Source organism: Miscanthus floridulus, chromosome 4 (genome assembly GCF_019320115.1).
Source record: "Miscanthus floridulus cultivar M001 chromosome 4, ASM1932011v1, whole genome shotgun sequence".
In the NCBI taxonomy this organism is placed as follows: Eukaryota; Viridiplantae; Streptophyta; class Magnoliopsida; order Poales; family Poaceae; genus Miscanthus; species Miscanthus floridulus.
In genome coordinates this window covers 97,316,952-97,377,899 of record NC_089583.1, presented here as the reverse complement: position 1 = coordinate 97,377,899, position 60,948 = coordinate 97,316,952, and the positions used below count along the sequence as shown (strand labels likewise).

At 44.8% G+C, this 60,948-nt stretch overlaps 1 protein-coding gene and 2 long non-coding RNA genes across 3 annotated transcripts; 2 read left to right on the top strand and 1 right to left on the bottom strand.

The window, feature by feature from the left end:
• The first annotated feature begins 5,704 nt into the window (after nucleotides 1–5,704).
• On the top strand, nucleotides 5,705–8,865 carry LOC136552241 (uncharacterized). Its single transcript, XR_010782776.1, has 3 exons — nucleotides 5,705–6,191; nucleotides 7,611–8,526; nucleotides 8,634–8,865. It is a non-coding gene; the product is annotated as an uncharacterized lncRNA (long non-coding RNA).
• Nucleotides 8,866–25,087: 16,222 nt separating this feature from the next.
• LOC136548867 (auxin-responsive protein SAUR36-like) lies at nucleotides 25,088–25,686 on the top strand. The gene is made up of 3 exons (XM_066540240.1): nucleotides 25,088–25,142; nucleotides 25,246–25,532; nucleotides 25,624–25,686. The coding sequence occupies exons 1-3, from the start codon at nucleotides 25,088–25,090 to the stop codon at nucleotides 25,684–25,686; spliced, it is 405 nt and encodes a 134-aa protein (XP_066396337.1).
• Nucleotides 25,687–28,757: 3,071 nt separating this feature from the next.
• On the bottom strand, nucleotides 28,758–31,446 carry LOC136552240 (uncharacterized). The gene is made up of 3 exons (XR_010782775.1): nucleotides 31,258–31,446; nucleotides 29,855–31,181; nucleotides 28,758–29,404 (listed from the first exon to the last, which is right to left on the bottom strand). It is a non-coding gene; the product is annotated as an uncharacterized lncRNA (long non-coding RNA).
• Nucleotides 31,447–60,948: the final 29,502 nt, after the last annotated feature.

Here is a 60,948-nt window from a genome sequence, read left to right as displayed (position 1 = left end):
AAGAAAAACAACAAGAAAGATGGAGGATGCTTTGTTTGCGGGAATGATGAGCATTGGGCAAGTGCGTACCCAGATCGTAAATATAAGCAAGAAAAAAAATTAGCAAACATGGTAATTAGCGAGACTAGAGGAGGAACATCTGGGTATGGTAATTCTTTACCTTTTGTTCTTTTAGTTTGTCTTTCACCTGAGTGGCGGATGAAGAGTGGTGCTAATATTCATGTGTGTGCTGATGTTTCTTTGTTTATTTTCTATCAGGCCGGCAGAAGTGGAGCCTTGCTGATGGAAAACGGTTCGCATGTGCGTGTTCTTGGTGCTGGTACGGTCGTTCTGAAGTTTACTTCGGAAAAGACGGTGCTATTAAAGAACATACAGCATGTCCCCTCCATCAAGAAGAATTTTGTTAGCGCTTCTCAGATATGTTGCGATGGCTTTAAAATTATGCTTGAGTCTAATAAATATGTTGTGTCGAGACATGAAACTTTTATTGGAAAAGATTATGATTGCGGAGGCTTGTTCCGCTTATCTTTGCTTGATCATGTGTGTAATAAAGTGGTGAACAATGTTAATGTTTCGGATGAGTCGAATATATGGCATTCATGACTTTGTCACATTAATTTTGGATATCTCACATGGCTTGCAAATCTGAATTTAATCCCGAAATTTAACTTAGTCAAAGATTCTAAGTGCCAGGTGTGTGTGCAATCGAAGCAACCGCGCAAGCCTCACAAGGCTGCTGAGGCGAGGAACTTGGCACCATTAGAACTCGTTCATTCTGAGTTATGCGAAATGAATGACAAATTGACTAAAGACGGTAGACGATACTTCATGACATTTATAGATGATTGCACTATATTTTGCTATGTGTATTTATTAAAAACAAAAGATGAAGCGTTGCATTATTTTAAAGTCTATAAAGCTGAGGTAGAAAATCAACTTGAGAAGAAAATCAAGCGTTTGCGGTCCGATCGTGGAGGAGAATATTTCTCAAATGAATTTTCTGAGTTTTGCGCGGTGCATGAAATTATTCATGAAAGGACGCCACCATACTCACCACAGTCTAATAGGATTGCAGAGAGAAAGAACCACACTGTAACTGATTTGGTTAATGCCATGTTGGAGACTGCGGGACTATCTAAGAAATGGTGGGGTGAGGCTATATTGACAGCATGTTATGTCCTAAATAGAGTGCCCACAAAGAATAAAGAAATCACAACATTCGAGGAATAAGAGAAGAAGAGATTAAATCTCTCTTACCTGTGAACTTGGGTTGTTTGACAAAGATGAATGTGCCAATAAATAAAAAACGAAAGCTTGGACCAAAGACTATTGATGGTGTCTTTCTTGGTTATGCTATTCACAGCGTGGGTTATAGATTTTTAATTATAAACTCTAGTGTTCCTGAGATGGCTGTTGATACAATCATAAAATCTAGAGACACTACATTTTTTGAGAATGAGTTTCCCATGAAAAATACACTAGCAAAACTGGTCATGAATTTATAATTCCCCATAAACATGAAAATTTTACTTCGATAGAACAAATTGAGGAACCCTATGTGTAAAATCCTAAGAAGGATGACACAAGTCACAGGAAAAGCAAGAGATAGAGGACTGCAAAGTCTTTTGGTGATAACTATATTGTGTACCTTATGGATGACACACCAACGACCATTGAAGAAGCATATTTCTCTCCTGATGCTAACTTATGGAAGGAAGCAGTATGGAGTGAGATAGATTCTGTCATGTCTAATGGAACTTGGGAAATAGTTGATCGTCCCTATGGGTGCAAGCCTATAGGTTGCAAATGGGTGTTCAAGAAAAAACTTAGGCCTGATAGTACTATTAAGAGGTACAAGACAAGGCTTGTGGCCAAGGATTATACTCAAAAGGAATGTGAGAATTTCTTTGATACTTATTCACCAGTTGCCCCATTGACCACAATTCGAGTTTTGCTTTCCCTGGCAGCCTCTTATGGTCTTATCGTTCATCAAATGGACGTTAAGACAACTTTCCTAAATGGAGAGTTGGAGGAGATCTATATGGATCAGCCTGATGAGTTTGTAGCAAATGGTCAACAAGGCAAGATGTGTAAATTATTAAAGTCATTATACAGCCTAAAATAGGCTCCTAAGCAATGGCATGAGAAGTTCGATAGAACTTTAACATCTACTAGCTTTGTTGTGAATGAAGCTGACAAATGTGTGTACTATCGGTATGGTGGGGGTAAAGGAGTCATTTTGTGCTTATATGTTGATGACATACTGATCTTTGGATCTAGCCTCAAAGTGATCGAGGAGGTGAAGGAATTTATATCTAAAAGTTTTGAGATGAAAGATTTAGGAGAGACTGATGTTATTCTTAATATCAAGCTTCTATGAGAAGGTGATGGTGGGGTAACCCTGTTACAAACCCATTATATGGAAAAGGTGCTAAGTCGCTTTGGGTTCAGTGAGTGTGCACCTACTCCTACACCTTATAACCCTAACATGCTATTGAGGAAAAATCAAAGAATAGCAATGGATTAGTTGAGATATTCCTAGATTATTGGCTCACTCATATATCTTGCTAGTGCAACAAGGCCTGATATCTCATTTGTTGTGTGTAAACTGAGCCGGTTTGTGTCAAACCCAGGAGATGATCACTGACGTGCTCTTGAGAGAGTGTTGCGCTACCTAAAAGGAACCATGAGCTATGGTATTTGTTATATCGGACATCCAAAAGTGCTGGAAGGCTATTGTGATGCCAACTGGATTTCTGATGCTGATGAGTTTTATACCACAAGTGGATATGTGTTTTCGCTTGAAGGTGGTGCTGTTTCCTAAAAGTCTTGCAAGCAGACTATCTTAACAAAGTCTACAATGAAAGCAGAACTCACAGCATTAGACACTGCTGGATCTGAGGCTGAGTGGCTTCGTGATCTCCTTATGGATTTATCGGTTGTTGAAAAACTCATACCGGCTATTTCTATGAACTGCGATAACTAGACCGTGATTACAAAGGTTAACAGTTCTAAGGATAATATGAAGTCTACGAGGCATGTTAAGAGACGACTAAAATCTGTTAGAAAATTAAGAAACTTCAGAGTAATAGCGTTGGACTATGTCCACATGTCTAACAATCTGGTAGATTAGTTCACTAAGGGTCTGTCACGCAACGTGATAGAAAGTGCATCGAGAGAGATAGGTTTGAGACCCACTTGAAATTTACTATAGTGGTAACCTGTTCTATGTGATCGGAGATCCTGTGAAGTAGGATGGTAAAACAAGCTGGTAATAAATTGTGAGGAAAGATCCTTAGTAAAACTCATTTCTGATGCATATCTTTTCTTTCTGTAAGGCAGGTTGGCTTTTGCCTTAATACGTTCCAAGTGGCTTGTTAAAGCAAAGATGTTGTCCTACAAAATATTTTTTGAGGAACACACCTATATAAGTCAGACTGCTGGTCACAGTCTATAAGATTTGGGTAATCTCTAAATACTCATGAAAGACACTGAAGTATGACTTATATGCTTCAAATAGAGGGTATGCCTTTTGATGTCCAGTATCAGCTAAGGACTTTAGTGACATTCACCTCACACAAAACTATCAATTCAAGGCTTAGTCCATTGTTCAGTTGTGACTGAGTGAAACTATTGTTCTAGATGGATGTTCAACTTAACAGTATCCATCGAAACACTGGCATATAAAAGAAATGTGGTTCTGAGACTAATTTGTTACAAACCCTAGAGTTTTGTGGGGATTGTTGGATATAATATGGGCTTGGCCCATATAATATTTAATGAATCAAATAAAACTCTATGGTACGTAACATTAAGTGTTGCATGGCTTAATACCATACGGGATTTTGACTGAACGCTGACTCAGCTTATATGGTTGGAAATTATTCATCTAAATTGAGAAGCTGAGAAAAGGACAAAGGCGTGCCACACGCGCGCGTGCGCCGCCGCCGACCAGGCCAGGCCGTGGCCGTGGCCGTGGCGTGGCGTGGCGCGGCAGGCGGGCGGGCGGCGAGTTTCACTCTTTGATGGTGGAAGCGAATAGACTGCGTCAGTTACCGTCCCTTCCGCTTTCCGTCTCTTGGGATTCTCCACTGCCTTCGTCTTCTTCCCCTCCGCTGCCTTCGTCTTCTTCCCCTCCGCTGGCCATATATCCGTGTCCTCCGTCAGTTTAGAACCCGTCTTCTTCCGCAACCATTCCCGAGAGACTCCGCAGCCTTCAGTCTTCCCCGTCCCGTACCTCTGTGCGCACGGAGTAGCGGGAGAGCAGGTGCCTCCGAAACCCTCGTCCGCCAGAGAACCTTGCACGGGGTGCGCGGCGATTAGGTTTTTGGGGAGCGATCCACGACTGCTCGTCCGTACATCTTCTTCTCTTGGTGATTGCCTGCGGAACGTCAAGGCGTCTTCTTCCTGGTGGTCCGTTCGTGGGACTGCACTACGAACATCTTCCTGCATCGACTGTGGTCCGCGACTTCGAGCAACGCACTATGTCGACTAGTGCGAATGGAGCCTCCGAGGGCATGTGACCCTCTGCTGGGTACAGTTTAATCTCTGTGATTTCTGTACTTTGTGTTTTTACTGTATTCACCAGTATGTCATCTCTGCATGCTGTAGTGTTCATAAGAAATATACACATGCACATATATGTCGTCACAAACCTACTGATGTTATTTTTCTGAATTAAACTGATAATGAAATTACCTAAATTCCTAACAAATTTATATGTGAGGGGGGGGGTTGGGGGGGGGGGGGGGTTGGGGGGGGGAAGAAGAGCACGCGGTTCAAGTGTAGCTATCGCCACTGGCTGGCTGGCAAGAGACAAGGCCACAAGCTCAGAACATGCAGTGCTGCAAGGGGAAGCAGTGTGTGGTTCTCAACAGATTTCTCTGGGCCATCATCTGTTGGCAGTTGGCACTTGTCGGAGCCAATTGTAGAAATGTTGTAGTGTCTGGGTCGTTACATATCACAATATAGTGTGATGCCATACTGCTATGCCTCATGGGCCATGAGGACCACATGTAAATTGGTTCATTTTGTCAGTTGTGCAATGAGATACAGACTGTTATTATTTGTAAGACATCTGGAAGTTTTTGTGCCCACAGCTCATTGTTTCTGAATGACCGGATTAAGACTGCTCTGCCATCCAAACTTTGTGGTCTGCTGGATCAATAGCACATCATGTGAACTCCACTTCGCAGCAGCTTCTTGCAGTTCCCTGCATGGACCTACAAGATCGCAACTAGGCAACTAGCTTTTATTTGCATCCTTTCAAGCATGGCATTGCCGTCTGACAAAAGCATGCACTCCATGCTTCACTGTCTTCGTTTTGTTTAAGCTTTAAACCCAAGCTGATCTGCTGATGATCTGACGGCACAGCAGCAGCAGCTGAACAAACCTGGCCCTCATGCTCCACGTTGGCCCCAACAAACATGGGGTCCTCGTGCCACTTCCCAGCGACACCGCTCAGCATGGTGCGCCAGCACGGATTCTGTGCAGTCCAAGCACCGAAAGCACACCACGAGCATTCAGCACCAAACACTAGGCCCCCATCAGAGTCTCATCCAAATCGTACTCGCAGATGCGTCTTGCAACATCGCACTCACCGTCCTCATGGCCTTGTCCCTTGCTCAACCATTCCACTCGAGTTCGAGTGCGCTATATATTCAGGTCAAGTGGCCTCAGAACACCATCACAATCTCAACTCAGAGCTCTCCACATCTCCAGTTTCCAGCCAAGAAAGAAAGAAGTAACCATGATCAGCACCAAGAGGATCGCTCAGCTGGCCAAGAAGTGGTAGAGGATGGCAGTGTTAGGTTTGATCTCCCACCAATTAGGCCCAACGGCCTTTTGGGCCTGGTTCTCGCGCCCTGATCGGGGGCGCCCAATCCTACATGGTTGGTGAGCCCCGTCGCACAGCGCTATAAAGGAAAGGTGGGGGCTGGGGCTCGCAGTACGAGGTTCATCGCGCCGCCAGTCACCCCACCGACATCCTAACCCTAACCCGATCTTGAGAATGGGCGCTGCCAGCGACGGGAAGTACCACCGACGCCAGCAACGCCACCCCGACGCACACGCCGCCGCCAAGGACGCCACTACATCGACTCCTCTCTCTCCACCGAACATCGCTGCCGGCGCGCAGATGGCGTCCGCCAACGAGATCCCGGCTGGTGCTTCAACCACTACGGCTTTTGATGGTCTGCTACCTCTCACTCCCTTTCTATCTGTCTCTCTGTAAATCTTGAACATGTATTCATATTCTATTACTATGTATCCCGATCTGATGAATATGACTAAAAGAAATCCAACAGTGGTACCGGAGCCACGGTTAGAGAAGAAATCAGATCGGGGTAAGAAAGGAAATGAAACTGACCGATCTGATGCGGATCGGGAAAAAGAAAATAGAAAGAAGAACCCTAGACCTAAATCCTTTCGGATAAGAGAAAACCCTAGACCCAAATCCGAAAGAGGGAAGAAGGGGAAGAAGAAAGAAAGGAAAGAATATGAACGAACCCTAACCCTAACCCTAGTTTCCCATTCGGATGAACCCGAAAAGAACAACTCAAATCAGAAAGGGGAAAGTGGAGGACGGATCTACCTCGCCGTGCGTCGGATGAACCTTCACCGGCGCGGGAGAAGAAGCCGAGCCAGGGGCGCTGGCTCGCCGGGCTCGGCCAAGGAAGCGCCGCGGCCAGGCCGCTCGACGGCGGCGTGCTCACCCGTTGGGGAGCACGCGCGCCGGCGAGGGGGCCGGCGAGGGCGCCAAGGCTCGCTCCACCGCCCGCTCGCTCGTCGTCGCTCGCTCTTGATTGCGGCTGCGCTGCGCTGAGGAGAAAAGAGAGAGGCGATGAGAGAGAGAGCACCGGGAATGAAATGAAGTTAGGGTTTGAAGAGAGTCAGCCGACGTGGTTTTTGATCCCGCGATGGAAACGGACAACCGTCCGATGATGATGAACGGACCAGATGCGACCACGAATGCTCGGGCCGTTGCCGGCCCAGGCGAGCGCGAGCGCGCGCGGCACTTTGCCGGCCCAGGCCCAGGTTGTGGCCTAGGTGCGGTCTGCGCGCGCGCGGAGGACTGGGCCGAGCCAGCTTTTGCCGTCTTGGGCCGAGCTGGGCTGAAATGAAAGAAGAAAAATTTTGTTATTTTTTTTCCAGGGGCAATTTTAATGCATATTTTTTGATGAATTTGAATGATTTTGATACAATTTTTCTGTGCAAATTTTATCCAACGATATTTTGCTCAGAAAACAGTGAATTTTTTAGTGCTTCTGGAAAATAATAATATGAAAAGATTATTAATGTTTCCGATGTGCATGATAATTTTTGTTCTCTTTTGATTAAATTTGAACCAACGGGATAATTTAATTTTAAGAGAAGTGATGAATTTCTGATAATTTTGATGCGATTATGATATTGTTATTTTCTGACCAACGTTGTTAATAACAATATTATATTTTTTTATCCATGAGAAATTGTGCATTAATTTTACTTCTGCCCAACAGTGATGTAAAATGTTTGCATGGATGAATTATAAGTTTTAATTTGACCAACGTTGAGTTAAAGCATGAAATTTTATGTATAAATGTTTCTTACTTACTCTGGTGTGATTTCAGGAGGAAAATGCATTGTGAACATTGCTAACATCCCGACACTCAATGGGACCAATCACCGTGTGTGGCGGGAGAAGTATGAATTGGAACTTGCGTTGGGAGAGGTCGATTTTATCATCACCTCACCATGTCCTACTGAGCCAGAGGACCCGGTGAGAGGTGAAAATAAATCTGACGCTGATTTCGCTGCTCGAAAGCGTGATCATGTTGAAATAAGAATGAAATATGACCTTGAACATAGGCAATGGACTCTCTCCAACCACAAGTGCCTGTTGGTGGCTAAAGCCACCATAGAAGAATAGATAAGGGGCTCAATCCCTAAATGTGCTACTGCTAAAAAATATCTTGAGAAAATTAAGAGTCAGTTTACTGGGTCTACCAAGACCACAACAAATTCACTGATTAAGAAGCTTGTGAATGAGAAATTCACTAGTGGTAGCATAATAGAGCACATTTTGAAGATGAACACTACGACATCTAAGCTAAAAGAAATGAATTTGAAGGAGGAGGATTTCCTGATTCATTTGATTTTTGCTTCTTTGCCAAAAGAATATGACACCTTCATTGTGAATTATAATATGCAGCCTGAAAGATGGGGCATAGAAAGACTCATCTCAATGTGTGCTCAAGAAGATGAGAGGATTAAGTCCTCACAAGGTGAATCTGCTCATTTTGTGAAGGATTAAGTCCTCACAAGGTGAATCTGTTCACAAGGTGAACTTTAATGACAAGAATTCTAAACCACAAGGGAAACCTAAGTGGGATAAGGCCTCTTCCTCCAATTCACAGGAAAAGAAACCCTAGGATTCTGAGAATCAGCAGTATAGTAGAGCTGAAAAAGATCAGTGCAAGCACTGCTTTAAGAAGGAACACTACAAGAGGGATTGTCCAGACTTCCTGAAATCTCTGCTAAAGAAAGGTGATGAATTTATTACATTTGTAGATGAATTCCTGTATTTATGTTATTATAAATCCACTTGGTGGGTTGATTCAGGTGCAACTACTCATGTTGCAAATTCCTTACAGGGGTTAAGTGGGACGAGAACTTTGCAAAGAGGAGAAAGAACGATTAAAGTTGCAAATAGAGTGCAAGCCAATGTTGAAGCCATTGGAGTTTTTTCTTTAGAATTGAATAATGGTTTTGTACTTTGACTTAAAGAAGTACTTTATGTTCTCTCTTTGCGTAGAAATTTGATAAGTGTTTCGAAACTTGATGATGATGGAATTGATTGCCATTTTGGTGATGGCAAGTGTAAGATACTGGTTAATAATAAATATGTTGGTCTTGCCTTCCGACAAGACAAGTTTTATTTATTATCTCTTGCTGAGAATACGAACAATGTATGCGATGAGAATGTGAATGATTCTCCATCTGCGGATGTAACTAAGAAGCGGAAGAGAATTGATACTGTCTCTTTGAAATTATGGCATTGTCGCTTGGGCCATATTTTGAGGGGAAGAATGGAACGATTGGTTAAAGAATCAATTCTCCCGCACTTAGAATTTTTAGATTTAGAACAATGTATTGATTGCATCAAAGGAAAGTATGTCAAGAAAATTAAGAAAGATGCCAAACGAAACACAGAAATTTTAGAAATAATCCACACAGACATATGTGGTCCTTTTCCTGTGAAAAATGTGGATGGTTATGACTCGTTTATAACATTCACAGACAACTACTCTCGTTATGGCAATATTTATCCAATTAAAGAAAGATCGGAAGCATTGGATAAATTCAAAATATTTAAAGCTGAAGTTGAAAATCAGCACAATAAGAAAATCAAGATAGTACGATCAGACCGAGGTGGAGAGTACTATGGGCGACATACCCCATATGGCCAAATTCCTAGACCATTTGCAAGGTTCCTACAGGAAAATGGCATAGTTGCTCAGTACTCCACACCGGGGGAGCCTCAGCAGAATAGAGTGACTGAAAGACGCAACCGTACCTTAATGGATATGGTAAGAAGCATGATGAATTACTCCACATTACCGATTAGTTTATGGATGGAGGCATTGAAAACCTCTATTCATATACTTAATCGAGTACCAAGTAAATCGGTGCCTAAAACACCGTGTTGACGAAATATGGTCGGCAGTCTACCTAGGGGTATACCCAAGGTAGTAGATTATCGGCAGACAGATGCGCAAGCCCCAAACAAGACGGTGACGCAAGACAGACACGAGGTTTTATCCAGGTTCGGCTGCCAAGAAGGCGTAATACCTACGTCCTGCGTCCGTTTTGTATTGCTGTATGTCAATGAGAGATGATTTTTAGAGGGGTCCCCTGCCCGCCTTATATAGTCCGGGGGGCAGGGTTACAGACTTGGAAGCTAATCCTAGTCAGTTACAATTGCCATATGTGGCCGGATAAGGATTCTTATTCTAACCGACCAGGATCCTGCTTGGTCGCCAAATCCGTCTTGATTCCTTGTGCGGGACTCCGATCAGGTTAACTGGGCCGCACGTCGTCTTTCGGGTGAGCCGAAACCATCGATCTGGGCCAGCCCAAGCTTAGCCGTAAGGGTATAGGGGTTAATACCCCCACAGCTAGTCCCCGAGCATCATGTATTATGCTGCGACACGCCATTTTAACCTTCTCCGATAAGTGAGGCTTGAATCCTTGACGCCTCCGACGACCGTCATCACCGGAGAAGTAGGTTGTCCGAAGAATGTATGGTGCTCTTAAGAAAAAAGAAAAAGATTTCTGTCCTGAGAAGTGTGCCCACTTTTATTTCTGAAAAGAAATGTAAGTGGTCTTGAAGCATAACGTCCTTGAACATCAGAAGCGTAGGGGTCAAAAAACAAACACATTCACCGCAAGGTGAAGTGTGCCCACTTAGTCCCCGAGCCTGGTAGTAGGTGACGTAGGCACGTGGTGCCAGGGTCTAAAAAGAATTCATAGTTTAGTTGAAAACCGAATTGTCGTACAGGCAAAATGTGATGCACCGGCAGGTGCATCGTACCGACGTAGTCCCCGAGCTTGCTGGAAGGCGAAGTATGAGCCTTGCAGCAAGGTCCAAATAAATGTTTCTCAACTGTATGTGAGTACAAATCACATGTAGCTAAGGAGAGCAAAACTCCAAGAAGTGGTCGGGAGAGTCCCCGAGAACATTGGTGATCATAGCAGTTCCTGAGTATGGTAATGGTCGGAGCAGTCCCCGGGCACGGTCCGTGGTCGGAGCAGTCACCGTGGTTGGAGTTGTTCTCGAGCGCGAGAGTGGTCTGGGCAGTCCCCGAGCACAGAAGTGGTCTGGGCAGTGCCCGAGCACAGTAGTGGTCTAGGCAGTTCCCGAGCACAGTAGTGGTTAGGGCAAATCCATGATTACGTGCGCTGCTTGTACTATTATTTGGTGTATTTATTTTTCTCTATTCTTCGCCAAGTCCAGTCTGACACGTCTGGTCAACAAAGCAAATAGGTATAGTACGTCATTCTGTCGTCTTATTTTTTTTCGGCAAACAGTCGGTTGACACCTGTATTGAGGTGTGTCAGTGTGGGCCTTCTGACTTTATCAGCGAAGAGGCGCGTACACTGTAAACGAAAGGGCATGTTTATTGGCATAGATCTCGAGGTGGTGTGAACAACCGTCCGCTGCGCGTGCGCACGTCTCCCAAGAAACTCGGGCGGACGAAACGACGGAACTCTTCGTTATTTATAATGTAGATCTGGCAAGCTACTGTCACCGTTCCCCATTGTCATTCGCCGCCGCCACCTTCGTCTTCCTCTTGCCAAACCCTATTCCTCCGATAAACATCGCCAAATCCTCTTGCCACCGCATCCACCCCCCTAGAAAGGACAGAGTAATGGCGAGGAGAGACGCCCAGAAGAAAGGCAGAATCATGGCGAAGGAGTGGTGGAAGTCACGGAGCAACGAGCAGACCATCGAAGACCTCGTCGCCATGGGAGTGCTCCACAACAAGGCACTCGCTGGATGGCGCGCACCGGAAGGAGAAAGCTTCCCCGATCCACAACCAGGTGAGATTGTGGTTTTCGAAGATTTCTTCAAACGGGGTTTTGGGATTCTAGTGCACCCTTTCCTTCAGGGTCTCTGCTTGTACTACGAGATTGGGATTTGCAATCTGCATCCCAACTCGATTCTTCTTGTCTCTACCTTCATCCATCTCTACGAGGCATATGGTGGCTTCCAGCCCCATTTCGACCTCTTTCACCACATTTTCTGTCTTCGGAAAAAAGGGAGCGATGGCTCGAAGATCGCCGGAGGCGTCTACCTGAACCTGCGTGACGGCATGAAGGCCCAATACCTGCACTGCCCCTGGAACACCTCATTGGACGAGTGGTACAAGAAGTGGTTCTACATCCGTGAAGAGCCGAACACCATCACTCTGTGCGACGTGGGGCTAATTCCAGAGAAGAAAAATAGCTAGTCGGAGAAGCCCGAGAACTTGGAGCAGATCACCGAACTGCTCGGGATGATCCCGTGGGGAAGGCTTGATGGCCCGAGCGTGGTCGGCAACTTCATCAGCTGACGAATTCAGCCATGCCAGAAAAGGATTCACCCTGGCTTCGAATACCAAGGAGGTACGGATCCAACAAGGACCAGGAAAGAGCCGCTCGACAAGACGGAGATCAAGGCCAAGATTGGAGAGCTGTTCAACCTGGCCGATCCCAATTATGTTGCGCTGAATGCCATCGAGCACGCCTTCAAGCTGGCCCGACCTCCCCCAAAGGTAAATGATGCCTCCTTTTAACTGTAGAGTCATGTTATATTAAGAAAATAACTGTTTGCCCCCATTTTGTGTCTTAGTGTAATGGTCGTGATCGGGCAGAAGTGTTTGTGTCGCCTCCCCCCGGTGTAGAATGGCTGCAATCTACAGGCCCAGCCGCCCAGACCAGCGCCAGGACCGACGACGTTCACTAGGCGGTACTCGAGACTATAGAGGACGCCTCGACCAGAGCCGCTGGCAAGCGTCTGGCTGCCAGCAAACGACGTCAAGCCATCTTCCCCCTGTCGGACGACAAAGCAGAGGATGCGGACATCTTCCGGCTCGTCCCCCGAAAGAGGAGAAGGCAGGTGGGACCGACAGAGTAGGGTGGCTCCTCTGGGCCAGCAGTGGTCATAGCACCAACCACTGCAACACAGAGGACAGACGAAGGAAACATGCCGCATCATACTCCGACGCCCGTACCGGAGATTAAAAAAGTCCCGGTGGAAACTGCCGAGCAAGCGGAGCAGGGGCGGTCGAGGAGACATTCCTTTGCCACATCCTTCCACAAGTCGAAGCTGTAAGTATCTATATTTTTGATGTAAGCTTGCATTTTGCATTGGATACTATTATCTTCTGAATTTGTCTCTGAATGCATTAGATCGGCATCCACCGAAAGCCCCGACCAGCTAGCTGGGTGCGGAACGTCTTCACCAACAACGGTGGGACAAACTGCCCAGCAGCCAGCCGTGGAGGAGCCCATGGTAGGGACTCCGCCTAGGCCTCAGCAGGCGGACGACCAGACACCAGTCCCCGAGCAGCTGGTCAATAAGACAACCGAGCAGAATACAAGTGCTCCAAGCACGAACCCTGCTGAGGCGGATACCATGGCGCCAAGGGAGCTGGATCTAGCCGAGGAGCAGCAGCCAGAAGTTGCCCAGAACATGTTTGCCGACACGACAGCTCATGGGAAAGCCCTGGTGGTCATGGAGTCTGCAAACTCTAGACCAGCGCCGCCTCCCAAATAGGAGGCTGAAGAGGAAGAAGTGGAAGAAGTCCTGGGCCGTCCCCAAGATAGACGACAACATGTATATGTGTCGCGCTATCAGAACGATGAATGGGTCATGCACGAGGAAATCCCAGAGGTCGAAGAGACCTTAAGAGTCGAACGGGCGGCCAAGCGTCTGGTGACGGAAGTCCAGGTATATTTGGCTTGAGTCCTTGACCCTGTTGTGTAGTCGAACTGTCTGACGTAGCTTGTCTGTATGCTGGACTTGATGAAAACTGCAAGATACCAAAAAAGGTGCTTCGACCAGATAGAAGGAATCACGACGACCAATAAGAAGCTGATGGCTGAAGTGGAACGCTTATGGCGCCAACTTGAAGCCGCCGACCAGGAGAGGATAGACCAAGAAGCATAGAACCAAAACCTGGTCGGCCAGCTCAATAACAAAGAGCGGGAGAGAACAAGTAAGTTTTCACCGTATCGTAGCAAGTGCAGGACTTGTGTTATTGTGTTCTTGGCAGTAATAGCTGTAATGTAGGTTTAGAAGCTGAAGTGACCCGCCTTCAGGGGGAAAATAGCCGTGTGACCGCAGAATGTGGTCGCCTGAAGGAGGACAACGAGAAACTAGCACGCAGCCAGTCTGAACTCCAAGACCACACTACCAGAATGAAGGATGACCTGAAAAGTAAGCATTCCAGACCACCTTTCTCATTCTATTACCCACCTTGCCTTGTCGTGTCATCACGTTTGATGTCTTGTACTGTGTTCAGTTTTGAAAGTCAATGCCAAGAGGCACCTAGAGGGCGTGATCAAGGAGCGTGACGAATGGAAAGCACGATGCCTCAAGGCCACCAAGGAGCGGGACACGTGGAACAAGCGGTGCCAAGAAATGGCAACTGGCATTGTGCCCGTCCTCGACCTTATTGACCCGGCACTCACAGAGGAAGAGCTAAGGACGCCCCAGCTTGGACTGGTCGAGAGATGCAAACAAGCATGGGGATGGTTCCAAGAATTCATGAAGGAGGCGGGTGAGTACACGGGTGCCCATGTACTAAGCATGGTGCGTGCTCACTACCCCCTGATTGATCTCAAACGCCTGGAGGCTGGGTACCCAAAGAAAATAGACCCAGACAAGGCTGAAGAGCTTCGGACGGCCTAGCTGGACTTGTCGTCAAAGATAATTGGTGATATTAACCTGTGCGGAGGTGGGACAGCACCTGTACAGGGTATGCCATCGACAAGCCAGCTGGAAATGCCATCAGCTGCAAGCCAACCAACGAAGCCTACGGTCTCGACCAGCCAGGCACCGGCGGGGCCATCCCCTTCAGCTTGACTAGCTCAAGAGTCCCTGAGACTCGAGTAGGGTATCAGAGGCGGCGAGCAGTAAATACCATGCGCCCTGACCAGCCAATGTAATAGGCTTAGAGCTGTAGAAGGAGGACATAGTTGTGTTATTGTAAACTTGAGCCTCTTCAGGCAAGCTTGTAATAACATAACTGTATATCATTATAAGCTTGTTTATTTTATACAAAACGCACTTAAGCTTGAAATTTTTTGTTGGTGTAACTAAGTGGGAACGTGTTTAACGTTCTATTTAGTTGTACCGTTTTGCTCGACACGTCATCCTGAAAAGTTTGTGTGGCCCTAGTTTGGCATGTGGTCGGAGTGTGAGGTACTATGACCTGTGCACACGTGGACGCAGACAAGTCAAACCAGGGGGGACCTACCGATCACCCGCAACGTAGAGAGCGGATCCCGTGCATGTGTTGGGAGGAACCGAGGACAGGGCCTGCTCCGAAAACCGTAGAAGGAGTGGTGGTCAGCTTGTACTGGCTTAAGTTAGAATAGCCATAAAATTCGGAGTGACACATTAGAGTGGTCGGAGAAATCATAGTTGCTTTATTAAAGTAAATCGAAAATACAAGTAGAGTACATATCTCAGTAGTTAAGCATAGAAACGTCTAAGCTTGTCGATGTGCCATGAGTTTGGTACGTCCGTGCCGTCCAGGTGAGCTAACCTGTAAGACGTTGGACGTGTGACTTTCTTGATCATGAAGGGTCCCTCCCATGGGGTTGCAAGTTTGTGGACACTAGCCTGGTTCATCTTCCACTTCAGGACTAAGTCCCCGACCATGAAGAAACGCTCTTTAACGTTCTTGTTGTAGTACCTGCGCAAAACAGCAAGGTATTTGGCCATGCGTATGCAAGAATCAAGCCTTTTCTCCTCTGCGCTGTTGACTTCTAGCTCCCATACTTCATTGACCTTGCCTTCATCGAAGTTCTCTACCCGTGCTGACCTAAAAGCTATATCTGGTGGGAGGACTGCCTCAGCGCCATAAATCATAAAGTATGGTGAGACGCCGGTGTTACGACTGGGCTAAGTTCGGAGGCCCCAGACCACGGCTGGTAACTCCTTGAGCCATCTTCCGGGAGCTTTGTCGTTTTCTCTGTATATCCTTTTCTTTAGTGCATCCAAGATCATGTCATTTGCCCACTCGACTTGTCCATTAGCCCTAGGATGCGCCACCGAGACGTATTTTACTACTATGCTCCTTTCATCGTAGAAGTCCCAAAAGGCGTTCCCGGTGAACTGAGTACCCAGATCAGTAATGATGCTATTTGGTACGCTGAAATGGTGGATGACCTAGTCGAGGAACGTGACAGCCTTCTCTGAGGATGCTTGTACCAGAGGCATGTATTCTATCCACTTAGAGAATTTGTCAATTAGCACGAAGACGCATGTGAACTTCCCAGGAGACGGTTTGAAAGGCCCGATCATGTCTAGTCCCCAGCATGCGAAGGGCCAAGAGGCTAGAATCATCTAGATCTCATGTGCTGGTACATGGATTCTCTTGGCGAAGAACTGACAACCCTCACAGTGGCGGACTAGCTTCTCTGCGTCGGCTACTGCTGACGGCCAATAGAACCCTGCTCGGAAAGCCTTATCGACCAATGTTCTTGAGGCCACGTGGTTGCCACAGGAGCCAGAGTGGATTTGGTCCAGGAGATGCTCACCTTCCTCCTGGGTTATACACTTCATCAAGATTTCCTCCTTTGCGTTTTTGCGCCATAACTTGCCATCGACGAGCAGATACTGCTTACTGCGACGCATCAGTCGTTCGTTTTCTGTTCGATCAGTGTAACCGCTACCATCTGTTAAGTACTTGATGAAAGGTGTCCTCTAGTCTGGCTCATGAGTGGTCGAAAACGGTTCAGTTGTGCTTGTTGCCGGAACCAGCCACTAATTGCTGGTCTGAAGCTTTGTTGATCGTTGAATCTTCGTCTTCAATGGAAGGCGTGAGCAGGTCTTGGACGAATACGCCATGTGGGATTTTGGCTCGGGATGATCCTAACTTTGACAATGCATCCGCTGCCTGGTTCTTGTCCCGGACCACGTGTATGTACTCGATGCCATAGAACCTGCCTTCCAGCTTTCTTATCAATTTGCAGTATGCGTCCATCTTTTCACTGGTCGTGTCCCAGTCCTTGTTGAGTTGGTTGATGACCAGAGCCAAATCTCCGTAGACATAGAGACGTTTAACACCAAGCTCAACTGCAATGCATAGACCATGCAGGCATGCTTCATACTCGGCGGCGTTATTAGATGCTGGGAAATAAATCCTAAGGACGTACTGGAGCTACTCCTTGGATGGTGACACGAAAAGAACTCCTGCTCCTACACCGTCAATGTTGAGAGAACCGTCGAAGTACATCGTCCAATATTCGTCGGATCCCGGAGAGGCAGGCGTGCTTAAGTCTATCCACTCGACGATGAAATCGACGAGTGCCTGAGACTTGATTGTAGTACGGCTTGCAAATTCCAAGGAAAAGGGGCATAGCTCCATTGCCCATTTGACAATGCGTCCGTTCGCATCCTTATTGCGAATGATGTCCCCCAAAGGATACTCGGTCATGACCACCACCCGATATCCGTCGAAGTAATATCTCAACTTTCGGGATGTTATCAGTATGGCGTAGATCAGTTTCTGAATCTGTGGGTACCTAGTCTTGGATTCATTGAGTACCTCACTAATGAAATAAATTGGCCGCTGTACCTTGTAGGCGTGGCCTGGCTCGTCGCGCTCGACCACCATTGTAGTGGAAACCACCCGATCGGTTGCCGCAATGTAAAGTAGGAGAGTTTCGTCTTCTCTGGGAGCAGTAAGTATCGGGGGGTGATGTGAGGTATTCTTTTAGCTACGTGAAAGCAGTGTCTGCTTCCTTCGACCATTCAAACTTCTCGGATGCTTTTAGCAGTTTGAAGAACGGTAGCCCTTTTTCTCCTAATCTTGATATGAAACGGCTTAGAGCGGCCATGCATCCGGTAAGCTTCTGGACATCTTTCACCTTTTTTGGGGGCTTCATGTCTAAGACAGCAATATGCCAGAAGGAACGCCAAAGATACACTTCTTTGGGTTTAATTTCCATTGGAACGTATTGAGGGCTGCAAAGGTGCGTTCCAGGTTGTCAACAAGGGTACGTGCTTCCTTGGTTTTGACAACTACATCGTCCACATAAGCCTCGACGAGGCCGTCTTTTATCTCGTCGTTGAGGCAAGCCTGTATAGCTCGTTGGTAGGTAGCCCCGGCGTTTTTGAGCCCGAACGACATAGTCATGTAGCAGTAGGCGCCAAAAGGCGTGATGAAAGATGTCTTGATCTGGTCATCCTTTTTGAGAGCGATCTGGTGATAACCAGAGTAGCAATCGAGAAAGGAAAGCAGCTCGCAACCGGCGGTTGAATCTACGACCTCGTCTATGCGAGGTAAGCCGAAGGGGTCCTTAGGGCAGTGTTTGTTGAGATCAGTGTAATCAACGCACATTCTCCATTCATTATTTTTTTTGCGTACAAGAACCGGGTTGGCTAACCATTCCGGATGATACACTTCTTTGATAAATCCGGCAGCCAAAAGCCGTGTAACTTCTACCCTAATCGCCTCCTTTTTGTCGCGAGCGAAATGTCGTAGCTTCTGCTTGATTGGTTTGGCCTTGCTGTTGACATTTAAGGAGTGCTCAATCAAGTTCCGAGGTACACCGGGCATGTCGGAAGGTTTCCATGCAAACACATTCACATTGCCCCTTAAGAACCTAACGAGCGCGTCTTCCTATTTGGGATCCAGGTTGGCCCCGATGAGGGCCGTTTTGCTGGGATCGCCATCGACCAGCTGGATCGTCTTGTGCTCCTTGGACCTGATGTTCTTGCGCAGAGCCTCGAGCTCTGGGATCTCCAGGTGGTCGGCCAAGGTCTTCTTAGCGTCGAGCATGGTCTCTGCCATGCGAATAGAGAGGTTGTGGGCCTCTGCTATTTTGAAGCTGTCGTCCTCGCAGGTATAAGCTGCGTATACGTTGCCCCTGAGGGTTAAAACTCCTTTCTCAGTAGGCATCTTGAGCACCAGATACCTGTAATGAGGTATGTCCATGAACTTGGTGAGCGACGGTCGACCAAGAATAGCATGGTAGGTGCCGTCGAAGTCAGCGACCACAAAGTTGACGTAGTCGGTGCGGAAGTGGTTCAGAGTCCCAAATTGCACAGGTAGCGTGATCTGCCTGAGAGGTGTGGAGCTCTGTCTGGGGAGAACGCCCCAAAACTATGCCTCGTACGGCTTCAGGTCCGCCTAGGCTATTTTTAGAGCGGGCAGGCTGTTCTTGAACAGTATGTCAATGGAGCTACCGCCATCGATCAGTACCCTGTCGAACTGAACCTTGTTGATACAAGGATCGAGGACCAGGGGAAAACACCCTGGCTCGGGTATGGCGGCCCATTGTCCTTCCTGCTGAAGTAGATTTCACGGTGAGACCACGGAGGGAGCTGCGGATCGGTGAGAAGGTTGTCGGTGTTTGCCACGTTCAAGCAAGCATGGGTGAGCAGCTTGCATTCTCGTTTGGTCTCAATGGACACCTTGCCGCTGATGATGGTGTGCACGCGATCAGTCGGCTTGATGTATTTATGACGAGGGTCTGCATCATCGTCATCGTTGTCCTTGTTGCACTGTTCCCCCGCATCGTTAGGTTTGTCGGACGTATCTAGAGCCTGTTGACGTGTGTAGATAGTCTTGAGGACGCGGCAATTCTCCATGGTGTGGTTCGACTTAGGATGGAGCTGGCAGGGCCCCTTTAATGCTTTGGCGTAGTCGTCCTCGTAGTTACGACGTCCGCCGCCCTTTTTCATGGTATTGACCTCACCGTCGTCTTCCCAAGCACGCTTGCTCCTGTAATCGTCACGGCGGTTGCGCCGCTGATTACGTTGGTCACGGTGGTCACGGGAGTCGTTGCGCTGGTTGCGGCGGTCAAAATTGTCGTTCTGACCATGATTGCCGCGGTAATTGTCGCGGTTTGGAGGGTGGTCGGAGCGTGGAACCCTTGCTGCTTCTTCAACGATTATCTTTTTAGCGTCGTCAGCGTCTGCGTATTTCTTAGCGGTGGCCAAAAGCGCTGTGACTGATTCAGGTCTCTTCTGGAGGAGCTTGTCTCTTAGGGCATCATGGAAGCGGAGGCCGGCGACGAAAGCCTCGATTGCTTCGTTGTCGGAGATTGACGGGACCTTGATGCGCATCTCCAAGAAACGCCGAACGTACTCGCACAGTGGTTCATCTTTCCGATCTTGGATCCATTGCAGATCGTACTTGTTGCCGGGTTGTTCATAAGTAGCGATGAAATTGTCGATGAAGGCCTGCTTGAGCTCCTGCCAAGAGTCAAAATAGTTTGGCGGCAAGCTAACCAGCCATTGGTGACCTGCATGACCAACAACAACTGGGAAGTAGTTAGACATGACGTGCTCGTCGGCCATGGCTGATCGGCACACAGTTTTGTAGAGCATGACCCATAATTCGGGGTTTTCCTTGCCGTCGTACTTCTAAAGTTTCTCGAGCTTAAAATTCTTGGGCCATATGACTTGGCGAAGGTGTGGAGTGAACTGCTTTAGACCCGGCGGACCATGGGTGGTGTCATACTCCATACGGCGATAGCTTTCATGGGATGCACGATCGTTGGCTCTCTGGTTGATGCGAGCACACAGATCACGTCCACCGAGGTAATGGCGGAGATCGTTATTGCCATCGCGGCAATCTCGATTGCCATCTGGATTAGCCCTACGACCGTGGTTATCACGGCGATCGTCGCGGTTATCTCGGTGGTTGTCACCTCGAACATCGTGGTGGTTATCCTCCCGGCGGCGGTTTTCGTCCCGACCGCCATCATGGCCACCGTTCCCACCTTGACGGTTGTCCGACGGGTCATTGTTGTGCGAGCCGCGTCGGTTGAGCGGCTATGAGCGACTTGAGTATTGGCGGCTGTGGCTTGATTCAACTGAAACGGATGGAGCCCGGGCTTGGTTCATCTCTGCGGTCTGAGCCATAGCAGCCGTCAGATAAGCTTGTATGTCATCACGAACTACTTGGGTCTCGGGAGTGTTGGGCAGCCGCTGCATTGTCGCCATGGCGACGGCTACATTGGCGCTTGGGGTCTTGAAGACTTGTTTGTCCCCCACCCTGTCGAAAGCATTGTTGAGGTCACGTGGTTGGACCCTTATGCGTCGTGCCTCCTGGTCTGCTTTAGTTTTGATTTGCCGGCGATTAAACCGGTCAATATTGCGTGCTTCGCGTGCAGTCTTTTCTTATTCTATTTCGCCGACTGCTGGTGGCTCGTCATTGCTGACAACATGGATCAAATCCCCGCGTCTCGGCGGGAAAGACGGAAATTGGGAGAAACCCGGGGCGTGGTCTGGTAGGTCCAGATCGTATTTGACGCCTTCATCTTCGTGACGTTGAAGCTCGGTGTGGACTGATGCGTTGGATGCGATGCCGGATGAGGAGCTGGAGTCGCCCTCTCGGACTGTGTGGACGGATCCTTCTTGATAATCTTCAATCCGGACCATATTGACGATGTTGCATGGCTTCGGCTGAGATCAGTGTATAGGACACAGATCCGAGCGGTGTCATAGATTGCACGCGTAGCTGGAGGCAGCGTTTTGCAGGCCGTAGGGCTGGACCTGGTGGTTCTCCGTCGGGACTTCATACTCGCAGAGTTGGAGATTCGTTGCGAAGGCTGGCCGGCGACGAGCGAAGCGACCCTCAGGAGTAGATATGACCACGAGATCTGTTCCAAGTCACGCAGGACGACTGGTCCGAGCTGGTCGGATAGATCTGTTATGGGGAGTTGTTACCTGCTCATTAGGTTGGCTTTGAACCGTACTTACCAGAGCTAGGGTTTCAGCGAGTTTGATGCCGACCCGATCGATGGAGTCGAGCAGGTCGGTGTTGTCGATCTGCTTTCCTCTGTAGCGGGGAAGCGGATGACGGGTTGTCGGCGTGGCTGTAGGCATGGTCGGAGCCAGATGTTCCGTGGTCGGAGCCGTGTTCACCGTGGTCGGAGCCGTGTTCACCATGGTCGGAGCCGTATTCACCGTGGTCGGAGCCGTGTTCACCGTGGTCGGAGCCGTAGCCGATGCAGGTGAAGTAGTCGTCGGCGCAGGTTGGATCCCGCCTCCTCCGTGGCCTTGGCGATGGAGTCGTCGGCGCCGGTAGTCCAGGTGATCTGACCAACGGTGAACGTGAGGCCATTGGGCGTAGCCATGGAGCCGAAGATGATGACCGTCTTGTTTGCCTGGAGAGCAGTACGCACACCCCCTACCTGGCGCGCCACTGTCGACAAAATATGGTCGGCAGTCTACCTAGGGGTATGCCCAAGGTAGTAGATTATCGGCAGACAGATGCGCAAGCCCCAAACAAAACGGTGACGCAAGACAGACACGAGGTTTTATCCAGGTTCGGCCGCCAAGAAGGCGTAATACCTACGTCCTGCGTCTGTTTTGTATTGTTGTATGTCAATGAGAGATGATTTTTAGAGGGGTCCCCTGCCCGCCTTATATAGTCCGGGGGTAGGGTTACAGACCTGGAAACTAATCCTAGTCAGTTACAATTGCCATATGTGGCCGGATAAGGATTCCTATTCTAACCGACCAGGATCCTGCTTGGTCGCCAAATCCGTCTTGATTCCTTGTGCGGGACTCCAATCAGATTAACTAGGGCCACACGTCGTCTTTCGGGTGGGCCGAAACCATCGATCCGGGCCAGCCCAAGCTTAGCTGTAAGGGTATAGGGGTTAATACCCCCACACACCGTATGAATTATGGACAGGAAGGGAATCCTCACTTAACCATTTGCGTGTGTGGGGCTGTCCAGCTGAGGCAAAAGTGTTTAACCCAAACATAGGAAAGTTAAACTCTAAGATAGTCAGTTGCTATTTTATTGGCTATCCAGAAAGATCGAAAGGATATCGCTTCTATTGTCCTGATAGGCATACGAAGATTGTAGAAACAAGACACGTTGTGTTCTTGGAGGATAACATGATCAGGGGGAGCATGGTAGCATGAGAAATCAGCCTACAGGAGAAGCGGGTACATGTACCCACTTCGATGGTTGAAGAACCATTCTTCACGCTACCTGTTGCTGTTGCATCGACAGTGCAGGACACTGTAGTGCCAACACCTGTTGCAAGTTCTCCCATGGCGACAATGAATGAACATGAGGAACCTGTCCTTGAGGAACCTATAGAACCAAATGTTGCACATGAGGAAGAACAACAACAGCCAAATGTGGAACAAGTGCCGGAGGCACCTAGAAGGTCTCAAAGAATAAGAAGATCAGCTATTACTGATGACTATGAAGTTTATGAAACATAAGAATGTCAGATGGGGGATAATCCCACCTCATTTGAAGAAGCCATGAGAAGCGACCACTCATCAAAGTGGCTTAAGGCCATGGAAGATGAATTGAAATCAATGAGTACCAATAAAGTTTGGGACTTAGAAAATATTCCTAAAGGAGCCAAAACAGTAGGCTGTAAATGGGTCTACAAAACGAAATATGACTCCCAAGGGAATATAGAAAGATTTAAAGCGCGACTTGTGGCGAAAGGCTTCACGCAAAGAGAAGGGATTGATTACAATGAGACGTTTTCTCCAGTCTCATGTAAAGATTCCTTCAGAATTATAATGGCACTTGTAGCCCACTATGATTTGGAGTTACATCAAATGGATGTAAAGACGGCTTTCCTAAACGGGGATTTGGAAGAAAATGTTTATATGGCACAACCGAAAGGTTTTGTCGTAAAAGGAAAGGAAAATATGGGATGCCGCCTGAAGAAATCAATCTACGGATTGAAGCAAGCTTCAAGACAGTGGTATTTGAAGTTTGATAGAACGATAAAAGGTTTTGGGTTTGAAGAAAATATTGAGGACAATTGCGTTTATGCAAAGTTCAAGAATGGAAAGTACATATTCCTAATTTTGTATGTGGATGATATCTTGCTTGCTAGTAGTGATATCAATCTACTAATGGAAAACAAAGAAATTCTTGTCCTCAAACTTTGATATGAAAGATCTCGGTGAGGCCTCGTTTGTTTTGGGAATAGAGATTCACCGAGACAGGAGAAAAGGGGTTTTAGGATTATCGCAAAAGGCATACATAGAAAAGGTCCTGAAGAAATTTAGTATGCATGCGTGCAGTCCTTCACCTGCTCCTATAGTCAAGGGCGATAGGTTTGGGAACATCAGTGTCCCAAGAACCAATATGAAATTGACCGAATGAAAGCGGTACCGTATGCTTCAGCTGTTGGAAGTTTACAATATGCTCAAGTGTGTACACGTCCTGACTTAGCTTTTGTTACCGGGTTACTTGGCAGATATCAAAAGAATCCAGAAATTGAACATTAGAAATTAGTGAAGAAAGTTCTACGTTATTTGCAGGGTACGAAAGGCCTCATGCTTACGTATAGAAGATCTGATACCCTGCAGATAGAGGGGTATTCAGATTCTGATTATGCGGGAGATGAAAAAAAAAATTCACGTCAGGATATGTATTTACTCTCGCAGGAGGGGCTATATCGTGAAAAAGCTCCAAACAAACCGTAACTACATCCTCGATAATGTATGCCGAGTTTGTAGCATGCTATGAGGTAACGGGGCAGGTGAATTGGCTAAAGAAATTCATACCCGGATTGAAAGTGATTGATGATATAAATGAACCACTGAGATTGTATTGTGATAACAATCCAGCGGTACAGTACGCTCACAACAATAGGTTAAGTGGTGCTGCCAAATACATTGACATAAAGTACTATATTGTGAAAGATAAAGTTCGGGATCATATAATAAATCTTGAGCATATAAGTACAGAGAAAATGCTCGCGGATCCGCTTACAAAGGGCATACCACCCAACGTGTTTAGAGAACACGTAGCCGGCATGGGTTTAAGGAAAAGCCTATGATTCCCGAACATACGAAGAGCCCAAAGAAATTTTATATTTCAAAACGGAGAAGTGTATTGTGGCTGTTAGTCTAACGGCACTAATTGCTGTGACGATGGGACAATTCTATGCACTAATCTGTGATGAAATAGGATGGAAGCAAGGAAAATATGAATTGAAAGTTTTGAGTATGAAATTAAAGAACGAAAAATAGATGAGAGATCAAAGGGGAGAATGTTAGGTTTGATCTCCCACCAGTTAGGCCCAACGGCCTTTTGGGCCTTGTTCTCGCGCCCTGATCGAGGACGTCCAACCCTACATGGTTGGTGGGCCCCCGTCGCACAGCGCTATAAAGGAAAGGTGGGGGCCGGGGCTCGCAGTACGAGGTTCACCGCGCCGCCAGTTACCCCACCGACATCCTAACCCTAACTCGATCTTGAGAAGGGGCGCTGCCAGCGACGGGAGGCACCACCGACGCTGGCAACGCCACCCCGACGCACACGCCGCCGCCAAGGACGCCACTGCATCAGCTCCTCTCTCTCCACCGAACATCGCTGCCGGCGCGCAGATGGCGTCCGCCAACGAGATCCCGGCCGGTGCTTCGACCACTACAGCTTTTGATGGTCTGCTACCTCTTACTCCCTTTCTCTCTGTCTCTCTATAAATCTTGAATATGTATTCCTATTCTATTACTATGTATCCCGATCTGATGAATATGACTAAAAGAAATCCAACAGGCAGCGCTCGGGAGGAAGCGCCTCACGGCAGCAGCAAAGGAAGTCGACAAGTGCTGCACTTCCGTGGCAAGCAAGGGGCACTGTGCAGTGTACACGGCTGACGGGGCACGGTTTGAGGTGCCCTTGGCGTGCCTCGGGACAACAGTCTTCACGGAGCTCCTGCAGATGTCCAAGGAGAAGTTCGGCTTCACGGGCGGCAATGGCAAGATCACACTGCCCTGTGATGCCAATGTCATGGAGTATGCCTTGTGCTTGCTGAAGAGGGTGAGCACCATGGTAATGTCGTGCCACGCTGCAAACCACGTGGTGCCGTATGTGGCAGCTTGCTGTTAGTTGCAGCTGTATAAGTAATGGTTCATCCCTGTAGATAGTAGGACAAAGAGAGGTGTTATTAGATCCTTCTGATCCTGCAAACGATCAAGGAAGGTAGTGAATTAGCAAGTTAGCACCAGTGTTTTTGTTCACTGAGCAGTGATCACATAAGAGAAATTCTTCAGCACAATTTTCTGAATCCAAACCTGAAAGGTTACTGCCACTCCATGCTCCAGTTGAACCACAATGTGCCATCGTGCCTCTTTCATTCCAGTTGGCAACTTGCTGCAATATTCAGAGTTTTACTATCAGTTTTGTTGGTAGAATGTAAAGGCCATGCTTTCTGGTCAGAGTCGAAAGTTCTATCTAAGAAACATACCTAATGAAGGCCACATGCAAATCGTGTGGTCCATTTTCAAGTGATTTTATTATCCACTTCTGGTTGAAGGTGTATGGTTTGCATACAAATCTAGAGGGAGATGAATCCTTCAATTTGCATTGTTGTAGTGATCTTTCCTCTCAAGGCTCCGATCCATGAGTCATTTTCTAACTCTTGATGTACCGTTCTATTCTTCCTTCTGGCAAGTTGGAATAAGTGAGGTGCAAGGTTCCTCGTGGCCTCACCTTCGGGTCAGCTGTGGTGCCAAAATTTAGCTTTGTTTCCATTGCTGATGGAGACTGTGGAGTTGTTGGCCCTGTTCGCTTCGCTGAAAAGCCATGGTTGAAAGTACTGTTTATTGATTTGTCATGAGAGAAAAACACTGTTCCTTCGCTGAAGCAGTATAGCTCATAAGGCAAGCGAACATGGCTGTTAAACAGGGAACAGACCACTTCATTACAGGGGGCCTCAAAGCTGGCCCAGGGTTTTTCTTCTGCCATCCATTCTTGCCAAAGCCAACATAGCCGGAAGGCTCTGCTAAATTTATCAAGGTCTATCATACCAAGGTCACCTATATCCTTGGGCATGCAGAGTTGCAGACAATTGGCCAGTTAAGAAGAGACGAATCTTGTCAATTTGCTTTCTTGCCCAAACAGCGAGTGGGAAGACTGTCAGATGGTGGACCAATGTGACGAGAGTGTGATGTCCCACTCGGTTTAGAAGTCTTCCTTTCCACCCTGGGAGTTGTTGGCACATGAACTTTTTGAAGGGCATGGGTGGGCAGCTGAAGGCCAAGATAGCGGCTGGGAAATCTTTACGGGCTCCCTGGAAAGGTTCAAGTATGTGCTGTAAGTCTAGATCTTCACACCTGATCGGATGGGCGGAGCTTTTGTCAAAGTTTGTGACTAGGCCGGTCACTGCCCCAAAGGTCTCCATCGCCACCAGAGTTTGACTGAATCCATAAAACAGTGGTTGCAGAAAAAACTGAACATAAAATTGGCCACATGCTGACACTTGCATAGCTGCTGGTCCAGCAAGGAAAAAGGCAGGACGACTCTATGGACTGTAGACCACAGTATTGAAACTAGAACAATGAACATAATATAAGGTAGTGACTAAGAAAGCTGTTATTCCACCAGAAGCAAATGAGTGTCCTAAAAAGGACATCAAATTTATGTAGGACTCCCCAGGCCAATGAAAAGTGAGCCAAACAAACAGAATTTTGCCTTCCCGAGTCTTTACATCAATATATGTTGGGTTTACCTGAAATAAAATAACGAAGAGTGTTCTTATATCAGTTGAGGTGGTAGATATAGAAAGGGAATGGGGAGGCATAAATCTTGGACCTTTTATCTTGGATATTTATTATTATAACTTAGTTTTCAACCAATCTTACGAAACAAAACTACAAAAGTATTCAAACAAATTCACCTGTCCATGTAGGAAATTTCAATTAGTTATTGATAAAAATAAAATAAAATAAAATAAAATGCGTCTTCAATTTGAGTGCCAATCAAACCAGTTACACGTGTAGAACCAAGCAGCAGGAAACTGTGTACCATAATGGAAGGATGAGGCTGACGCAAATGTAAATAGACTGAGCAGAGAAGACTAATAGAGTGGACCCAAAGAGTACCAATAGGATAAGAAGCAAAATGAGCATCAAACTCAATCATACACAGCAAGACGGCAACGTCTAGCAAGATAAAATTCATAGCTTTGTCTCTTGCGAAATAGTCATATACTGATATCTACACCCATCAGACATAGCTTATGGCTCTAGTGCTCCCTTGCTATCCTATAAGTACATGAAACTAGCGCATATCATCTTCACAAACTCATAAAAAAACTGAAGCAGTAGCACAGTGCACCAAAAGTTCATCCCATAGAATTACACCATGATAAATTCAAAGAGGCTAGTTCAACTGGCAAAGAAGTGGCAACATATGGCAGCCCTTGGGAGAAGGAGGCGAACAATGATCACAACGATCAAAGATGGCAACCTATACTGCACATCAGCCATAGCGAACAAGGGTCACTGTGTCGTCTACACAGCTGACGGTAAGCGATTTGAAGTCCCTTTGGCGTATCTCAATACAAACGTTTTTGTGGAGCTCCTGCGGATGTCCGAGGACGAGTTTGGGTTCACAAGTGAAGACAGGATCACAGTGCCTTGTGAGGGCGAAGTGATGGAGTACGTGATGTGCTTGCTTAGGAGAGAGCCCTCAGAAGAAGTGGAAAGGGCGGTCCTTAGCTCTGTTGTAATGCCATGCAACTGCATGAGTAGCATGACCATGGTTTCCAATGGTCTTAACCAGTCACTATCTATATTTTAGCTAATGCGAAGTGCTGTATGCATGCATATGTAGATAGCTGTACATACCCCAGTAAACAAGGATATAATTAGAACCTTGCAGTTCGTTCTCTAATGATACAATGAGGCTGTTGAGTTCACTCCAAAATTATAGATCTCAGTTCTAGCAAATCTTTTGAATGTTCTGAAGGAAAATAAAAACTATACTGATTCCCCTCTTAATATTCTGCAGCGAACTTACAACAGTAATATGTATAAAGAATGACATTGATAGCTTAGCTTCCACTTTACCTGATTAAAATGGGAGAAGTTGGCATGTTGCATCAAACATACTCAAGCAAATTGTGTGTTAATAAGCAATAAAGACCTTATTCAAAACGGCTGGCAAAAAAAAAGAAGCAAAAACAACAGAATAATGTACAGGACAACAGTTTATCTACAACCATTCTGTTCAAAATGGCTGGCGTGAAAATTGAGAATGCTTTTTTTTTTCTCGAACGTGCCTCGGGCACGGTTTTCATTAAGCAGGAGAAGAGAGTTTACACGAAATTACAAATAAACGCCATGGTAATCCACCGATTACCAAAGCACAACGGCCCACGGACATCAGGTGAATTTGATTTACATACTACTATGCTTGTGACGGGAATGACCCCTGGAGACTACATCAGTGTTAGCAAAGACAAGAGGTGCTTGTATCCTGCCAAACACCACTCCTCGGCCTCGCCCCAGATCAAGCAAGCCAGACCAACCGCGTCAGTAGAAGCTCCATCAAAAGTGCGCGAGTTCCTCTCCTTCCACAGTCTCCAACCAACTAGGAAGAAGAGCGAATCGAACCCCTTTCTCGCTGGTTTGACAACGAGCTTTCTGTTGCGCAGCCACCACTCCATGACATCCTCCTCATTGACGAGCACAACATCTAGGAGATGAAGTTTGGCCAGTAGAATGGCCCAGACTTCTCTGTTGTAAACACAACCCAAGATGATATGATCCATAGTCTCCGTCAGTTGGTCACAATTGATGCAGATGTTGGAGTCTTGCAAGCCATGGCGAAACCGGTAAATTGTAGCTTTCAGAGGAAGAACCTTTTCATCCAGGAAGCAACCATGATTGTGACCGCGGGCACAATTTTCTCATCCTTATCTGATAGAGATCAAGAATAATATCAGCTTCAGCGGGGCGAGGGGATTGGGGTTGGGGTTACTGAAAGTGCTACAATGAAAAGATTGGTATGACAACTCCATGCTCCATACAAAAAATAACACAAGCAATGGGATCACTGCCCTCTACTCAAGTAATCATAATTGACAGCTCAGCACTTCTCGTTATAATACCCAGTAACAGTAATACAAGCATATCCATGCATAGAAGTGCACATACACCATTGACAGGCACAGTCAATAATACCAAATGTATGGACTCGATATACAGTGCCTTCCATTGAGTTGAACAGTATAGAAGTAATAAGTAAGCTCATAAAGAAGATGTGCAAAAATAAAAGAGAAAATTATTGTACAGATATTTCATATTTGACATTAGGCATGTGAACTAGCATATGATATATCGATATAAGGTTATACTGGCAGTTCTTACATGTTAAGTCCATACACGGGGCATTTGCTGAAATCTGTCAAAAGGATGGCAGGTGCAGAAACAAAAGAAAATGATCACATTTCTCACTCAACAGTAGTAAGACTAAATTCAAAAAAATGTTCACACCCAGATTAAAGAACCTACAATTCTACTACAGGTCAGAAAGGCATTCCACACAAAGTGAAACAAGGCTATTACCCAACAATGCCAAGAGGAAAAAAGAACATGTTGAGTCGAAGCTATTAACTCAGTATTACCAACTTAAGCCTGCATGTTGTGTGCACCAAAATACAGAAGGACAAAAATCAGGAACAAATACAGTACAAAGAATCACAGAAGTAATTTAAAAATTGAATTCAAGTTAGCAGCCAGACAACCAGTCAATGAAGCAGGAGTTGAACTGAGTTTACCAGATTCTCTTGTTGATCGATCTATAACATCAAATTTCAGTTTCACATGTTTAAAAAATTACAGGATAAAAAAAAAGTTCAGTCCTAATGGGAAATTGCCGACAAGCAGACCATTTAGTTGACATCTGATTAATTCATGTTGGTAATTACATACTAAGGTATCCATTCGCTTGGGAAGGGGGCATATCCAATGTCCAGAAAGTTCTTGCAACAAGTTGAGTATAGGATACATTTATGTATACAACAAATTAGTCCAAAATCTCTCATTTTCTTTCAAAGACAACCTTCTGCGGTTCTGCCATGCCATTTTGTTCCACCCAAATCACCCACGAGTGTCCTATTTACCTCTCTGTGATACACGTACCACTAAATGTCCCTGCGTTAGCATACTGGTTTGACACATACTAGTAGCAATATTGGGCCAACAACTTAAATCATGTTTCATTAGATGGAGATCGTTCTCTGACTCAGCAAACTCAGGGGAAAGGAGTGGTAGTGTGGTACCAGCAAAGCCCCTTATCGGAGTTCTTGTAAGGTCATGCTCGGTGTGAAAATGATGACTGATGAAACTATAACCAAGCGCAGCAGGGAGCCGGTTATCATTAGAAGATAAGAATGTGGCAGATATTACGCTGGAATACATAAACAAAGGAGTGTGACAGAATATTCCGCTGAAATTCAAAAGGATAGGACTGTGACAGGAGAATGGCTGGATTGCACTGAGGCAATGGAGCAGCCAACAGATTCAATTCAACCAGTCATAGTCGCATTAACCATCGAAGCCTTCAATGCTGACGAATGTGGAGAATAAAGCGCATGGTCTCGCCACTTGTCGATGGGGACAGCATAACAAAGACAAACGATTCGATCAACCGGAACCGAAGAGCAAGGGGCCAAGAGCTAGCTACGAAACGTGCCTGTAACCATCGATGGGTCAAGGAGCAGAACCGAGCACGGGGACGAAAAACTGAAGATAAGGCGAGGAACGCGTACCTTCGACGGGCGCATCTAGGATGAACTTGCCACGAAGGCGAGGAACCGGGACTATCGAGCGTCAGATTGACGAGGTCCGCCGTCGCCACGATGACCGGTGACCGCCGACTCCAGACTCCACGCAAGCCCATCCGGAACCTCCCGAGCGCTCGGTGGACAGATGAAACGAGTTAACGAGGGGAGGGTACTACTGGGGGTTCAGCTGACGGACCGCGATGTCGCGGTGGCCGCTCGTTTGGGTACAGTAAATGAGTGAGATATGCAAATTCTTCGGTTTTCAACAGCGAACGCAAAATATCTTCGGTCCTCTTTTTCTCTCTCTTCCACGCGGCTACCATTCTCTCTTCTTCTCTCTCCCACGCGGCCGTGCAGGGCATGACGACGGCGACGACGTGGGGCGACGACGCGCTCTGGCGCTGGCACGGCGCCTGGATCCGGCCCCCCCTCCCTCTCCTTCCCCGACCCTCCCTCTCCCCCGGCGGAGCTCGCCCCCGCGGCCCGGCCGAGCTCGCGCTCGCTACTCGGCGAAGCTCGCCCCTCGGCGGAGCTCGCGGCCGCACCGGTGGAGCACTTGCGTCATCTTGCGGCAGAGATTTGCGTCGTCCGGCTGTCGAAGACGCTTATTTGCCTTTCCCTTCGGCTGGTAGGCAAAATCGGTCGGTTGGACAGCATTTTTGGCCACGCAAACCACCGTTGAAGACGCATTTTGCGTTTGTGCTTCGTTATTGGAGACAGTCTAAGTAGGTCTGTTTCAACATGGGCCTCCGTTGTATTCAAATCCAGCAGCTAAAGTTTACGGTTGTACGAGGTATCACATCGAGCGTTTGATAGTAATAATAAAATAAATTATACAAGTTTTTAGTAATCCATGAGACGAATTTGTTAATCCTAATCAATTCGTCATTAGCATATGTTACTGTAGCACAACATTATCAAATCATGAACTAATTAGGATTAAAAAATTTATCTCGCAAATTAGTCTCAATCTGTGCATTTAGTTTTATAATTATTCTATATTTAATATTTCATGTATGTGTCAAACATTCGATGTGAAAGGGGCTAAAGTTTAGGAAGGGAAAATAAACACAGCGACACCCTTACTACCTCCCGGATATGTTGGCATATGGACGCCGGTGCCTCCTGCTCCATTCACGCGCGTCCACGCACACGTAGGATTTCGTGCCTCCCTCCGTGTCTTTTCATCTGGATACCCTGTAAGTGCAATCAAGCTATATTGTGGGTTTTGGCATTGATAACCACCAAATTAGAAAACTAATGAGATTTATCGAGATAACAAGCAGAGAATCGAAAAATGAGGATGGTGTACAGGTTGCAGGTGTCCTAATTACAAAAAGTGGCCAGACCTAGCTCAAAGGAAGTTTAAATTCTTTTATGTTTTGAAATTGAGTTTAGGGAAAACCGTACTATTAAGATAAATTTTAGGACAGTTGGTTAACTGTTGAACCAGATGCTCAAATTCTCAGATTTACATCCTCTCACCTAGTCAAAACAGCCAGCCAAATTTCATATCATCTTACCTATTTTGGCTAGGGCGACAGTGCCGCCCTGTTAAGAGCGGCAATGCTGCCCTTAACTGACCGTTGGACCCAAGAGGTATTTATACCCTTCAGGTCCGGCCCACAACGGTCATCTTCTTCACTGAGTCATTCTGCTCGAAACAAGACAGAACCAAAGCTCACTTCTCTCCTCATTGTTGCTCCACCATCCCTCAAACAAATTCTTGATTCCAACCATCAAAACTTGAGAGAAAAGGCAGCAAAACTCGATTAGAGAGCAGATCCACTGATTCCTAAAGTCTAAGAGTATTTGGTTCACGTTTGGCCGGTGGTTCTAGGGTTTGTTACTCTTGGAGCTTGCTCCTAGCCGGCTAGGCGTCGCTCTTGCGCTTGCTAACTCGTGTGGCAGCCTTGGGAGGTTTGTAACCTTATTCAAAAGCTAAGAATCACCTCTCACCTCAAGAGTTCGCTCTCTTGATTTGAGAACGAGGGTAAGGCAAGCCTTTGTGGCAAGCCCAAGCCTTTTGTGGCTTCCTCAACAACGTAGACTTATGCAAACCTTTGTGGTGAGCTGAACCACGGGATAAATCTTGTGTCTTGCGTGCTTCATCTTGTTTACTTGCTGGTTTAGCTCATTGCTAGCTGTTATTAGGGTTTGGTTGCTCGATCCACGCTTGTGTGAAGTTTCTGTGGTATTCAGTCTTCGAACTGAATCTTGTCTTTCTATTGCAGGATTAAGCAGCTAGTGGGGTCAGGTTCATCTCTGTAGAATCTCAGCTGTGTTAGATTTATTTTCATAGAGCGGCAGTGCCGCCCTATATTCTAATAGGGTTTTGAGTTGAAATTTTACAGGTCTATTCACCCCCTCTAGGCCTCCTTTAGCTTCCTGTAGGTCCTACAAGTGGTATCAGAGCGAGGTTGCTTCGTATACGCTTCACCACGTGAAGTATGGAAGAAGGAGGATGTTCGAGGACCGTTCGCGATGCGGACGCAAGTGGTGTGCACGTCGAGGATGTCGGCAGCAGCAGCGAGCTATCCATGTCAACAGCAAGTGACGCCACCATCAAAGAAGCCAAGACCACCGATGCCGGAAGAAGAAAGTAAAGAAAAGAAAGAAAAGCCGCCAAAATCGCAGCAAGAGAAGCTAGAGAAAAGAAGGAAGAGCAGCGGCTCAAGGAAAAGAAGAAGAGAAAAGAAGCTAGAAGAATCGCAAGAGAGGTAAGAGCCAAGAGAAGGGCAGCAAGAGCTCAAGAGAATGAGAAGAATGAGTATGATGCATCATCTAGTGAGCTTTCTAGTAGCTCGGATGATGGAGATGATGATGTGTCATACCATGCTTCAAAAGATAGCAAGAAGGTGAAGAGCAAGGAGAAGAAGAAGGATAGCGATGACAAAGGCAACAACAACAAGAAGAAGAAATATGTCGCCGTATCCTTTAATTATTCTTATTTGTCTAACCATAATAAAAGGTCCTTTATCAATGTACCCGCGGGCAAGTTGCCTCATTTTGATGGGACAAACTTCGCCAAGTGGAAGCACTTGATGAGCACCTATCTTATAGGTCTTCACCCCAGTCTTTGGGAGATTGTAGTGAATGGATTGCAGCCACCGGAAGATCTTGAAGTGCCAACAAATGAGGAGCTAGCTGCTGTCCATCTCAATGGCCAAGCCACAAGTATTCTTCTTAGTGCCTTAGATAGAAATGAGTACAACCGAGTGATGAATGTCAATGTTGCAAAATAGATTTGGGACACTTTGCATCTAGCACATGAAGGTGTTGATAAAGTGAGGAAAGCAAAGATTGATTTGTTGATGGCTAAGCTCAATAGGTTCATGATTGTTGATGAAGAGGGGCCACAAGAGATGTTTGATAGATTGATGATCTTAGTGGGCAAAATTAGAGGCTATGGATGTGATGAGCTTGATGATCACAAAGTGGTGAAGGTTATGTTGGAAGCCTACTCACCAAGAAATAAGACCGTAGTTACCTTGATTAGAGATAAGAAGTTTGAGCACTTCACACCTAATGATGTGCTTGGAAGATTGTTGACATTTGACATGCAAAGAGAAGAAGCCAATGAGAGGAGAAGACTTGGTGAGTTGCAAGCCAAGCTAGAAGGCATGAAAATCAAGGAAGTAGCTCTTAAGGCCAATAAATCAAGCAATCAAGGCACCTCCAACAAGGCAAAGGGCAGCAAGCAAGCATCAATAAGTCAACCCAAGGAAATCAAGCCAACCCCACAAAATGATGATCCAAGTTTATCCTCAAGTGAAGATGAAGATGATAGGGCTGATTACATGAAGATTGATGACATGGCCTTGTTCATGAAGAGCTATCACAAGGGGCTAAAAAAGAATGGGTATAAAATAGTACAAAGAAGGTTTCCAAACAAGAAGAAGAGAACTTGCTACAATTATGGTAGCACAGAGCACTTCATTGCTAAGAGTCCCTATGACAAGAAAGAAAACAAATACAAGAGGGACAATAATGAAGGCAAGTATGAACATAAAAAAAGAGATACAAACAAATAGGAGAGGCACACATTGGGCATGAGTGGGACTCAACTAAGGAGTCAAGTGATGAGGATGTGAAGGTTGCAACCGTGGCCATTCAAAAGCCATCCTCTACACTAAGGCTCTTCAACAACATGTCCGATGATTATGACCACTGCTCCACTCACGTTTGTCTTATGGCAAAGGGTGAGAAGGTAAAACAAAGAGCCAAATCTCCTCCACCTTCTAGTGACATCTCTAGTAGTGAACTTAGTGATTCTAGTGATGATGATATTAGTGATGTTGAGAAATATGCTAAATTGACTAAAAAGTTGGATCCTAAGACCAAGCTCTTCATCATAAATCTAATGAAGGAATTAAAAAGTGTCAAAGACGAGCTAGCCGATAGAGATGAATATCTTGAGGAAATCGAAAAGATGTATATTTGCTGCAAGGAAGCTTTTGAGTTAGAGAAAGGTAAGGTGAACTCTTTGAACAAGGCCTTAGCCGAAGAACAAAGAGAATCTGCTCTCACAAAGAAGGCAAATATTGCACTTAATGACAAGTATTATGTCTTAGTTGAAAAGCACAACAAATTTGAGAAGCAATATAATCTTCTATGCGAGAGCACCCCACTCCCCTCTAACACAAATAACACTTCTATTCCCTCCACTAGCTAAGGATGTGGAAAATACTATAATCTTGACTTAAATATTTCTTCCACTAACCTTGCAAACTTGGAGGTTATGAAAAAGGAGATTGCTAGGCTCAATGCTATGTTAGGAAAAAGGTGCATGAAAGACAAGATACCTGTTGGTGGCAAAGTTGAAAAACCAAAGAGGCCGCAATACAAAGGTGGAAGAAATCCATGCATCAAAGATGGGCTTGGGCACACTCATGGAGGTAAAACCAATGGGAGAAAGGTAATCAATGGATATGAGTGTGTTCAGTTCATGAGCAAAGGGCAGGAAGGTATAGATAGGTCTGCAGAGATGGTGGCACAAGGCCAGCCCAGAGCAACACCGCAGCCTATGGGCAACAATGCTACTGTGAAGGGCGGCAGTGCCGCCCCTCATAGAAAAGGGAAGACCACCTCCTTCTCCTCTACTCATGTCAAGCCCAAGAAGAAGGTGTCTCATCCTGAGCAGGTTGTTCAGAAACCAAAGAAATCTATCTGGGTCACTCCAAATAGATATGCTTATCAACCAAAGGCAAAAACACATCAACAATGTTTGAATTCTAACTTTGTTTTGCAGCACAACAGCAAGAGGGAAGTGTTTGCCAAGTTTGTTGGCAATGGTCAAAATATTTATCTTAATACTTCTATTTGGGTTCCTAAAGTTCTAATGACTAACGTGCAAGGCTCCAAGAATATTTGGGGACCTAAAACTAGAAACTAAACTTGTGTTACAGGCATACTCCTCCAATGGGTCAAGTTGGGTGCTTGACAATGGCTGTACAAATCATATGACCAGAGAAAAGAGTATGTTCTCATCATACTCCCCAACTATAAATTCAGATGGGAATATTATATTTGGTGACAATTCAAAAGGGGGTGTGATTGGACTTAGTAAAGTAGCTATTACACTTGATCATTTAATTACAAATGTCTTACATGTTGATTCCTTGAAGTACAATCTGATGTCAGTCTCTCAATTATGTGAGATGGGCTACAATTGTCTCTTCACGGATAAGGGTGTGGAAGTCTCTAAGAGGGAGGATTCCTCTATTGTCTTTATGGGTCGTCTCAAGAACAAGCTTTACCTAGTTGATTTCAGCAAAAGTAAAGCTAAGCTTGAGACCTATTTAGTGGCAAAATCTAGCATGAGTTAGCTATGGCATCGCTGACTAGCTCATGTTGGGATGAGGAACTTGGCCAAACTCCTAAAAGACAACTACATCCTTGGACTAACCAATATTTAATTTGAGAAAGACAGGATTTATAGTGCTTGCCAAGCCGAAAAGCAAGTAGGTGTACCTCACCCACCAAAGATCATCATGACCACCACACAACCATTGGAGTTGATTCATATGGATCTCTTTGGACCAGTCGCCTACCTAAGCATCGGGGGTAACAAATATGGTCTAGTTATTGTTGATGATTATTCTCGTTTCACTTGGGTGTTCTTTGTTTATGATAAGTCCTAGGTGCAAGAGAAAGTCAAGATATTTGTGAGAAGGGCACAAAGGGAGTTCGGTCTTCCTATCAAGAAGATAAGAAGTGACAATAGGATCGAATTTAAGAACACTCTAGTTGAAGAGTTTTTTTATGATAAGGGCATCAAGCATGAGTTTTCAACTCCTTACACCCCTCAACAAAATGGTATAGTAGAGAGGAAGAACCGTACACTTTTTGATATAGCAAGGACAATGCTAGATGAGTACAAGACGTCGGACCTCTTTTGGAGTGACGCCATCAACACCGCTTGCCATGCCATCAACTACCTCTACTTACATAAGAAACTCAAGAAGACTTCATATGAGCTTCTAACCAGTAACAAACCAAAGGTGTCATACTTTAGAGTGTTTGGGTGCAAGTGCTTTATACTTAACAAAAGACCCAAAACCTCTAAATTCGCACCTAAAGTTGATGAAGACATTCTTCTTGGTTATGGATCAAATGATCATGCATATTGTATCTTCAACAAAACCATGGGTAGAGTTGAAGTCATGGTAGATGTGACATTTGATGAATCTAATGGCTCTCAAGTGGAGCAAGTTGATTCAAGTGTTGTAGGAAAGGAGGATTCACCAAGTGAAGCAATCAAGCAAATGGCTATAGGCGACATTAGGCCACAAGAAGATCGAGCCACTGATGATGATGATCCACAGGATGTTGCTGCATAAATTTCCGTTGATGTACTCCATCGACAAGGGCGGCACTCACCTGCTGAAAATTAGCAGGGCGGCAGTGCCGCCCCATCCACCTCAGCAGCAGCTCCTTTAACTCCTACTCCACCACTTCAAGAGCTCAACCTAAAGCCTATCTTTGAACAAGAAGAAGCTAAAAGTCCAGAGGAAGAACAAGGAGGTGTTGAGCATCCAAGGCTACATCACACTATACAACGGGGTCACCCCATTGACAACATCCTTGGGAGCATTCGAAAGGGGATAACAACTCATTCACATTTAGTAAATTTTTGTCAATATTACTCGTTTGTTTCCTCTTTAGAACCTCTCAAGGTAGAACAAGCACTTAGAGATCTGGATTGGGTCATGGCCATGCAAGAAGAGCTCAACAACTTCGAGAGAAATCAAGTGTGGAACTTGGTGGAAAGGCCCAATACCAATGTCACTGGTACCAAATGGGTCTTCCGCAACAAGCAAGATGAAAATGGCATGGTGACAAGGAATAAGACAAGATTGGTGGCCCAAGGCTTCACTCAAGTAGAGGGCTTGGACTTTGAAGAAACATATGCACCGGTGGCAAGACTTGAAGCAATTCGAATGCTTCTAGCCTTTGTTGCCCATCATGACTTCAAGCTATACCAAATAGATGTTAAAAGTGCATTTCTCAATGGCCCAATACAAGAGTTGATATATGTGGAGCAGCCATCGGGGTTTGAAGATCCCAAGTTCCCCAACCATGTCTATAAACTCCAAAAGGCGCTCTATGGTCTTAAGCAAGCACCAAGAGCATGATATGAATGTCTTAAGAAATTCTTGCTCAAACAAGGCTTTGAAATAGGCAAAGCTGATCCTACACTCTTTACTCATAAAGTTGAAAATGATATATTTGTGTGCCAAATATATGTCGATGACATAATATTTGGTAGTACTAACCATGTGTATTATGATGAGTTTAGTAGGATCATGACTAAGAGATTTGAGATGTCCATGATGGGTGAGCTGAAGTTCTTCCTTGGATTTCAAATTAAGCAAATAAAGGAAGGGACATTCATTAGCCAAACCAAGTACACCCATGATATGCTTAAAAAGTTCGACATGGTGAATGCTAAGCCTATCAAAACTCCCATACCAACCAATGGACATCTTGATCTAAATGAAGAAGAGAAAGCCATGGACATCAAGGTATATCGATCCTTGATCGGCTCTCTACTTTACTTATGTGCATCTAGGCCGGATATAATGCTTAGTGTGTGCATGTGTGCTAGATTTCAAGCTAACCCAAAAGAGTATCACTTAGTGGCTGTTAAAAGAATTTTAAGATATTTAGTACACACTCCTAACCTTGGCTTGTGGTATCCCAAGGGCTCCAAGTTCAATCTACTTGGCTATTCGGATTCTGATTATGCCGGTTGCAAGGTAGATAAAAAAGCACTTTGAGGACATGTCAATTCCTTGGATGGTCCCTAGTGTTTTGGAGTTTAAAGAAGCAAAATTGTGTAGCCCTTTCCACCGTCGAGGCCGAGTATGTTGCAGCCGATGAATGTTGTGCTCAACTAGTTTAGATGAGGCAAACCCTTCGTGATTTTGGATGTAAATTCACCAAGATCCCACTATTATGTGACAATGAAAGTGCCATAAAGCTTGCAAACAATTCCATAATCCACTCAAGAACCAAACAATGAGTTGGAAGAAGACTGGTGAAGCTAGAGAGATTGATCCTTACTCCTCTAATAGATCCAATGGCTTTGATTATAGATTTTGGAATGCTTTCCAATCTAATTTTTATGCCACAGCCATCGTATCCAAGTCAAAGGGCAAGATCAGCAAAATGCAGTATATTGATTTTGGTGACTTGGAGAGTAGAGATGATCATCAGTTTGCTATAGCCATCAAGACCTGTGACTACTTTGAGATGACAGACATCATGAGTTTCAGGTATGATTGGAATAGGAAGATTCTTGCATAGTTTCATGCCACTTACTATTGGAATAGGGAAGTGGATGAGCTTCATTGGATGACTGATGGGTGACATTATCACATTGATTTTGTCATCTTCTGTCATATTCTTGGTTTTGGACACATCCACAGAGGATATGAGAGGATTCATAATGAGCGTCGTCTTGAGCCAATGGAAGTAAGCTTCATGTGGGAGGATCAAAATCTTGCAGTTCCTGATTGGTCAAGAACCAAGCTCAAGAGCTTCTATTACATCATGAACAATCTTTTTAGGATCACTCTTAACCCTAAAGACAATGCAATAGATTTGACTAGCTATATCACTAATGTGTTGTATAGGTTTCCTAGCTGTGAAAAGTTTAATGTTCCAAGATTTATTTGGGTTGAGCTAGCATATGCCTTAGATGATGGGAGGATATCTTTGCCCTATGCTCCTTACCTCATGTTTATAATTGAGAGAGTGACTGGCATGTGGTTCCCTAAGGATTGTGAGCACACTGTTTACAAGATCAAAAAGACCCATGGTGGCTTAGGGGGACTTGGCTCAGCTACTCAACACACTGGTTCTGGAGGACTTGGAGATAGTGAGGCAGCATGCTTTCACTCTTCTGGAGCTGCACATAGAGATATTCCTAAGCTATCTATGGCTAGGGAACAAAAAAAGAAGTCAAAGTGGGGGAAGAATCTTTTTGTGAGGATAGAATGGAGAATAGGGAAGCTGTGAGGCATGCTAGGGAGATGGCAGGGCTGCCACCACTTCCACTAGTGCAGTCACCACCTCAGTTTCCTAACTTGCCTCACCTTTCTTCTTCTGATGAGGAGCATGATCACCCACATGAGCATCATGATGAATAGCCAGATGATCAGCAGTATGGGCACTTATATGAGCCATTCAGTCAGTACTATGAGTATCCATAGGGGCAGCATTTTGAGGAGCCCCCAAGGCAGTAGGACCTTGGTGCAGAGATTCACCCTACAGAGGCTGATCCACAGGTTCAGACAGCTTTGTTTTGCACATATTCCAGGAGACCGTGTCCTTTGATGGATTAGCCAGGGCCTTCTACTTCAGCTGGGGTATCTCCTCCGTGACGTTCAGCACGCTTCACTTCACACACCCACGTCACCGGATGTGCCCATGTTGACTCCGATAGTGACAAGTGACTTTTCTTCTTTTTCTTCTCTTTTTGGTACTTGATGCCAAAAGGGGAGAAAATTAGAGGGGTCAACAGATTTTCGACGCCCTAGGTTGCTACGCTTCTTGTTCAGATCCGATGAGAGTAGTTGTTAGGTTATGAGTTTGAGAGTCGCTCAAAACTCTATTTTATGGAATATGCTACTTTATGACTTAATTTGCTTTGGATATGAACATGTATTCATGGTTACTGTTTTAGCTTGTCATATTATGAGTTTAGATTGGTTTATATTCATATAATCTGCTGTAGGAATCTGATTGCTACCTGACTGATATAGGCAGGACGGCAGTGCCGCCCTCTATGGCCGACAGTGCCGCTCTGTGCTATATTAGCCAGAGTCTTGTGTGCTTGAACTGATATGACCTGTCATATGCATCACTTTTATTCATGTGACACTTTGTTCAGCACCCCACGATAGGCATGGATGTAGGGGGAGGTTCCCATCACACCTAAAATATGAATTGTGGCCTTTCATGCCAAATTGAGAATTCAAATCTCTATTCACATATTTAGGGGGAGGCTCCTACACCCATGGTTCAAAAATCTCAGTTTAGATTTTATATCATTTGTAAGCTCTAATTGGGTTGTCATCAATTATCAAAAAGGGAGAGATTGTAAGTGCAATCAAGCTCTATTGTGGGTTTTGGCATTGATGACCACCAAATTAGAGGACTAATGAGATTTATCGAGATGACAAGCAGGGAATTGAAAAATGAGGATGATGTATAGGTTGCAGGTGTCCTAATTACAAAGGAAGTTTAAATTCTTTTATGTTTTGAAATTGAGTTTAGAGAAAGTCGTACTATTAAGAGGGATTTTAGGACAGTTGGTCAACTGTTGAACTAGATGCTCAAATTCTCAAATTTACATCCTCTCACCTAGTCAAAACAGCCAGCCAAATTTCATATCATCTTACCTATTTTGGCTAGGGTGGCAGTGCCGCCCTGTTAAGAGCGGCAATGCTACCCTTAACTGACTGTTGGACCCAAGGGGTATTTATACCCTTCAGGTCCGACCCATAACGATCATCTTCTTCACTGAGTCATTCTGCTCGAAACAAGACAGAACCAAAGCTCACTTCTCTCCTCATTGTTGCTCCACCATCCCTCAAGAAAATCCTTGATTCCAACCATCAAAACTTGAGAGAAAAGGCAGCAAAACTCGATTGAAGAGCAGATCCACTGATTCCTAAAGTCTAAGAGCATTTGGTTCACGTTTGGCCGGCGGTTCTAGGGTTTGTTACTCTTGGAGCTTGCTCCTAGCCGGCTAGACGTCGCCCTTGCGCTAGCTAACTCATGTGGCAGCCTTGGGAGGTTTGTAACCTTATTCAAAAGCTAAGAATCACCTCTCACCTCAAGAGTTCGCTCTCTTGATTTGAGAATGAGGGTAAGGCAAGCCTTTGTGGCAAGCCCAAGCCTTTTGTGGCTTCCTCAATAACGTAGACTTACGCAAACCTTTGTGGTGAGCTGAACCACGGGATAAATCTTATGTCTCACATGCTTCATCTTGTTTACTTGCTGGTTTAGCTCATTGCTAGCAGTTATTAGGGTTTGGTTGCTCGATCCACGCTTTTGTAAAGTTTCTGTGGTATTCAGTCTTCAAACTAGATCTTGTCTTTCTATTGCAGGATTAAACAGCTAGTGGGGTCAGGTTCATCTTTGTAGAATCTCAGTTGTGTTAGATTTATTTTCATAGAGCGGCAGTGCTGCCCTGAAAGGCCGGTAGTGCCGCCCTATATTCTAACAGGGTTTTGAGTTGAAATTTTACAGGTCTATTCACCCCCCTCTAGGCCTCCTTTAGCTTCCTATAGGTCCTACATACCCGAGCCCCATCCTGCTTCCCACCCGTGCCTCCTCTGCTTATGGCCCGCGCATGCCATGTGGGAATCGCCTGCACCTTCTTCATCTTTTTTGACGTAAGTTTCCCACACCGCTTCGAAAGTCACCAGCATCGGGAAGAGGAGTAGGGCGCATGGAGGATGCCTAGCTAGCGCCTAGAGGAGGAGAAGACACCAAGGCGAGGCAGCAGAAAAAGCGACGAGAGAGATGCAACACCTAATTTACTTTTGAAACATTGAGATGCAACACTTGCAACAAACGTCAAGCAGATGAAACACTTGAAACATGTTTCTAAAACACTTATAAAAACATTTGGAAAACATTGCAAAACATACACAATATACAGATAAAACACTTTCAACATACATCCAAAAACACAGATAAAACATTAGAAACAGTCCTTTGCAACGTACGTGTACAACCATTGCAACATATGCAACATCTCGATCTACTTTTGCAACATACGCATGAAACAATTGCAACATACCTATAAAACACATAAAACATATGCTTGCAACATGTGTTTTTAGCACATCGCAACATCTCCTTGCTGCTTGGGAGAATGAGGACTCATCAGCGTTGAAAGCATCTAGACCCCTAGTTGGGTTTTGGTGATTAATGACAATACGTGATTACTGTGACTAACGTGTGTTTTATAGATGCAATTAAGTTAGGTCACGATAATGGAAATTGATTGGGCAATCATGGTTGTCATGCCCCTACAATGGAAATCATTTTAGTTTTCAAAGGATGGACGACAAGGTTAAGGATAGACTAGTTCTAAGTGTCGTTTGGTGTTGAAGAGACACTTAGAGTAGTTTAGGACTTGGTTTTTCCTTTGGCCGTACTATTAAGGGGGTATGGATGGCTAACTTAACCTACATGAGTCTAGTGGGTTAGGTATGGTGCACACTTGTCTAATCTAGCACTAGATAGCTCCTAAAAAGCCCTTAGATCAATTAGAGCAAACTTCATTCACATATGATTGCGAGTTGGAAGTAAATGGAGGGTCAAATGCTGACCAGACGCTGGTTCTGGTGTGACCAGGCGCTAGCGCAAAGTCCGGTCAGTTCATTTGATCAAGATGAAGTCATCTAGCGCAATCGGACACTGAGAGGTGAGTGACCGAACGCTGGGTGCCAGCGTCCGGTCGACTCTAGTAAGGTTCTAGAGAGGGAAAATCGTGACCAGATGCGTCCGATCAGTGCTGACCGGACGCTGTCCAGCGTCCGATCACAACTCAAACACTCGGTGGCGGGGAGAACTGACCAGAGCATCCAGTCAACTTGATCGGAGTGTCCGGTCACCCCATAGTGGCACATAACGGTTCGTTTTGAATGAGGGGTTATAAATACTTCCTCTATTCACTCAAGGGATCACTTTTGCTCATTCCAACAGCTAAGAAACACCATTGAGAGTGCCAAGAAGAGCAAGATCCTAGTGAGGTGATTGAGATTTGAGAATCCAAGAGAGAGGCCTCATTAGTGAAAGCAAGAGTAGAAAAGTGTGCATCCACCCTTCTCATTAGGCTTGTCGTGGTCAAGTGAGAGTTTGTGCTTGTTACTCTTGGTGATCGCCATCACCTAGATGGCTTGGTGGTGATTGTGAGCTTGGTGATCATTCGACGGAGCTTATGGATGACCCAACTCAACTTGTGAGCGGTTGTGGATGATTCACCGTGATAGAGTGTCGAAGAATCAACCCATAGAGAGCACTTGATCAAGGAGGATCAAGGGGGAGCTACACCCTTACGTAGGTGCTCCAACGATGACTAGTGGGGAGTGGCGACTCTCCGATACCTCAGCAAAACATCGCCGCGTTCCTCCCTCTCTCTTTACTTTGAGCATTTACTTTGAGCAATTCAATTATTGTCTTTACATTCATAGAATTGACATGCTAGAGTAGGATTAGAATATAGGTTGCTAAACTTTTGTGCGTTAGAATAATAGAAACACTTTCTAGGCACAAGGGGTGAATTAGGCTAACCATAGGGTTTAATTATTGCTAAGAATTTTAGAATTAGCCCAATTCGCCTCCCCTCTTGGGCATCTTGATCCTTTCAGGCGTGTGGAGTTTGTCGGAGGCAACAGCCCGACAACACTTTTAGGCATCGGGCCGGCGGCAAGGGTAATCAGACACGCAACACGGCAGGGAGGCATAGGGTCACCGCGCCTCTGAGGCAGCCACGCACTACTCCTGGCACGAAAGGCCGATAGTCTGGTGGCCGAGCGCCGCGTCTAGTAGGCAAGGTCGGCAGTCCAGTGGCCGAGCGTTGCTCCTCGGAGATGGTAGGCGAGCCGATAGGAACAATGAGCGAATAAGAGCGATAAACTTTTTTATTAGAAACAGACGAGGGGATTTGAGGGGGGTCATTGGACCGGTCCATAGCGCATCTGAGGGCCATGTCCGAATAGGCAAGGATAGACGGGCATCCTGACCCAGCATCATCATTTCAACATTGAAGCACTTTTTTTCTTCAGTTTCTTGAGTAACTCTACTAGTGTTTTAAGTATTGTTTTCAGCTCCTTGAACAAATTTACTGATAAAGTTAGATGATGTTTTTATAAAACATTTGGTAAAATGGCTTCCCATGCTAGATAAAAATGCAAAAATATCTATAACTAGTTGGCCCCCCACTCTTCGCTGCGGCGCATGGAAGGGAAAGATGCATTCAAAAGTTAGATTACCACATTAGGAGTGGAAATTTTGTAGTGAGCAAGAGGTACGTGCAAAGTAATTTAAGTGAGGAAGATGTTAGAGGTCAAATAAAATTCAGAGGATGCTTTGTATAGGCCAAAACAATCAGGCTGATAGCAATTGCAGAGGTCAGAAGCACAACTGTTCATCGTAGAAGGCAAATACAAAATACACACTACAACAACTGCAACAAATGTGATATAGCATACATAGATACATTTGGCCTATTCCGGGCACCACATTTTCTTGTACGAAGCAAAGGCATGGAGCTAACTGGAGTAGTTTTTTTTGTGAAGGACCATCATGAACAGAACCATGGTTTGACATCTACAAACTGTTTACACCAAAATTTGGAAGAAGATGTTGCAGGGACTCGAAAGCTCCTAAGATCATGTCACTAATGAATCAATTACATGCAGATCGGGACTAGCTGATTTAGATGTATAAAATGGAATCAGCTTTCCACAGATAGCGCCAGCGGATAACAACAAAGGCTACGTTCGGCGCCAGGACGAAGCATGCCAGACTCTACAAAAAGGAAAAGATTAGAGTCCAAGTTATCTTAAATTAGGAATGTTTTCTTTAGAGTAAAAAATTGTAATAAGTCATGCTTAGACAGGAGTCATGCACAGGGCCCAGGTATAAATACCAAACCTCGGCTATTGTAAGAGAATCAATCAATCCAAATACAAGTCAATTACTTTTTCGGCTCCGGCCACCCCTTAGGAGTAGTAGAGTAGATCTCGGTGAGTTCTTCAGCGAGTATGGCTGCATCGATCCGGTCGACCTCCACTACTTGTCTGTAAGTACCATCATGGTTTATACCTCTGTTCATATGGCTGCATCGATCTGGTCAACCCCCACTATGGCTCTGGTATAAGCTAGTTATCGACTCTTGTTTAATTCAAGTATGGCCTATATGATTCTGCCTCACACCCTATTGCTTGAATTAGATCAAGGTCAAGTTATCGGCTCTACCTTAGAATGGTAGTCTTTGGTAGATTCATTAAGTTACCGATATTGCTTATTGCTTTTATTATTTATCTAATTACAGCAATATCATTCTGCCCGATTGAGATTGATTTAGATCGACCTTATATCTTATTTGACCCATCGTTTGCTAACCTAAAATTGATCCAATCTACACCTTAAACGATGAGTTGTCTTATCGGTTGTTTTACATCAATCTTGATCGTGTATAACGTGCGGTTAAGGCATGTTGCGTCTTGAGTAGATCTATTGGCTATAGAGAACCATTCCACGGCCCATTATCACGGCCTGTGTGATTCTGCCTCACACCCCACTATTAGCACCGTGGAGTGGGGATCGATATTTAGTAGATCTATTTCTAGTAAGGCATGACTTTAACTGTGCGTTATGCTTGAATCGATTGTTTTAGCCGATATCGAGCGCTTTCACAAACAGTTCGCATCACAAGACCATTGAAGTAAAGATAGGTTGAAAGATATGTTAGCCCCATGATCTTATTATTGTATTACGGCCTACATGATTCTGCCTCATGCCCCACTGATAGTAGTAATGAGTTAGGGTCATCGAGTCTATAGTTATTTCTATGGCCTGTATGATTCTACCTCATGCCCCACTGGTCATAATGATAGATGAGATCTAACATGTTTCTTAGATTTATCTTTATTAAACGGTTAAGTGGTGTTGAATTGTTTGTTTATATAAAAAGGGGTTCGGTTAATTATAATCATTGGCTCAGCACAAACCGATCATTGTTGACATCTTATTGCCATTGATTAATATCTGTTCGATTAATGATATTTATCCTGAATGATAACCGATTCTTCTTATGCAACCCCATGAGCTCTAATTGATTTATTCTCATGAATATACTAGAATCGACTATTTAGTCGATCTTCTTTCATATCGGCTCTCATAGCTACACATTCAGGACTGTCTGGCAACACCGGCAAGTTCCACCCTTAATTACTGATGAACTTTCTCTCCTTATCAATTGCAAGGTCAAATTAACTGGAACATCTTGGGAGGATCATGTAGGATCGACCACCCCTATGCTGAAGCTAGGCGGATTTGCTCCATTGAGCGGACCCTTCTAGCTTGTTGCGTGTGTCCTCGACATAGGGCAAAAATTCTATGTCGACACATGTTTCTGGCACGCCCGGTGGGACCCCACAATCGTCATGGCGGTTCACAACAACGACGATATCCTTATGCTACATTATGAAGATCTACCTGATGGGAATAAGGATATCATCAGCAAAGCTATAGAAGAGTTTTAGAATAAATATTTGTTGTCCTACACCAAAACACATGACAATATAATTGTTCAGAAATTTCCACTACCAAGAGTTCTGTTACACGAGCAGATGGACACAAATGAAGCTAAAGACAGGCATTTTTTAAAGAGATTATGGACAAATCTATTCATGATGCCATGTCAAGCCATAACGAAGCTTTCATGGATGTATTCCATAACGCCTTAAAAGAGGCGATTCATAGATATTTAGTTGGTCAAGGTAGACCGGCTTATTACAACATTCCAGATCTGTCGACCTAGGGGACCAATCAAGTTGGTACCAGCCATCAAGAAGCAGCACCAACTGGTAGTGGTGATGTCTAGATAATTCAGGGTTCATCTGAACAAACTCAAGGAACTACTACAAATCAAACACAGTACCATCCTGGACCACCAGTACAGCATGTGCAACAACCGGCGAGGCAAAGTCATAACTAGATGATCAATTTTGGCACATCAGGCCACATACCGTCGTCGGCTCAAAAAATAGCACCGTCAGTTTAAAGGATCCGTAGAGATATAGATCCTTATATCTATAATCATAGACTTCAAGCAGCAAGCCAGCAAAGGACTCAGTAGATTGAGATTCCACAAGGGTATCACTATGGCACAGATTATAACACCCTCCACATGATGCCAAATCTAGGATATCAAGGTACGCGGGATTTCAATTCACAGATAGGTCAGCAGGTATAGAGAAATCCAAATCTGTAAGCTGATGAGTTATTGCTGAGGGTGACTAAGATGATGAAGAATCAGTTTGGTCTGAAGCCAAAAGGGCTGACCTTTTCGTACAAATGTCCATATCCAGAATGGTATGATTTGGTCGCTCTTCTAACAAATTATAGGCTCCCAGAATTCGCTAAGTTCACTGGCCAAGATAGTACAAGCATGATAGAACATGTCAGTCGGTATCTTACACAATTGGGCGAAGCGTCAGTTGAAGATGCCCATCGAGTTCGTTTCTTCTCTCTGTCCTTATCAGGGCTAGCCTTCACTTGGTTTTCATTATTGCCAATCAATTTCATTGCCAATTGGGCTGACCTAGAGAAGAAGTTTCATATATATTTTTATACTAGGACTAGAGAAAAGAAGATTACCGATCTAACAACCATGAGACATAAGACTAATGAATCGGGCACTGAATTTCTTCAGAGGTTTCGAGAGACTAGGAACTTGTGCTTCTCCTTAAACTTCTAATGATCAACTAGCTGCTTTGGTTGTTCAAGGAATGCTGCTGATGTGGAAAGAAAAGCTACTGGGACAAGAATTTGACAACTTGGGACAATTGGCTCAATGAGTAGCGACGCTTAATAGCCAATTTTAGAGTATGCGCAGAGATACCCAATTTTAGAAGAGTACCTCAGTAGCCGAAGCTTATGATTCAAACTCAGTCGATGACAGCTATGAAGATGAAGAAGAAGAGGTTGCTACAGCTAAATGAAATTGGGGCAAGAAAACAGTGATGGTGCCAAATCCTTGGGGAAGAGGAGTCAAGGAGAGCTATGACTTTGATGTCACCAAATCAGATAAACTCTTCAATTTCTTGCTGGAGAAAGGGCAGATCAAGTTGCCCGATGGTCATGTCATGTTGCCCCCTGATCAGTTGAAGAATAAAAAGTTCTGCAAGTTCTATAATGCTACTTCTCATCCTACTAATGAATGTAGAATCTTTAGGCAGCATATACAGAGTGCTATTTAGCAGGGGAGGCTCAAATTTGATATGCCTCAGAAAATGAAAGTTGATGATAATCCTTTCCCAGAAGATCAAAACATAATTGATGCTGGGCTATTCAAAGGAAAAACCAAGGTCCTAACATCAACCAAATCAAAAGAAGCTAGAACAGTTGATCCCAAGATGCAAATATTGGTTGACGAGTACAGAGAAATTAGAAGACGTCGTGCCGAGCAAAAGAGCCGATACGAGCAGGGGAAGACGTTAAGAGTAGAGACGATAAAGTCGCAGGTCACATCTCGGATTCTATTGAATAAATGGCAGCGGTTGAAGAAAAAGGATTATCAAAGTTGGTTAAAAGATCAAGCATACCAGCATCAATTGAAGCAAGAAAGGTATGAAAGGGAACAAGCCAAATTACATTGAACTTATCCTTTCTTTAGACATTGCTAGAATGAAGGTTTAAAGTTGCCTACCAGACATGACTGTCCAGGATGCAGCAACCAATATCGGGAGTATAGGCAGTCTCAAACCAACCACCGGTCTATCCATGCTCAAGATGCATATCATCATAATAACATGGATCGATGCTTAAAAAATAAAAGTGTTCATGATCAGCTTGGAAAAAGAGTCGTTGATCAGGACTGGGCTGATTATAAAAAAGAAGGCACTGAAAGAAGATATGTGTGGCAGGAAAGCCAATGGTGCCCAGGAGGTTTAATAAGAAGCCAGAAAAGAAGGGTGCAATGCCTAAGGAATAAAGAGATGGAACATGCTCAGGCATCTGGTAAGACTCAAGTGTGGCATACAAAATAGATAGCCGATAGAATGCAACCATCGGCTAATATCCAAATGGTTTTTCTATTGCCATCAGAATTCAGAGCTCTGGTAGATCAAGAAGTTTATTCAGATTTCAATGAATCAGAGTATAAGGAGATAGTTGCCAAGTTGACGGTTGTACAACAAGCAATATTTGATAAGCCAGTCAAACATCGGCACTTAAAGGCCTTATATACAAAAGGTCTTGTCGATGGGAAGCCGATAAACAAGATGTTGGTGGATGGAGCTGCTTCTGTCAATCTTATGTCTTACACTACTTTTTGTAAACTTGACAAAGGACTAGAAGATTAGATGGAGACTAACATGATGCTTAAGGATTTTGAAGGTAATACGTCTAAGACCCGGGGACAATAAACATTGAGCTAACAATTGGAAGCAAGACTCTGCTCACTACATTCTTCATCATCAATGGGAAAGGGTCTTACAATTTGCTCCTCGGTCGTGATTGGATTCATGCAAATTGTTGCATACCATCAACCATGCATCAGTGTTTGATTCAATGGCATAGGGATGATGTCGAACTGGTTCATGTTGATGAGTCCATGAGTATCGCAACAGTTGATCCAGTCTTTTGGGAACTAGGAGACTTCAAATGTTTTTCTAGCAAGTCATGGGAAGGAGGCTTCATTAAGATCAGCAATGAAAGCCAATAGCCGATGCAAGCGATCGGCTCTAAAAGCTTGTTTTAGTAGAAAATCACGACTTCACGTTGGCCATTGGATTAAAGGAAAAATAAGCGTTGAGTCTTAGAGATGGATTTCGGCCAACGTATGTGAATGCTGAGTCAAAGTGTGAGTGCGATTTAGAGTTAATGGATTTCTTAAGAAGTTCTGTTTCGCTTAAAATGATGCTTGACCTGGGTTCATTAATCGTTCAACCTTTGATATAAAAAGTTCTGTGGTACGTTATCCTAACACCCAGTCAATATTTGATAGCCAATTCGTTCTCAACTCTAATAGTCGGTACCAGAAAGGTATCGTCTCTAGTTCAAAAAAATGAAAATCTTCAAAGACAATAAAAGCCGATACGATATGTATCGCTGATAGAGCAAAAACAAAAAGCAAAAGCAATTATATACAAGGGCATTGCACTAAGGCACATTCATAAAAGAACATGAGTCTTTGTTCATCAGATTACCCAAAGTACAAACTAATCAAAGACTTTGTTCACCACATCCTGAGCGGATGTGATGTCCACGTTGGCCTCCGCCGCTGCATTGAAATTTTCTATCAAATCTTCATGTCCCTTGGGGCCATCGTCAATCAGGAAGCCAACCTCCATGGTGTGGAGATCATGCCTAGTTTGGACCTGTGCCGCAGTTAGCACCACCGATGCACTGTGATGAACACCATGAAGAGCAATCTCCTAGGAGCGGGCCAAGATGTCTTGGAGACGAGCATCAATGGGGGAACCCCTCGCATTAACGGCATTCGCAGCCACATTTGCCACCGATTAGAGAGATTCCAGTTGCACCGTTTGAGCTAGCAATTGTAGAAGAATATCAAGACAAAGGCAATAGAAACCTTAATAGAAATGTTCATGGAGCTCATCCTACCTGCTACCACGGCGTCAGACTCAGCCAACCGCGCTCGAATGGTGTTGGCCTCCTCCTCAGCCACATTAAGAGCCACTTGGAGGACTCCCAGATGAATCTCCAGTTGGTAGTTGTTCCAAATCGCCTCGGAATAGTGGTCCTTGGCCGCCCTCCATTCTCGGAAGAAGCACCGAGCATCATCACCATCATATGAGTTGGAAGAACCCGACACGGAAGATGCAGCATCAATGGGTTTGTTAGTCTTGGGAAAAGGATGAAGGCTGTCATTCATAATGAACCTATAGGCGAGTCAGGATAGATCATCATCATGAACAAAGGTTGCCAATCTCACTTGATGCGTCAGAGACGCTGGCTCATTGGCATGTCTTTTGACAGGATCTCCTTTGCCATGCGCTAACCTCAATTACCTTTGCCGGCCATGAGAAATGATTGGATCTATAGAAAAGAGGAAGGGAACCGCTGCAGGGTTATGGCAGACGGATGGAAGCGAAGGATCAGTTGTAGATAGAGATGTGTTTGAGGCCAAAGCCCTCGGCTTGTATTTAAAGACATGAAGTGAAGAGACGGACGCCTTGGGGCGCGCAAAAGGCAACCGTAATTAATAGAAGGCAAAACGCCACTTCACCAATATCGAAGAGAATACGACGCCAGATGACTAAGGATGGAAGATCGAAAGGCTCCATTAATAAAGGCCGTATTTTCAGACCTAGATAAAATTAAAGCCAAGGGTCTGGAATGGGCTATTTTCAAAATTGATTCTTTAGTCAGAACAAAGAACGACTTTTGAGAAGGCTAGAAACGAATTACCCTTAATGACTAAGGGTAAAAGGGCTGATGGAGTCACCCTATAAACCCACGCATAGACATAGTACTGTCTCTCCTTAGGAAGTTTAAACCAGATTGAGGTGTGTTATGCCGAAGTTTACAAGAATTTTATGATGGATAACTTGGAAGATTTGTGCTGCCTTCGGCTGCGCGCTCTTGAAAAGCATTGAAGCCTATGAACCAAGGATTGCGATGTTATGATTGAGAAGTCAGGAATGAGCAATTCTTTGAGGGAGGTTTGGTTTGGAGAGTAAAATTGCTGATCAGGTTAGAGGATAGCAAATCTAGCAAAAATAGTCGACTAATTAAGAAGAACCTTATTAGATCAAGCGTGGTGCACTGGGTAATATTTATATTTTAGAAACACTGAAGAAAGATTCGGCAGAGCGATCGAATGGTGAATATTTGAAGGAATATTAACCTAACGTTTAGATTAATACTGGGCAACCAATTTGCTCAATTGATAGCTCTAATAGCCGGTACTAGGAGGGTATCGCTTCTGGTGCAAAAATGAACCCAGAAGGGTAAAAGCCGGTGCAACATGTTTTGCCCACAAGAGCAAAGCAAACATGAACAAAGTGATGCACATAGCATGGAATACGAAACAAAAGAAGAAATCATTCAAGACAGAGGAATTATTTACTGATATCACATATTACAAACTACGGGCCGGAAAATACTTTGGCTATTGTATCATCGGCCTCAGGAGATGATTGACATCGAACCATGGCCAGAGCCGATTCTGCAAGGGAGAGACATTCAGCGACATTTTGGCCATGCCGATCAATGGAGGCAAGCAGATCTTTGTTATCAATTCGCCTCCTTTGATAACAAGGGAGTTGGTGACAAGCTGTTGAAGAAGAGGACCCTAAAGGCCAAACAGAGTCGGTCATATTCTCTGAGGCAGTGGGGGCACCACAAATTGCACCCTCCTATCGATGAAAGCGATGATACAATGATGCAGGTCCATTGAGGGCCTGCTCAGCAAACTTCTTGCTATTCTCCATGATCTCAAGCCTATGAAGAAGCAGGAAGTATACTAAGGATGTGGAAGGTTTGAGGTGAAGCGAGTTGTTTTTTGATCCCCAGCCGTGGCCTGTATATATAGCTCAGGAGGGTAGAGAGATAGATCTCACCAGCGGTGTAAAATTGAAATCAGATATGGAAAAGGATCGACGCTCTGAGAATTCAGGGAATAGATAACGAAGAGATAACAGATTTAGACTTATTGCTCTCTCAAATTATAGAATGCCATGGGATAGATCAAAAGATTTACATTGACCAGCAATGAACCCACCAAGGCCTCTTTGGATTGAAGGGAGTTCGAATCCCCATAGGGCCAAAAAGTCATCATAAATCAAGTCACATTGGCCCGTTAATAAAATTGTGATAGGGAAGGAAAAGACCGCTTGTCTAGCAAATGCCTAGCTGATTTCTCAAAGCCACTGGAAAGAAGCTTGTGGCTTTCCCGATGGGCATTTGATTGAGCAAACAAGGGGAAAACGTCCACGTATTTTAGCCTTTGCAAACACTAGAACAGCTCTGCGAGCATGGAGAGAAAACCTAGGTGATATCACGAGGATTTTTCTAGCCACAGTAGCTGATTCTCTTGCTCAACAAGGTGCTAAGATGGGAGACACAATCGCCCTATACACAAGAATTCTTTTAACCGCTCAAGATCTTCATGGCAAGAGAATGGGCCATGGAGGGTCTGGTGGAACTAGAGGCACTCGAGGGAGTAGATGGAAGCAAAACATGGCTGAATTGTTGAGCTGCTGTCGCCAGGGTCAGATGAGCTTTTTATAGTCGGCCCAGGAAGATAAATCCAAGTGCCCGTGGAGCAGCGATGCTCTTGTGAAAAGTTTTGAGGCATAGGCTCATGGGTGGATGCAGGCAACGACAAATAGTGGACCCTAGATCAAGGTTCTCTACCTGTGACTGTGGACCAATCAGGAATACAGACAAGATAATTTTGGAATAAAATTACTTTTATCCTAAAATTGGGGGGCATGTGTTTACACCAAAATTTGAAAGAAGATGTTGTAGGGACTCAAAAGCTCCTAAAATCATGTCACCAAGGAATCAATTATGTACAGATCGGGACCAGCTGATTCAGATGTAGAAAATGTAATCGACTTTCCACAGATAGCGCCAGCGGATAACAACAAAGGCTATGTTCAGTGCCAAGACGAAGCATGCCGGACTCTACAAAAAGGGAAAGATTAGAGTCCAAGTTATCTTAAATTAGGAATGTTTTCTCTAGAGTCAAAAATTGTAATAAGTGAAAGCTCTAGTTTGGTTTTGGTGAATTGATGAAATCCTAAGTGTTAACCTAGTTTATCAAGTGATCATGAGATAGGTAGCACATTCCAAGTGGTGAAGCAAATAAAGATCATGATGCCATGGTGATGATCAAGCGCTTAGACTTAAAAAGAAGAAAGAGAAAAACAAAAAGCTCAAGGCAAAGGTATAAATTATAGGAGCTATTTTATTTTGGTGATCAAGACACTTAGAGAGTGTGATCATATTTAGGTTTGATAGCCATACTATTAAGAGGGGTGAAACTCATATCAAAATGCGGTTGTCAAAGTGTCACTAGATGCTCTAACTCATTGCATATGCATTTAGGATCTAGTGGAATGCTAACACCCTTGAAAATGTTTATAAAAATATACTAACACATGTGCACAAGGTGATACACTTGATGGTTGGCACATTTAAGCAAGGGTGAAGAAGTTAGAGGTGAAAAGGAGGTAGTCTCGCTGGTCACAAGGTGACCAGACGCTGGTCTCAGAGGGACCGGTGCGTCCGGATAGTCATAGCAGCGTGGACACTGGCATTGGTCAACTGACCAGACGCTGGGTCGCTTAGTGATCGGACGCTGGAAGGCTACATCATGTCATGTTGTCGGACAGCACGGAAGAAAGTCACCGTGTGACCGGACGCTGGCTGTGTCCGGTCAAGCATTACCGGACACGTCTGGTCAAAGAAATTTGTTTCTAGAACCTTACTAGAAATGACCAGACGTTGGAGGCTTAGCGTCAGGTCACTTATGCCATAGTGTTTAGTCAACTATTGACCGTTGAGATCAGGCGAACAGTATTCAAAGAGAGGGGACATGTGGCGTGTATCACGTGACCGGACGCTGAGGGCCAGCGTCTGGCCGATCCGACCGGAGCATCTGGTCACCCCAAGTTGTGCCTAGTGAAGGGGTACAACGGCTCTATTTTGTGACGGGTTCTATTTAAGCCCCATAGCTGGTTGAAGCTCATACTCTTGGCCATTTGCATTGACATAGCAACCTTGTGAGCTTAGCCAAAGCCCTCCCACTGATCTCCATCATTGATTAATCATCTTTGTGAGATTGGGAGAGAATCCAAGTGCATTGCTTGAATGTTTGCATCTAGAGGCACTTAGTGTTTATGTTTTGCTGTGGGATTTGCTTGTTACTCTTGGTGGTTGCCGCCACCTAGAAGGCTTGGAGCAGCGAGGATCGTCGAGCAGAGGGTGGTGATTGTCTCTGGCTCCGATCATGGTGATTATGAGAGGTTCTTGACCTTTCCCCGTTGGAGAGCCAAAAGATACTTTAGTGGATTGCTCATGGCTTGTGTGATCCTCATCTTGTGTTGGTTGTGTGGCACCCTATTGAGGGTTTGGCGTGTGATGCCAATTAGCGCGTGAACCTCCAAGTGAGTGAATCGCCACAACAAGGAGTAGCTTGCCGGCAAGCAAGTGAACCTCGGTAAAAATCATTATGTTCATCATTTGATTTCAAGGTGATTGGTCTTTATTGATATTGATTCTTGTGATTGATTGGTTCACTCCTTGATACGGCGGTATAACTTCTTGCTCACTCTCTTTACGTTACCGCAAACTAATTGTCAAGCTCTTTAGTGTAGCTAGTTGTGAGAGCTTGTTGGTTTGGTTAGTGTGGCTCTTTAGTTAGCCTTTGAGAGCACACTAACTTAGTATAGTGACATAGCTATTGTGTGGATAGAAACTATATCAACTAGAATTGTGGTAGGTGGCTTGTATTTTTTGGTAGGCTAGCGCAACACTTGCTTCGCATCATAATTGTCTAACCGGTTTGCTAAGTATTGTTGTAGAATTTTTTATTAGGCTATTCATCCTCCCTCTAGCCATTAGGACCTTTCAAGTGGTATTAAAGCCGAGGTCACCGTGATTTAAGGCTTAACAACCTTTAGTGTAAAAATGGCTCAAATCAACAACACCAAAAAGCCACCCCAATTTGATGGAACAAATTATCTGTATTAGAAATCAAAGATGACCACTTATCAAGTCAATCAATAGAAAAGTGTGGAAGATGGTAGAAACTAAAATTGAGATTGGTGATCTAGAGAATCCCACCACGGCCGAAGAAGTGCTTCTCCAAAAGAATGACATTGCTCTAAGTGCCATTCATGATGCAATTGATAAGAGAACATTTGAGCAAATCAAGAATATTGAGATGGCTCATGAGGCTTGGAAGAAGTTGTAAGAATCATTTAAAGGCACTCAAGCCATGAAGGGTGCAAAGGCATACATTCTCAAAGAGAAGTTTATAAGCTTCAAGATAAAGGAGGATGAGAGTGTGCCAGAGATGTTCCATAGGCTTCAAGTGCTTGTCAATGATCTCAAAGCACTTGGAGAAGAGGTGAAGGATAAGGACTTCTCCCACAGGTTCTTGAGATGTTTACCTTCAAGATTTGGCACATTGGTCAATATTCTAGTGAGAAGTGGTTTGGACACCATGACACCAAACCAAGTGTTGGGAGATATAATGACCGATGATACATATAGAGATGATGATGAGAAGGAAGAAAAGAAGGAGAAAAAAGATGAGAAGAAAGATGAGAAGAAAAAGAGTGTGGCATTCAAGGCCACATCATCCAAGGACAAGGCTAAGCAAGAAACATCAAGTGAAGATGATGGCTCATGGGATGATGATGATGATGAGAAGACGGCTCTCTTCGTTAAGAAATTAGGCAAATTCATGATGAAGAAAGGTTACTGTTCTAGAAGAAAGAAATCTTCATCCAAGAACAAGGAAGAGTTAAGAAGGTACTTCAAATGTGGAAGTAAAGATCATCTTGTTGCTCAATGTCCATACAATAGCGACAATGATGATGACAACAAGAAGAACAAGAAGAATGACAAGAAGGAAAAGAAAGAGAAGAAGGACAAGATGACCTTCAAGAAGAAAAAGGGTGGTTCATATGTGATCACTTGGGATAGTGATGCCTCCTCAAGTGATGATAATGATAGTGATGATGACAAGACCACTAAGAAGAAGGCACTTGCAAGCATTGCTATCAATAAGAAGCCTTCTTTCTTTAACACACCATCATGCTTCATGGCTAAGGCCACTAAGGTACAAACTTGTGATGATGATGGAAGTGATGATGAACATGATAATGAAAATGATAGTGATAGTGATGATGATGAACCTACTAAAGATGAATTATTTTACCGCCGCCAGCTCCGACGAGCTGACACCATGACACGGTATGAAATGCACAAATGATCTCTCAAAGAAAAGAAAAAAACATAGCTAATTATACGTAAATAACTTGTAGAAGACTAGATTAAAAAAATTGCATGTAAATGAACAGTGTAAGGGTCGGTGCAAAATGTGCCCAACGAGTAAATATTTGTAGCTTTATCGTGCGTTATGATCGGACGTGGCCTAGCACGTGATGACATATGTTTTATATTAGTTCAGGCAACATGCCCTACATCTAGTTTCAGTCGGTCGATGACTTTATTCCTGAGTCTAGGTGCTCGAAATTTACTGTGGGATTACAAACAAGTGAAGATTGAGAAGGGGGTGTTAGAGGCCCAATCGGACTCTGAACCGAGTGGCCGAGAGTGACAGATGCTCAAACGTGCACTAAGTCTCGGAGCGTATGCTCTGTGTGTTCGAGTTTATCAGCTATTGAGAACATGTAGACCGTGTAGCTGTTGGGCTCTAGAGCTATTGAGCTATCAAGTCCTCAAGTCATCCAGTCTTCAGGGGGGCTTTCACGAGAGCTTATCCCCTTTTATAATTGAAGAGGATGGCCTTACAAGTTAGAGAAAGAGAGAGAGAGAGTGTGTGTGTGTATACGTGCGCTGCCTAGTCTGGTTGCCCACACCTTTGGGTACGGAATGCCCATCGTCGCCCATATTGTTGTTCATGTTAAGACGCGTCTGACAGGCTCTACCATGTTCGTCTAGTACGGTAAATGACGACACGCACAATATTGTTTATGCTCTGACGCATCTGGCAGGCTCTACCATGTTCGCTTGACATACCCTGATGGCACCATCCTGTAGGTGCGCAGGGCATGGTAGGGTACGGTCCTTAGTATTATGGTTGACTTGAGCGTCTTATCTTATCTGCTCCACCTACTCCCCGGGCCCACACTGATCGGACATCCCCGGTCAGTTGTTCCTAGTCAGCCCCAACTGTGTCGGTCGGGAAAGAGCAGTGAGCAGAGGTCTGGCGTATCCTTGGTCAAAGAAAGAGGGTCGGAGTCGGACTATGGTCTCACCTCAGCCAAGCCTTTCGGTCGGGGATGAGATCGTTGTCTTGGCCTATCATTATATATCTGAACCGGTCCAGGCGCATGCTATCACTGCGCCGCTTGCGGGGCCAGGTTTGCAGGGAAGCGGGTGCATCGAGATCGGGTTTATGAATAGTAAGTATCGACCACTAATGACTATGATGAGATTCTATTCTGTCTTGTCTGCAAAGCTGCTATCTGATTGCATCTCGTCGCCGAAATTAACTAGGGTAGCTCAATTTAGCGTTGCGGGCTAGTAGCTACGACTACTTAACAATGGCTCGCGCGGTGTCGATGATCGCCACCCGCTCCACCTTGGCTTCGCCTCCTGGCATTGTCCTGCACAATGGTGCGCTCCGCCTCCGTGAAGTATTAGCCGCTGACGACTATTTTTTAGAGTTCAAGACCAAACTGTTAAGCTCCTTACAATATTAAAAAAACTCCAACAGAAACTCAGTAGGCCTCAACAGGCAAACAACCACCCAGAATACCAGAACCACTACTAACATCATTACATCCCCCTGGCTTCCGAAACACCCACAACACTAAACCAGTTTCTTTCACAAGCCAACTTTTCTAGATCAACTTCACTGATCAGCAGAGCATCGGCTGTACTGAGCTTCCAGCCTCTCCATTCACCCGACCAAGCCAGGTAGACGGTGAGGACTTGAGGCAAAAGTTTCTAGGTTGTCCAGGTGATCCAGGAATTCTGGGACTTTCTCCTTTGGACATAGAGAACTCCAATTTTGCATCATTGCTGTTACCTTCATAATCAGCACCTGCACATCTACCCAGAGAGTCCCCTGAAAACACAAGTTGTTCCTCAGTTTCCAAAGCCCCCATAGGACAGCAGCACAAAAAACATTTTCCACTATAAATTTCCTATTACTAATCCACATAGTGCCAATAGAAACAAAATCTATACCAACTTGTCTATTTAAGATCTCAGAAAGAATTGACCAAAGCTGTTTAGCTACTACACAGTCAAAGAATAAGCGATTAACAGTTTCAACCTCCGAACAAAACAAACAAGTAGGATCCTTGATTTTCTTCCTAATACTCAAATTATCCCTAGTCAAAACCTTATTTTTAGATAACAGCCATAGGAAGAAATGAACTCTAGGTGGGACCTTCAGTGCCCAAACAGCAGGAACAAACACAGGAAAAATACCCCTAAAATTAATAACTTTATATAAGGATTGAGAAGAGTATACACCATGAGAATTAAACTACCATATTAGTGAATCTTCCTCATCAGTAAAGCTAATAGTAGAAGCTAACTGGACCACTTCTAACCAAAGATTATATAATCTACCATCAACACATCTTCTAAAAGTGCATTTCAAATCAATCCCATCCCACAGGGATGCAACCATAGCATCCTTCTCATTAACTAACACGTAGATCTCCCAAAATTGAGTAG

Excerpts from the sequence above, each read along its gene's own strand:
- LOC136548867 (XM_066540240.1), top strand. The coding sequence starts at position 25,088 with ATGGCGTCCGCCAACGAGATCCCGGCCGGTGCTTCGACCACTACAGCT. Across the intron at positions 25,143-25,245 it reads GACCACTACAGCTTTTGATG|AAATCCAACAGGCAGCGCTC; the intron begins GTCTGCTACCTC and ends TATGACTAAAAG. Across the intron at positions 25,533-25,623 it reads TGAAGAGGGTGAGCACCATG|ATAGTAGGACAAAGAGAGGT; the intron begins GTAATGTCGTGC and ends TCATCCCTGTAG.